At 45.5% G+C, this 72,089-nt stretch overlaps 1 protein-coding gene across 1 annotated transcript; it reads right to left on the minus strand.

Moving 5' to 3' along the window:
* Window positions 1-7,707: 7,707 nt before the first annotated feature.
* LOC138452571 (XK-related protein 6) lies at window positions 7,708-45,525 on the minus strand. Its single transcript, XM_069605000.1, has 2 exons — window positions 45,330-45,525; window positions 7,708-8,824 (listed from the first exon to the last, which is right to left on the minus strand). The coding sequence occupies exons 1-2, from the start codon at window positions 45,511-45,513 to the stop codon at window positions 7,860-7,862; spliced, it is 1,149 nt and encodes a 382-aa protein (XP_069461101.1). The 5' UTR covers window positions 45,514-45,525; the 3' UTR covers window positions 7,708-7,859.
* Between the last annotated feature and the right edge of the window lie 26,564 nt (window positions 45,526-72,089).

Below are 72,089 nucleotides of genomic sequence, written 5' to 3' on the forward strand. Positions count from 1 at the left end.
AGCGTCTACCATAGCCCTTGTTTCTCTTCAGTTTATGCCAATTCTGTTTGTACACCATCCACATCTTTCAGGAATAATCAAGGAAGATGAGGCAACAGGATCTTATGCTTCATCCACTTTCACTGAAAACCAAAACCCTTAATGCTGAGCTTGGCTGTCTGTTGCCGCTCATCTAAAACCGGTCTTTCATCTCACAATGTTCCCAAGAAATTCATATTGTCGCGCAATACTCCATGGCAATATCCACCTAACAGACTCAAGACTCCCTCACAAGCTCATTCTCCATCTACCACTCACAGGCTTTGCCCTCCTGCAGATCACTCCAAGCACAATGTACTTTTGGAGGCCAGAGGATCAAAGTGGGAGTGGTGCATATACGCTACGGCGGAACCCCTTACAATCTGCACGGTCTTTTCAACATCGAGAATGTTACTTGAAAACAGGCATAGCCGAAATATATGAATTACCACAAGACAAATATCTGAAAATGGGCATAAGCAGGAGACATGACTATGTCTTTGGTATCGTGCATATCACATTAAATCTGATTTGAGTGTTGTTTGAATTCATGCTGTAGTCTGTTGCTTGGGGGTCCGGGATATCTGTTGCTGCACTCCCACTCACAGACTACCTTACTACATTTGGGTTCAGTTTGAGCCTGTTATGTATATGAGGGTTACTGTATGGAAACGTATGGTTTTGTTTTGCTTTGCATAAGCAGGAGACACTCATTGGGAAAAACATCCACATTTGGCAGTTGTAGGGCGGCCTGAAATCAAGTTCTATTTTCACTACCTAAGTTACCAGCTTCCACCATGTATAAATACCGTAGCTTTAGGAGCAATGGAAATAGTGTTTATCACCATTACAGCACTATTCAGAGTGGCATTGCCAAGAAAACATGACATTTGCTATCCTGTAAGAATGCAAATTCAGATCAGAATAATTGCTGATCTTTCTCCTAATTTCACTTTGAACTTTGTATCCATTGATTTTTGTCAAAAGGAATCTGTGCCACATTTATTTTTGCCTTGAAAGTGAAATGCATGACCAAGCTGGGGTGTCCCTCAAAGCTTTTGAAGCCTCTAATACCTTTTAAAAAACCTTTCCCTCCCTCTCCCGTTGACCAGGAGAAATACGATCGCCCCTACGCAGTTCCCTGCGAGAGGGACCCATAGTCACCCTACATCATTCCTTGACAACTGGTGGATCTCCAAGGTTTGTGGGCTGATCACTTTTCCTAGTGTTTAAGCGAATGTCTCAAGAAGGGAGGGATTGCTAATGTGTAAGGCCCAACGGGAAGGGACAATGACAACAAATGTGGAGGAAATGTCTGAGAACGGGAGCCTTGAAAGCAAAGGTTGAGCCCAAATCATCCTCCATCTGGAAAGCGCCCTGCTCCATTTGCTGCAGAAGGCAAACAATGCCAAAAGAATTCCTTGTCTCGAATCGCCAGATAGTAACGCCCGTTCTGGAAAAGATTTAAACTTTCTAAGACCTTTAAAAGATCTTCGCACTTAGGCACCAACCAAATGGATGTTTGACTTTTTAATCTCTGCCAGAGTCTTGAGTCCAATTCAGTGCTTTTCAGAATTATGCCCAGGTGTTCAGGTGCTGTTGTGTCTGGACTGACTGCAGAGATATGCCCTTTCCAACATTCAAAACTGGTACCTCATCACGTGTAATTTGCAGACAACTTGATTCAAGTGAGCTTTTGTTTTTTACATGCCTTAATTGGAGTCTTTTTGTATTTGAATGTGGCCCTCTGACTTGTCAGTGCGTTTTTCTTATCTATTTGAATTGTGTTGTTTGTTTAATTAAACCAGGCATTCATCCTGAAATAAGCATTGAGTTCAGTCAGTTGCCCAGGTATTGGACATTGGTGACTTTAAAAAGCCAGTTTACACCCATGTATGACCATTGAGGGCTAATTTTGGTGGAGGTTTAAGTTAAAAGCCCATTCATGTCACAACCTGTTTTGACACCAATGGTCAATGAAAACCATATGAACAAGCATTCCAAAGTAGGGTCAGAAACTGAGACCTCTGGTTTCATGGGATATTGCAGTGTTGCGCTCCCAAATGACTTAATTCTTAATTGAAATGCCTGGATAAATTGTCCCTAAAGTCGGCATTCAGCTGTAACTTCTCTAGGGCTTGTACGGTGACTTGTGGCTTTTTAGGTGATGTAACACCTCCGCCCCCTCCCTGCCTGGGTCCTAGAGACCAATTGCTCTTGTAGGGCCAGTCAGGTGTCACTCCAATAGTGGTCTGCTCTAAGCAGCTACTTGTTCTTGCCAAGCCCTAGTTTTGGCCTGAGCTTTTCGAATAGATTTTGGGTAGAGAAGTCTATCAAAAGTAGGCATGCACCTTTACAAAGACATTCACAATTTTTAGAATTATGAAGCCGAAAGGGACTTAAGTGTTTTAAGAAATCATGCACTTTCACAGTGCCATGAAACACACCCAACAAATTTAACTGAAGAGAATAATAAAATATTCAGATTAGAATATCGAAAATATAACAGAATAGGGGATGTTTGTTGTGATCAGCATAATAAATGATTTGCAAATTAAAAAAAAATAAGTTGGGTTTTAAAGCCTTAAAACTTGGTAGATTTCTGCCAACTGGAGTTGCACTGGGAGGGGGTTCCTTACAAGAACCTCCCAACTGCAAATGTTCTTCCTCCGAAATGTTAGAAGTTAAATTTGGGTGCGACAAGCCACCGGAGCTTACATTAGGATCGTGCATATTTCTCCTTTTATAGGGTAACAAAGGACTATATTGCATAGGGTCTTGTGGGTTAGGCAAAGTAGCTTAAATTAAACTCTCTGTTGGACTGTGAGTTAAACATTGGGAAGCAGCCACAGGTGTGCACTGCCAAATGTGAACCATGAGAGCATTACTGCATTAACCAGGGAAATTACCCAATGGGCGTTATGATAGGGAATCCATCCCACTTTTCAGCAAAAGCAGTTATTTACTTCATGGGAAACTTGAGCTTGCCCGGGCAAAACGTAATTAAACTGAATTCTCACACTTCTGACTGCCACTGCTGAAGCTATCAGAGACCGGCAGTGTTGGGCAGAATGACCACCTCAAAATTCACCCAGTATCAATAGACACTTGTGAAGATAATTGGTTAGGAATCCATGAATATGGCACTGAGGGCGCATAACTCTCAATTTTCCATTCTTGTTTCTGCCCCCAAAATGTTTTATCTCCATTCTATAGCCCATCAGTGAAGAAACATTTTCTGACTTATACCCAAACTTTCTAGCCTAATTTCCTTCACTTCCTCATTTTTCCACTCTCATCTTTTGGGTGCATAGGGCCCAAAGTGGCGCCGCTAAGAAATGTTTTGCTGCTGGTCCTTGGGACTTGGGGGATGCAAGGGTACAACCTCATCAATTTGTAGGATGTGTGTACATATATAAATGTCCTAATGGCGTAACAGGCTAACTTTTTAAGGACATGTACATTCTCTAAAGTCATTCAAAATTAAAAGGATCTGGGCTGGGCAACCTAGTATTTACACAACGAATAAACAAACCAGCCAACTCAGTGGTCATTACCCTGATATCAGGGTTTAATAGCCATCGATCCCTGTCTTGTTGAGATCTTTCTCATCAACCTTAATTAGAAGGAGACACTTGCTTACAAATCCAAGCATCCCCACTAGCTGGGTCCACCGGTATAGCAAGGAAACCTGACGAAGCTCCATCTTCATTCCACTCAGCAAAGGTCAACACCATCATTCTTGATGTGCTGCTTGAAGGCCTTGCCGGGGCTCGTGGCATGGTCATCGTGTAGTTCAGGTCCATTCTCAGAAATTGCAAGCTCATAGTCAAACTATACGGGGGAAGAGGGGATAGCTCAGTGGCAATGCGTTTGTCTTGTAAGCAATGCAATGCAACGCAGGTTTGAATCCTGATCCCGCGCTTAGAAACCAAACTCTGGTATTAAGTGGGTTATAAAAGAACAATTATAATGTTATATAATAATATGATATCCTCCTTCACTATTCCGGGCCCATAACATTGTGAGTTCCTGAAGCGTTGTCCCTCTCACCAACCATATTTAATATCATCTAGGCTCACAAAAAAGGTGTTCACATATATGCACACTTGTGTATAGGCGCGTTACAAATGCCATATCATATCATATCATATGCAGACAACCTCTTTGCCCCTCTTTGCCCCTCTCCATTACCTATTCATGGTTTCTGCAATCTGTGTTTTGAAAGAACATCTCCATCGATGTTCAAGGGAATTTGTTCATGAAAATGGCTCTACCACTTCTGTTGGCTGAAAGGAATGATACACTTGTCTCAATCCTTGAAATGGACCACCTGCCCCAACTCCCACCCCCTAATCACTGAATAGATGACCACAATCCCATCTATTCCGCCTTCTGGAGAAAAAACACTGCCTGATAAGTCATATTTGGCTGGAATCACCGATGTCATGGTACTCCAGCACTGAACGCCTTCCTTTGATACTGATAAAGGAAAAGGTCTCAGTTCGAAATCTTGTCCGCAAACCGTTTGATGGTTGCAGCCCTAATTGTCTCTCTAGCCTCCTTCCTTACCACAAACCATTCTCCTGAGCAGTTGTCTTGAAATCCACTACGCCAAAAACACAAAAGATGTTCTAATAGACCGGCTACCTATCCATAAAGGCTCTACCCTAAGGTACGCCCTCCCAACACACACACAGGTCAAGGGAAACCTCCTGGAATTCAGGAGAGGTGTGAAAAATTTCTCTCAAAAAGTAGGTGGACACAACATCCTTTTTCGACAACCTCTCCCACCTCTTTCCCATCTTGATGTCTATATTCTGTCCTCGCAGTTGTCCCCTGCCTGGACAGACACCTAAGACTGGCTCTAAATTCACAGAAAAGAATGTTGGCTTTCTGTACATTTTTTTATTCTGGCTTTTCAATCTCCAGGTTCACTCAGAGGTTGCCCTCGGCCACAGAATGTAGCCGGCACACATGATCAGAAATTGCCAGGTCCAGCTGATCCAATGGACTGTTCGTCCTTAAAACCATTATTGCCTTCTTTGAGTACGCCTTCATTTTTGGGAACTCTGAGGATGCTATCAACGGCATAGAGGGCTTTAGAAAGCCAAATGAATACATATTCTGATAACCATTTGTCAACCTACCATCCTTGCATCAGTAGAATGAAAGACTCCTTGTGGAACAGCTCAAGCTAAGCACCACCCAATCTGTAAAACCTAACAGTATGGTTTAAAACAAGCTTTGAGAATGTTGCCATCATGTATGTAACATAGTAACCTGTAAGAATGATGGGATGAAGAGAAATTCATTATTTTAGGGCTTTTGTTGCAGTTTCCCGTGTCTGCATCGATCCTAGGATTCAGTCGGCTCACCGTCGCAGTGAGAAGACCCAACATGTTTCACCCAAGAGCCCTACTGAGTAAACGTCGAAGCCACAATGCTGCAGCAAACAGAGATCGCGTGTTGTCCCATGGCAAGGGTGAGTAGTCCATCCAGGATTGTTTTTTCTTCTTATTTTTGCATTTGCCATTTTGATTTGGCTTTTTTCAACACAAATTTAGAAGTATAACAGCACCCCAACACAAAGAGAAACAGGACGTGGTGTACTACTCACACCCGGCAGTGGGCAACTAGAGATCTGTGCACCGACGTGTGCAAGCTTGTAAATTCAGGCGGTAAAGGGACAAAGGAAAACCACAGTTCTTTCTGAAATGCCAACAAACGTGAACATGGATCCATTTAAATGAATGAACTAGTCATGCTGCACAAAACAGAACCAACAAACAGGACAGTTGAACAGAAGACAGGCTGCTGCATACAGGCCACTCATACAGCACACATCAAAACATCTCTTTTCTTTTGAGGAGCTAGCCAACTTTCTTTGCCATGTATAGGGATGCTGCAATGGATCCAGTACCTGGGAACAGAATATGCATCCTCGTTTTTGTAAAGGACCAATGCTCTGAAATCCAAAGTCATGTCATGGTCAGGATAACTAGACAACTCTATTACTTGGACATCATTTTTTCAGTCAAGGGCGTTGTTTTGACAAAATAAGCCATTCCGGCATTGTGAGTTTTGGTTAACTTCAACTGAACAAGTTAGACGATAGCACCAGATACCTATGATTTATGAAATGAAACCCAAGACTGAAAAAGTGTGTTTTTGTTGACCTAAAAGCGCCCGATCAACCAAGTGGGAGTTCTTCCTGTGAATTCAATGTAGTGATAAGGTGGCTTAAGTTCAACTTTCAAAGCACCAACTCTGAATAGACTAATTTGATCAACAAAAAAGGGCAGGTGAAGAGGGGTTGGATCATTAGCTTATTACAAGTGCATACAGAGTCGAGATTCACTTTCACACAGAATATACGCTTTGATGCTATCCTATAGTGGAAGAAGAATTGTATCCTTGAAGTGTAGCTTTGATAAGCCGTGCAACAGGTGGAATTGAGTTTACTGCGGTGTTCCTAGCATGTGTTCACACAGGCTTAAAAAAATATATTCACAGCAGTCCTACAATGCACCAAGCGAAGTGAAAGGTTCTGAAGCCATCACAACCCCTAAAAGTAGCACTGAGCACCAAGTATCTTAATTGTGTTGGACGCGGTAACCGTACAAGGTCCCGGCCCTATAGTGTGTCTTGTAATAAAAAAATGTGTATATCTTAAGATCACTTTAAGGCTCAGATTGAATGAGACATTAACAGGGCCCTACAATAATCGTGCCCCACACACGCGTTTAGTTCCCATCATACTCAGCCTTAAAATGATAGGTCAAATCATTTTCGTCAGTCAACAATCACATTTTGTGCCTTTAAATTTGCGTATATCTTTTTGCTACTATGCTGAGTTTTATTATTACTGAATAGGTATTGTATATTCCAAGCATAAAAACCAAAAAAGTAATAATAAACATTAGTTTTTTTGGTATATAATGTCAAAGATCACAGTTGAACTGCTTGTGCTCCCACCTACCAAAAAAAAAGGAAACCCTGGTGTATTGCTATGTAAATTCAATGCAAAGTGCATACAACTGACCCCTCCCACCCCCCCACATAGCCTAATCGAACATTCCCTGCAGGATTTTAAAGCAGCAGTAGTACCCGGAATAGGTCAAATCATTACCAAGTCTATTTTTTGTACTTCTTCCAATTTTGATCTCGGTTTTGGAGATGTTTATGACGTGTTGAGACTTTCACTGTTAACTGCCGGAAGCAGAACATTTGGTCTGGGTCACGCTTAAAAAAGCATTTTTGGGGTTAAGTGGTTGGTAATACTGCTTCTTCAATATCCGCGGAACTCCTTTCAGGGTTAGGATGCTTTTTGCTTTTTTTTTTTTAAACTTTCCTTTACTTTCATGTTTTTATTTCAGCTCGCCTTTCGATAGGAGGCGTTCGTAGTTGTGCCTGAAGTAAAACCACCAGAGGTTTTGTCTGTGAGAAAGTGACAGTAGTTAATGAAACTCAGCACCCAAGGGCATAAGGCAGTTGTAGGTTATTTTTTTTTCAATCAGCACCAATCCCCGTAAATGCTCTACACTTGGTGTGTAAGGTAAAAAAGGTCAAGCGGAGACTACGTCTCTCCACCCTGGATCATAGCATGGAAGGTTGAAATACTGTTTCTAAGTGTGTATAAAAACAAAAGAAAAACCTTTTCTTTTTGTTTTTAACTTACAAAACATAGATATCTTTGTATACATATAGCAACCAGAAAGAAAGCTTATCGATTGGAAGCCTTTGTGGTCCTTTCGCTGTGTTTCTTCTTTCTTTCCGTTTCATGAGCTGTGTTTGCCGTAAACAAAAATATGTTCCCCCTTCTGTTTGCTGTGAAGGCTTTAGAGCGAAGACTCGTACTGTAGCAACTCATACAAGAGTGGTCCATCTCTATACCTAATGCCGACGGCTGTGGGGGTGACATACTGAAGAATGTTGATAGTCCTTCTCAACCTTCTGTCTACAAAGTGGGCATCCCATGCGGGGTACCTCTTCCTAGGCATGTCAATTTTAATGAGAGGACCTTCTGGGTAATAGGGACGCCCGTATGGCGTGGGTGGCACCATTGGTCTCACCTGGAAAACTGGCAGGCAAGTGTCCGCTGTGAGATCATCTGGTTGCTCCGTGAACCCCCTGGTCGGTGTAACCGGGCCGCCCCGATACCCTGGGGTTTGCGGTGCCATGGGCTCTATGTCAGGGGGCAGAGGGATTCCCCAGAGCAGCTCGGCACAACAGGAACTGGCGAAAATCTTTGCCCGTGGGCCCATTGGATGCAGCACTCCATAGTAGAGGAACATGAATGCCACCCCAGCAGCAAAGCTAAAAAAAACACAACACAGTGCTGGCACAGCATAGGAGTCAGTAGTGTCGGGATCTCTGTAGAAATACCAAAGGAACGTCAAGGTAGCGTTCTCGGTCAAGATTACAGCATAGTAAGCAAACATTCTGTATCGGGTCCGCCCTTCCTTGACGTTAAACCAGCAGAAAATATACACAATCCCTACCACCATGTTGAAGAGAATTTCCTCCCACTTGGACATGCAGAAGTCTGTTCCACCATGAATGATCCAGAAGGCCATGGCACACCAGTGGACCACTACAAAGATCCCAAAGTACAACTGGAAGATGGAAGCAAAGAGGGCAAAGGAGATTACTCGGGAAGAGATGGTGAAGAGTCGCCAGAAGATGTGGATGAGCGCCCCTCTGTAGCTCATGCTCTTCTTGTCGTCCCTTGAGTCCCTCAGGAGCTTGTGATAGGAAGCTAGCACCCAAGCCAGGGACATCAGGGAGGCCACAGACGAGACACCTGTGCAGGAGACAGTCAAACAATAGGCAGATATTGGTTACATCATGGCTGCACTGACCAAGAAATGGAGTAGCTTATGTCTGTCAAAAGAATGCAGAAAGATGGAAAAATTAAGAATGACATCTGAAAATGTAACAAATACTCAAGTGCTTTCTTAAATAGGGTTAAATAATTAAATGGAATAGAACCTGGAATCATAAGAGGCTAATAATTGGCAATCATTAGACCACCTGTTGACATAATGAGCATCACTACCTACTGTATTATAATGACACATGCTTCTGAGAACATTAAGTACATAAAATGTGCATGTAGCTAATTGCCTAAGACTCTCCCTGTTGACTGTCAGCTCGTTTCTGTGAGTTATACAAAGAGCATCTCTCCCCTCTCACCCTTCTCTATGGACAATGGAAACATTCCAATATTGCATATATGCAACCCTTTTTTAGAAAGAGGAAGTTGGAAATACATGTTTGCAAACACACAATTTTAAATAGGTAATTAGGATGGAAACAATTTGAATCCTCCTATAAAAAAAGGTTTTAAAGGAAATGGGCCTTGTTGCAAGTTCAGTGGTACAGGAAGAAAGTGGTAGTAAAATGGTGGTAATGGAAGTAGTGCAACTTTACCGCCACTTTCTGGGACTGCCGAACTCGGAATTTGGAGTTGAAGTGGAGGAAATGCTCCATTTCACCTTCAAAAATCAGCAGATCTACTGTAGCGGAATGACCTCTCATGGTAAATCTGCAGAGCCCTGACAGAGTCCTCTGGACTCCATAATAATGATTAACTCTGCCGTTACCTGGCAGTAATTCCACCCGGCTGAGTGCAACAATTCCATTAAACCAGCTGTAGAATCACCATCACCCGCTTAATGATGCCCAGTCTTCTCTTTAATGTGACACTTAGGCTTTATCTTCAGAAATTAGAAGAACACTGGCACACTCCTCACAGATCCCGATACAGCCATCCATCAATCCGAAAAGGATACTCAGTTGTACATGAGAGTAAAGCACCTCTCAGCAGTCATTTTCTTAACTACCCAGGTATCATCCAGTCCTGGATGTAGACTGCCTACCACAAACTATACCCATCCAAGACTGTAGTTGTCCTCATCTGCCCCCCGCTAAACAACATCAACCACAAAAGACTTTACAAAGATACAACTTCTTTGAAAAAACACTCTACATTCCAAAATGGCGTTACAAAATTACATTTATTATTTTTTATTATATCACAAATGTAAAGATACAACAATAATTCATAACATAGATAAAGTGCCAGTGCTCTCAATTCAAAGGGCAAGTGCTCATTACAACACTACTTATCATCGGTATTGGTTATACTTAAACAATTTAATACACATCACAAATAGACAAATTCATAAATATAAAAACGACCCTCAATCACACCAAACACTCCTCATCCCACTTACTAAAACCACTTCATAAATCCAACACAATAATAATTTTGTGCACGAAATAACAATGTTGTCAATTGTATCTTTACTCATACAGTACAGGGTATCTCAGTGTATTTAAACTCCACACCCATTGGAGTAACACCATCCCAACATGTTACGTTCCCAGGTGTGTAACCAAAGATGGCGAGCTTCTTCCAGGGTCATGTGTAGGGGACACATTACACTATACCATCATTAAAGCACAAATTACTTCTGCCACCCAATGCGTCTTACATCAGTGTTGTTAGAATGAACAAAACATCCCTGCAATGGTACTATGTACATTAGCGACACAATTAGATTCTTTCTTCAACCAATCCTATTGGTCCTGTTTGTCACGAGTCAAGCAATGCATGCAAATCAGTTCGATTCAGTTCCCTCGTCAATTACTGTGTTGAACCAATCGAATTTGTCATGTTAAGTGAATACCCATAAAAAGAGAAAGGGAAAACCGAGTGTTACTAATTATGTAACATTTAGTAGTCCCTGACCTCTCAAACAAAGACCCTTATAAAATAAAGGTGTACTTACATGGCTTCACTGCCAACGTGTTCATATAAATGGAACATATATGTCTGGTCACTGGGGAAACAAAAAAACCCTGTGACCAAGTCAATCAGATCAGCCTTCTCTTACAGGTACGCTACAATTACACAGTCTAGATCACAGGTCCCTAAAACCTTATGTCATCTTATCTAAAGCTTACAAAGAGCATGGCAATTTACTAAAATTAGTTTCTGAGTGAGGCTAAGTGGGGGCATTTCCCCGCAGGGAGTTCCGACTTCCTCATCGTGGCAGTGCTGCCATCATCCTTTCAGTTACCGTCCCACACGACGAACATTAACCCCTAGAGCAGCTCATGCTAACTAGAATCACCCCAGCGTTCCAAGCGTGTATAAATGTGTATGCATAGCTCTGACGCTACTGCTACGCTACTCTACCGTTCCACCAAATAAACATTTCTCCTTTTCAGTGGGAGCAGGCCAACAACATGCCCAACAATGGCTCAATGATATGCGCCTAGAAGGATTTTATCTGCAACTCACAAGCTTAGAATAATGCTTTCCAAAATCACACCCTTTATCCCTCTGCAGGACTTCTGTACTGTAGTGCAGGCCCTTATGGTCTCGCACATTAAGTAAGGAGGGAAATGCCCTGCTGAGAGGGCTCCCAACCATTCACTTGTTTCCACTAAAAGCAGTCCACCACGCGGCAGCATGTTGTATTATGGGTGTCCACAAATTTGACCATATCACCCCTGTCCTATGCGAACTACGTTGGCTTTGTTTCCTGACCAGGATACTCTTCAAGATTGCATATGGCCAACTACTACCAAAACACCTTAGCCAAGGCCAACGATGAAAGCAGAACCCTCTTCAAAGCCATCAAGCACTGCATCAACCCTCTGCCTGACCCACATGTACCACACTCCATCGAAAGAAATCCAACGCCATCAACTATTTCTTCATCATCAAGATCAGCATGATACACCAACACATTTCTATTTCTATGTATTTATAGAGCGCCAAAGCCCTCGGGCATCCAGGCGCTGCACAGAAAACAAAACAATCAGAACAAACAAATGACAATAGCAGATGGGCAGGACTCTATCTAGGCAAACAACCTGGTCTTCAGGAGCTTCCTGAAAGTGAAATGGTTTCTCTCCTTCCTTAATGACTCAGGGAGCTCATTCCAGTCCTGTGCCACTCGAATAGGAAAGGAACCACCGTTCCCCCAGACTCTTTTAAACCGGTTAATCTTAAGGGTGCAGGCCTCTCTTGAGTGCAAGCTCCTACTCGGTTTGTATATCTCCAATTTCTCCTTTGGATATTGCAGAGCAGTCCCAAAGAGGCATTTGTGCCCCAACATCAACATCTTGAAGAGAACGCTGGCTGCCGCAGGAAGCCAATGGAGCTCTCTGCGGGACATAATTACGGAGTCTCTATGTGCAATATTGAAGATTATACGCACTGATTCATTTTGGAGATTCTACAGTTTGTAAATACATTCCTTACTGGCTCCCCCGAACGTGGAGTTGCAATAATCGAGGCGCTGTAGAATAATGTCTCGCACCAACTTCTTGCGGTTTTCCCTCATGATCATAGGACAGATCTGTCTCAAGACTCACATGAGCATCTGCATTAAGCGAGGCCTCTATAAAAGTGACAAGTGTTTTAACCTGACCGGCCACCGCAACAAGGCCTCCATCAATGTGAAAACCTCAGTAATCCTGTCCCAACTTCTCTCGGGGATGCTTAGACCCGTATAGCATGAGCTCTGTTTTACTGGCATTTAAACATTGCCAGTTAACAGACATCCAGTTTTTAATAAGCATGTAGATTTCATTTAATTTCCTGTGGTCATCAGCATAAACTCCACTGAGCTCCATGGAGAGCTGAAAGTCATCTGCGTAATTATTGAAAAACACGCCCAATCTCTCTATTTACTCACATAAAGACTGAATGTAAATATTGAAAAGGGAAGAGGACAAACATGCCCCCTGCGGGACACCACAAACGATAGATTAAGCATCAGATGAAGCATCTCCCCAATGAATCCTGGACTTTCGCCCACCAAGAAATGATTCCATCCATATCACTGCTTCTCTAGAGAAGCCCCCAATATCAGCCAAACTATCCATCAGATTTTTGTGGTCCAGGAGGTCGAAAGCTGCTGCTAAATCAAGCAAAATCCCCAGCCCCGATCCACTCCTTTCTAAGGCTGATAGTATATGGGTTTGGAGATCGAGGAGGGCACTTTCTGTCCCATGGGCACACAGCAAAATAGACTGTTTCCTATGAAGGAGACCCGACACTTCCATATGCGATTGAATTTGCATATTGGCCAACTTGTCAATAATTTTAAGAAGAAAAGGGGTATTATTATCAGCCTCAAATTGGAAGGGCCCTTAGGATCTAACCTTTGCTTCTTTAAAAGAGGTATAACCACAACATCTTTGATAGTTATGGATATCTGGCAATGGATAAAATAGGCATTAATAAACCTTCTAAGGAATGGGGTAAAAATACCATGGTGTTCAAGAATAACCTTTCGACAGTAGCAAATCTCTGGAACAGCTGGTGGGATGCATGTCCCTTAAGATATCCTCAACCTCTATATCCGTAATAACGGAGAAGTGAAACTGAGGGGAAGGCTCAACGGTTCCCTGATCCTTTATTCCCAACTGGGATGGGAGGCCTATCCCTTTGTGTTCCTTTCCTTCCGTGATGTTAATGGTATTTAAATCCTTACGTTTATCCAGATCTTTCCGTATTTTAGCTTGAGCTAATGCAATTTTATCTGCAAAAGCCTTTTGAACCCTGATACAATCATCTTTGTCCGGATTGATATTTTGATTCTGGGCACTAGGTTTTTCCCAATTTCCGAACAATATGAAGAGCACTTTAGTTTCATTACCAGCTTTATTAATTTGCTCATTGTAATGGTTTTGTTTGGCTTCTAATATCTTAAATTTATATTCTTTCTCCCTAAGTTTCCATTCCTCTTTATTCTTTTGGTTTTTATCCTTAAGCCAATCGTGTTCTGACTGCCTTTTCTTTTGTTTAAGCCAGTGTGAACCACTTCTGATGGTTAGGAAGTTCTCTCACACTCCTGACTTTAATTGGGGCGATCCTATCCAGTAATAATTTAAGATACATATTATAAATCTCTGCTAAAAAAGATCAGGAGAGTCTGAGTCAGTAGTATGCAACATCAAATTGCTCATGCACCCAGCCAAATCAGCTGGTTTGATAGTTCAGTAATTTCTCCCCAGAGCTTTGCGAGGTATCTCATGTTTATAATACAGAGGTTCTGGGAGCTGTATCAGGCTGGTAAGAAAGAAGTGGTCAGACCACACACACTGGGTAGTAATTACATCCGTTAATGTTATATTCTCACTAGCCAGCCAATCTAGAGTATTACCCTTTATATGTTTAGGATCGAAATTATGTACTAATATATTCATAACAAGTAACAGTAAATCTAAATCGAGGGCTATCTTGTTTCTCGAATCTCCTTTCCATAGGTTTAAATCACCCAAAGGATTGTGGCACTATTTTTTTCTGCATGGAACATAACAAGTGGGTAATATTTTCATTAAACATAGGCATCTCCCCCAGAGGCCTATAGAGTAGTACAAAGTTTACACGATTATTACGACTGAAAATAATTTTAGTGTGCAGTATCTCACATCCTTCACAATCCACTTTTGCCTCATACATACCTAGAGTTTCTTAACAAATAATGGCTACACCCCCCTTTGGCCTACGACTCGATTTCTCCCGAAGAAGACGTAACCTGGCGGGGCCACTTGCTCTATAACAGGGCCATGTGACTCTCTAAGCCAGGTTTCCGTAAGGCACATTATATCAACCTTGTTGTCTGTGATATAGTCATACACATGAATATTGTGTTTAACCATGGACCTAGTATTAGGAAGAGCTAATTTGAGGAATCCTGACTTGCCATTATCCTGTTTTAAACAGGATTCATTAGTCCCATGTGAGTTTTTTTGTTGGCAAGGCACAATATCCTCAGTGTTTCGAAAGTCACCCTAATTTCCTAATTCACACACAGAGACTGTATTAGACGCAGTCAGACATAAGTCAACACTCTGGCCAGAAGTAAAGCCTGGCATAGTGTTAATCAGTTGCAGTCCATTGTAATATTAGGTTGTTTTGGCACACATGCTATAGTTGCTCAACATATAAACCTACCTTAGTAGCCACACGTTTCCTAGCGTTGACCACCTTTCCAGCCACACCAACCCCGTTAAGACAGGACACGTAGACTAACTGCAAAAGTAAAACATGTCCTAACGTGGATTAGCAAAGACTAGCTGATCCCTTACGTGCCAGCGATGATGTGCCTGATAATTGCCTAAATGCACGTGGGAACTACAAAACTACAGGGAGTTGTAGTTTCAGGCACAAATGATCGTAGAGGAGAAACAGGTGCGTAATTGGCCTAGCACAGCACCTGAGGTACACAAGGGAAGTGTAAAACAATATATTTCTTATTCAAATGCACTATAAGGAACACATGAGTAATCTATATTTCAAATATCAGAGATTTAAAACACGCTAAAAATTGAGTGATTATAAACCTTAAAACTAGCGTTCACACAAGAAGTAAAATTTGCAAGTGAAAGAAAAGTGGCTTAGATGCAGCAGATAGAATTCCTACAACTCATGCAATTTAATGCTACTGAAAATGCAAAGTAGTGCGAACGTTCTTACAAGCAGGGATTAAATACCAGCGTAGACTAGCTGGTTCCTGACTAGCTGGTCCCTTGATAATTGCCTAAATGCGCTCGGAAACTACAAAACTACAGGAAGTTGTAGTGTCAGGTACAAATGATCGTAGAGGAGAAACGGGTGTGTAATTGGCCTAGCACAGCACCTGACGTACACAAAGGTAGTGTAAACAATTTATTTCTTATTCAAATGCGCTATAAAGAACACAAGAGTAATCTATATTCAAAATATCAGAGATTTAAAACACACAAAAAATTGAGTGATTCTAAAGCTTAAAACTAGCGTTCACACAAGAAGTAAAATGGCCAAATGAAAGAAAAGTGGCCTAGATGCAGCAGATACAATTCCTACAACTCATGCAATTTAATGCTACTGAAAATACAAAGTAGTGCAAGCGTTCTTACAAACAGGGATTACATACATAGATACCAATGCTACAACTGACAGCACACTAGATAACCCATTTCGCAAAACCACAACTACCTGGACAACTTTCAAGACGATCACTATGGAAGACCTCACTGCCACCGTAGCATGACTCAAGGCCACATCATACACGGACGACATCCCACCATACTCAATACCCTTCCTACTGAAGCACCCCTCTCTCAAAGCACCTTTCCCTCAACCCTCAAGACTGGACAAATCCTCCCGCTTCTCAAAGAACCAACACTGAACCTGGACGACCTCAGCACACATCGAAGCCAACAACCTCCTTCAGTCCTACCAATCTGGCTTCAGACCCAGATGCAGCAATGAAACGGCTACCATCAAGGTGATTGACAGAATTGACTGTCAAGACATTACACACAACACATGGGAAAAGACAATGGGCTATCTGGCCCTAAGGACTAACACCCTAGCCCTAGCGGGGTGCCTGTCCCTAGATGGCGGATGGTGCAAAGCCTATCTAAGAGGGATAGAGCAAGGAGTGACTGTCCCTCATTCTAATCAATTGTGTGGGAAAAGTTCATAACCATCTTATTTACACAAGAGCAGCAACGTCCAGCATTGGATCACCATAGGAGTTTCAACAACAAGTTGTGTTATTAGATCTTGTAGAGAATAGCTGCAAAGCTAGTATGTGGTTAGTGGTGCAGTGGGAATTTCAACAGTATATTTATTCACCCTAAGGCATTGATTTGGCCATATGTAGGTGGTTTACGTCTGGAAAAATATACAATATTAAAAGCTAATACCCATGTATATGGGACAACCTTAAAAGGCTCACAACATGTGAGTGACTTTCACTAGAATGTACCCCCCATGAGTTTGGGGAATATCTCATTGGTCATGGAATGTTCTGCCCATGGACCCTACAGCCACCTTGCAGGCGCTCATTTCTCCGATCATTGAAGAAGCTGAGGCAGAAGGCTATATAAGCACAAATGAAGCATCCTTCCTCAGACCCCCCGCACCCCAAGACACCTGCGATGTATGCACTTCCAAAAATCCACAAAGGCCTGATTCCCACCTCTGGCCGACCGATTGTCTCCAGTATAAATTCCATCATAGAGCCATTGTCACAGTACGTGGATTACTTCATCAAAATAGAAATTCCCAAGATGCAGTCTTTCATTAAAGACTCCACTGCAATGTTGATTCTACTCAATTCTTTGACATTCAACCCAAACCTTGATTGGCTGGTGACCATCAACGTAGAGTCGCTGTACACCAAAATCCCCCAACAAGAGACTCTGGCTATGCTATGCCTCTTGTTAGACTCTGGCATTTACCTCCATGGTGTACCATCTTCCTTCATGTCCACCCTGACCGAAATCGCATTAACAAAAAATTTTTTCCTGTTTAATAATGATTTCTAGCAGCAAGTTTCCAGCACAGCGCAGTCTGGCCAATGTATATGTGGATTTTTTGAACGCAGACACATATACCCCCACAGAAATCCTTTTCATGCGCATGTGCTTATTTGGCGTCACTACATTGATGATATTTTTGTCATCTTTAGAGGGATGAAGGATGAATTGGTTGCCTTTCATTTGTGGCTGACCCAGCAGAACCCCCATCTGCATTTCACCATGGAAATGGACAAAGAAGAAACACATTTCCTTGATTTAGCCATTTCCACATCTAATGGGGGACTTGTTTCAAAGGTCTATAGGAAGACTACTGACAGGAATTCTCTCCTGTGCTATTCTAGCTATCACCCCCAGGCACTTAAAGACAACCTGCCCTTCAGGCAGTTTCTTAGGTATCGCAGACTATGTAGCAAGACAACAGACTACACTGCTCATGCCAAAGCACTCAAAGTGCAGCGTACCCAGCGTGGTTATCCCTCAAGGATTGTTAACCAAACATGCAAAAGAGCTAGGACTATTCCCTGCACATGCACTCTTGAACAACATGGAAAAAGGAACGACGACCCAGGCCTCACAGCCGTATTCAGCTAATCTCCTCTCTTTAACAAGATCAAAAAAGAAATCAAGAAGCTGTGGCCTATCCTGAGCACAGGCAAAGTGGCGATACCGTCCCCCCAGTTCACCCTCAAAAGGAGACGCAATATCAGAGACTCATTGGTCAACACTGTACCTCTAGGTGATGCAATCCCTCATTCCATCCAGTCCACCCTATGGAATACCAACCCTTCCACTGGCCACTCCCCTTGTGGCCAATGCTCAATGTGCGTTCAGACTGTACGCAGTACCATTCTGGACATTTGCTGGCACACTCTGTGGGCTCAGAAACATTTCACAAACTGTAACATTAAAGGTGTGATATACATGATCACTTGCCCTTGTAATTTAAGATACATAGTGATGACAGTGCTGGAAGTCAAAAAACGCATGATAGAACATCGTTCATGCATTAGAACAGGCAAAATCACAGCACCACTCATCCCACACTTCCTGGCCGAGGGCCACACTGCTGACAACTTCAGATGGACTATCCCCGAGGAAATCAAGCCACCAATACGTGGAGGCAATTTTCACAACATACTGTTCAGACAAGAACAGATGTGGATTTTCCGTTTAAACATTCGCCAAGCCAGTCTTAATGAAGCCATACAGTGGCAAGAGCTGGCTGTGCTTGCACGTTTGGCGAGTAGCACATGCACTACAAGACCACCTTGAGCAATCACACCCATACTTGCCCCTTGTGCAGTGATTTATACATGGTTTACCCCCGCTCATCAAGCATCAACAGTTGTTTGCTCCCCTGGAGATGCCCCTGAGGTGGTGCTGACCGCAAATATAAATCTGTTGCACTGACCAGCCCCTGCGACTTGGCACGCACATGCATCTTTGTGCCCAGGCGAATATACACGTGCTTTATTTATCCACAAACAGCTGTGCCGGCCACAACAGAGCCTTTACAGAATTGATCATACCCCAAAATATGTCCCGCGCCCACATACAGTATCCTATGAGTCACAAGCAGTTGTGCCTCTTCACAACATTCACATAGTGCCGAGGTGGCAGACCCACTCCCCAATGGTCCTTCTGCACACAGACTGGTGTCTGCAGAAGCCAATGGGTGAGTGCCTTTCCGTGGCCACTCCCACACCCCGCCTCCTATGACATATGCGGAAGAGCCGCACGTATTCAATGCGCCCGCTGGGTGCATTGTTCTCATTTCCCTCCGGCAGTCATACCAGAAGGCATCTCCTTGCACTGTTCAAGGTATGAGACCTTCTGCACAGGGACATCCTCACGCTTTTGGCAGTTTCAGCAGCAGTTCCTTACAGGTGGGTAATCGATCGAACTCGCTTGTGTTTTATTGCAGCATTTCATCCCTGCTGCTTCCAGTCCAGATCCACAACATCCCTGCTGACTGCCCCCAGCTACAGGTGGGCACACTCAACTATGGTGTTTTTGAACCCGGAGGTTCATCACAGGGTGATCTTGGGCCGCAATGTTTTTGTTAGCACACCCAGTGTTCACTCCCGAGCACTAGCAATCCTCCCTTCTGCCCCCCCCCCACGTTCTGCACTCCCCACCACCCACGAGTTCCTGTATACACGCTATGCCACGCAGCAAGTGGCCATGCATATTAATATGCCCCTGCATCTTTTGATTAAATTCCCATTTCATATAGACCATGTGCATTATTCAGCTAGTTTACAGCTACCTTTGATCTAGCGTTAGGTTCACTGAGGCCTAGTCTTCTTTGTTGTTTGTGTCTCCTTACAGGGGACAGAGCAGCCCGCCCATGCAGCCTCATTACGAGACATGCTGGAACACATAGAGACTACATTACTAAATCATCCGTCCTGAAGAAGATGGTCTAACTAGATTGCACCATCGAAACTGGTCGACCCTTCTGGTTGTGGTTATTCCATGACCAATGAGTTATTCCCAAAACTCATGGGGGGTTCGTTCTAGCGAAATTCACTCACATGTTGTGAGCCTTTTAAGGTTGTCCCATATACATGGGTATTAGCTTTTAATATTGTATATTTTTCCAGACGTAAACCACAAATCGATGCCTTAGGGTGAATAAATATACTGCTGAATTTCCCATGGCACCACTAACCACATGCTAGCTTTGCAGCTATTCTCTGCAAGATCTAATAACACAACTTGTTGTTGAAACTCCTTTGGTGGTCCTATGCTGGACGTTGCTGCTTTTTTGTAAATACAATGGATATGAGCTTTTCCCACACGATTGATTAAAATGAGGGACAGTCTCTCCTTGCTCTATCCCTCTTAGATAGGCGTTGCACCATCCGCCATCTAGGGACAGGTACCCACGCTAGGGCTGGGGTGTTCTTCCTTAGGGCCAGATAGCCCATTGTCTTTTCCCATGTATTGTGTGTAATGTCTTGACAGTCAATTGTTATGACCTTGGTACTCTTTTTCCACCAGAACTAAGGACATGTGCAGAACTGAACTCCTCCAGTGAAGGAAGGAATAAAACAGAAGACAGGTTTTCTTTCACTATGCCCCAAGACTCTGAAACCTCCTCCTTCCCAACATCACACTTGCCCCCTCGCTTCTACAGTTCAGGAAGGAGCTCAACGCCCTCTTTTTCAAGGAATGGCGCCTCCCTAATAACTAGGTCCAACCCACCCTAACTGATACTGGGTGATCTGATCCCCACTGTTTCCTCCCCTGGTTGCTTGTAGATCTTTTGCTGACAAATTAGACAACCTCACCCACCCGTTACTAGCTCCCCACTCCCTTGTTTCTCTGCTTCCCACACCACGTTCTTACCCCTATGATTGTAACGTGCTCTGTTGCTTCTCGAAGCAAGGCCCTCACTCAATTCACACCCTAATAATAATAATGTATCATCTACAAAGCAGTCAAGAGCAGCACACCCGGGTACCTGGCGGCTAAGCTCCACATATGAGGTGGCACACACTCCTCATGCAGCAAACAACCGACTCGATTCACAACTCTTTCGCTAAGAGAGGATGCACAAACCTTCTCTTGTCATGCACTCACCCTCTGGAACTCAATCCAGGAATTGGCAGTGGTAGAAGGGTACCAGAAATAGTAGTGGAACTGTGATCCCTGTGGGGGACAGGGTAGGCAGGAGGGGACAAATACAACACATTTTTCAAGGGTTACAGCCATGCTGGTTGACAGCCAATTCATTTGAAACAGATTGCACTTTACCTGTAACTGATATCGGGTGGTAAAGTGAAGAAGTGTGCTTCACAGTTCCGGAATGGTGAAAATGGTTGTAAAAAGTAGTGGAACTGTTAACAGTAAAACATAAAAGTAGTGAAACACTGCTCCTGAGCGCTCCCGCTCACTTTGATCACCGTGTATCGGCCTGGAATGCCACCACAATTCTCAAAATTCTCAAATCTCTGAAACCGTGGCTTTTTCAATAACACCTGCTGGAGAACTAATCCTAATGGACACAGACCAATGCACAGAGAGCAGCAGCTCACAGTACTGTGCTACTGTTGAAAGATGCCAACCCAAATGCTGGCTACTCACACTCAGTACAGCACTCCACTGCTCTCAAGCTGGGGAGCGCTTTAAACAACTATGGCTTAGATTTCTTCCAGAGCTGCACTGTCTCTCTATTATCCAGCCCCTGGTTCCTCCAGCACCCGTCCTCCACCTGGTACGGGGTCTCCTCATCCACAGCAGACCACACAGAAGATGGATGCCAACCCCTGAGTGGTGGTCATGGTGGGGGACGGTTAACAAGCCTCTGCGCCCCCCCCCGCACCAGCCTACGCGTCGCCAATATGTGTTGAGGTATGAAGATGGACACGGAGACACCGCTGGTGGTAAGTAAGTCTTTATTGAGGTAAGTACAGCACTCCTTGTAGGAAGTTGGTATTATGTAGATGGGCCAGTATATATCATGGGTAACCGGCACCACCACCCAAGGCAGGTCCTCACAGAATGCTTACGCTCAACCTGCCACCAGATTCTACTCCATCATATCTATGACATCACTCCATATAGCAATACGAGCCCACAACAGTGTACCCTTGCATGACTCCTTTACAACTCACAAGGCCTCCCTTCCAACGCCACTCTTCACCGTGCTCTCACACCCCCTTTCACCGCCCTTTTCCCATGGTTCGCGTGCCTGTTTGTGTGCTGCACGATAGCTCCCTGCCTAGCATGCCTGGCAGCATTCTCCCAGCATTTCTGGGAGTGCTGCATTTTGCGTGACACCATTCTGCGCACCGGCATTTGATCGGCAATGTGCAGACTCATTATAGAATATCTGCCCCATCATTGCGGCCGAGTTTGTAATCATTCCATCTAAACCCTTTTGCAAACTAGCTCTAAAAAGCTGGATATAGTGGGTTTAAAGCTTTTGTTTTTCACTTACCTAGAGCAGACCAGAACTGGTCCTTTACTCTGTAGTTAACTAAGAAAGGCCCGAAAGACCACGCAATTGCGCTCACAGAGCTTTACCAAGTAACCAGAAGCATCCAGAAAAGTGTGTAGATAGTCCATAATGCTGGAGAACAGGAGTTACACGTAAGTAACTTATTCCTTATCCATATCTGTATTCCACTGAAGCATGGTCGGGCTGGGGCATACAATTGGCTGGGGCAGCAATGGAAAAAGTGGCTGACAGCTGCAAATGGCTATTTATTCCTTTTGTGACAAACCACTTGAGCAGTACCTAAGGGTGAGGTTTCTGGTAAAATGTATTGTACATTTTAAATTTAAAAAAAAATGTGTTAAGTAACACTGGTCCAAACTACTAAAAAATAAACATTTTAACCAAAAAAACTGGCCCACACTAGCATGTCCTGCTGTTTAGGCATTTCCCTAATTTTTTTTGTGGTTGTTTTTAAAGGGTAAGAATCTGGGAGTTGGTTGGGGGGACCCTCCCCAAAAAAGAAAGAAAAATGCATTTGATGCACATTTATTCGTTGCAAAGAATTTGATGGAAATGTCCCTCGATGCCAAAAATTCGATGGAAAGACCATAAGCCCTTCCATTACACAGCATAAGGGATCCCCAACTATTTCCATTGACATGCAATGCGTGCTGGAAGTACTTTCTGCGGTATGCACACAATAGTGAAAGATTTCTGCAAGGACCACACCATCCAAGAAACAATAGTACATGTGTAGTTAGATAATCACCTTAAAACATCATTTGGTCTGGCTGTGCTAGTGTGTGGGGTTGCTCACTGGAGTCATAAGATCCAGCATAGCCAGTTTCTGAACATCCCTGGTAGATAAAGCATTAACAGGACAGCCAAATCATACACTTGTCACCCATAGATGAGTGTTAGATTAAAGTATTTTAGTAAACGTCAATAAAACATTGAGAGAATTCTCGAAGTGGGAATGGACTAGGGTGATAGGTAGCACTGCATGTGAAGACTGAGCTTGGCTTATTCCAGAAATAAATAACATGCTTATCCTGATTATCGCTTCCCGATACTAGTGTGCTGAGGCTGATCCACATACATATGCAGTTGTGGTCTCGGAGCCCTTTGATTTAGTAGGGAGACAGTCCTTATTTTCTATGTTGCATAGACAGCAGTGCATGGGAATATCGACTGCCCTGGATAGTTAACACAAATGAGACTCTCAGACAGCTTGCCGTTGTAAAGGGATGCTGTCTGTGGCTACTGTGTATCCTGACAACAGACACCCTTGGTGGCTTACTGCAGAACAATATACATAGCTAGGGTAAACATATTTCTGAAGGGGTGTACATGCTCTTGCTACAGAAATGGCAAGTTGCAGTATGCTTGGGATCTCAAGGAAGCCACTTCGCAAAGGGTTGAAGTCATAGGTCTTTGACATGAATTGTGGACATGCAAGTGCTTTTGCATATGGACAAGTAAAGGATGGGTGTTTCCACTGCGCATTATAGCAGTGCTGGACAGTAGCAAGAAGGCCTATTTTCTAGTGTGTCGCAGTTAAAAAGCAAATTGAATTACAAAGTGAATCTCAGCAGACGAGGCTGGGTGAGCCAAAAGAGCCAGGTCTTATCAAACTGGAGTAGGCTGACATTGGATACAAAATTGTGTAAAAGAACACATCTCCTGTTCAGAAGGCATGAACATAACAAGGAAGACATCAGAGGTCTATTAAAAAATAGCATTAAATGCACTAAAAGCTCGATTTTATGGTCTCTAGTCACAAGGAAGCATGAAGTTGGACGAACGAGATGGTCACATCTATGCACGAGGGCAGAGCGCATGCTTTTACTCCCAAATTTCTTAGAGCTAAGAACACTCTCAAGGCCGAGCTTCAAAGCCTAATTGACTTTAGACCACTGAGGTGATTATGGATTGATATGCTAATTGGTGGGAAGCAATGGTTGAGGCGAGCTCACCAGCACATGGATGGCCAGCCTGCATGCTGCTAGACGTAGATGGAAAAGTACTGACGGAGGTTAGAGTGCCAACCAATTGTAGAGGACCATGTAATTAGGGGTCCTATAGTTGTGTACACCAATGGGACTTGTGTATTTAGTGATGTTCGTAGTGGTCATTTCTAGGCGAGGGCTTAGTTGCCCCACCTGATGTTAAGTAACTGTAACGCTCACCTGATTCCCACGGAGGCGCGGGTCTTGGCAGGAAGCTGTCTGTGACTCGAAAAGTGATGTGCAGGACTCGATTGGCTTCTGGGGTCGAACCTCTTCGCACTGTGTGTCGGACTCGAAGAGTGAGGTTTCTGCAGGTGAAAGAATATGGGGTTAATGGTCTGGGTTGTTGAATGTCCCTCTCTCTCTCTCTCTCTCTCTTCCCAGCTTTTCGTAGAGCCCCCAGGTCAACGTGCTCACCTTATATAGGTGAATGCTGGGCTCTCCATCTGCGTCTGGTGCAGGGTGCCGTTGCCAGTTCCTTCACTGGTGAAACACAGGCCTCTTGAATTCAGAGGATGGTTACCATCGTTATCTGCACGAGCGGCGAGTTTCTGGACACCTTTTGTCTTTATAGTCTTTACATGCGTGGCACGTTTATATGCAGACTCTGTATAATGCCTTTCCCTTATGTATTGCAGGGCTCTTGAGATGAAAGATGAAGTGAAGCGCTTGGAAGTTCGTAAGTATGGCAAGCACTCTAGCTGTCTCTTTCCTTGCAGCTTAGTTCGTGTTAAAGAGACGCCGGAGAATTCGCAGGCGTTTTATTGCGACGAGCGTGATGAACGTAAGTAAATACCTGCTTAATGTCTTTTCTTTTGCCTTTCAGATGTTGGGTTGCAGGGCCGGAGTCCGCGGAATGCCAGTAAGTTGTTAACGATACTTTGTCTTCACAGGCGGCGATGCAGAACGAAGAAATCCGGAATTCACAGCGTGCCGGTAAGTATGGCAATGCTTTTGTTCTTGCAGGTGGAGATGCGGCGTGAAGAAACGGCCGCAGCCGATGGATCAGGTAAGTAAGCACTGCGTGTAAAGTTCGCCTTGCTAACCTGTTGTTTCTGTTCTTCGCAGGTGCTGATGATGTCTGGATACTGAAATGGTAAGTAGGATTCTTGCAGGTCCAGGATCGGAAGAAGAAAGGCCGGAGCAGACTCGGTGAGCGTTCTGCTGCAGATGCAGAATAACGCGAAGCACGCTTCATCTATCGGGTGTGGTTTAAATAGCCTTGGAGTGATGAGGCGTCTTCTTCCACGGCCCCGCCTAGGTAAGAAAAGAGTTCCAGTTTCCAGAAGAGTTCCAGTGCTGTATCCAGGGAGTGGAGCTGCCCCACCCAGGTAAGAAAGTAGTTCCTGTTCTCAGATGGCTTCTAAGTGGCTGGTAAGTAAGCAGCACGGTCTGCTGCAGGTAAGTCCACCCAAGCATCTTCACACCTATTATGAGCCCGGCGCTTCCAGTGCCGGGACCAATGGTTTTGATGAGCCTGGTGCCACCGGCGCCAGGACAAGGTCCAAAAGGTCCCAGTGGGGACCGGCTGGTGCTTAGGGTTAGGGTTAGGGGCCTGCTTCCAAGGACACTGCGCTGGTCCTGGCTCCTTGGAAGCAGTGATCATGACAGTACCCCCCCTCAAGGCCCCTCCTAAGCGTGTCTTCTCCGGGGGTTTTGGCTTGTCGGGGTGATTCAGATGGAATTTCTTGACCAGACGAGGTGCGTGGACATATTCTGAAGGTTCCCAAGACCTTTCCTGGGGGCCGTAACCTTTCCAATCAACCAGATAATATAACTTAGATTTGGAGATCTTGGAGTCTAGGATGTTCTTAACTTCGAATTCAAGTTCTCCATCTACTAAAACCGGTTCTGGGAATTCAGTCAATCGGGTTTCTGGTTGTACTGGTTTTAATAAGGAGACATGGAATACTGGGTGTATTTTCATATGCGTAGGTAACTCCAATTTGACAGCCACCGGATTAATTATGGCAGATATGAGATAGGGTCCAAGGTATCTCGGGATGAAGGTGCGGGGTCCCTTTAGAGGCAGGTGCTTAGTGGATAGCCAGACCTGATCTCCTACAGCGTAGTGAGGAGCCTCTTTACGGTGTCGATCTGCTCCTCTTTTGAATTGACCTTTAGCTCTTTGCAGATGGGCCGAGGCTTCCTTAAAAGCACGGGTGATCTCCGAGTGCAAGTGATCCACAGCAGGTGCTTCGAATTCTTGGGGAGGATCCAGGTTAGAGGTTCTAGGATGGTGTCCGTATAGTAGGAAGAATGGAGTCTTCCCTGTTCCAGAATGAATCGAATTATTGTAAGCGTATTCAGCGATCCAAAGAATATCCTTCCAGGGGTTTTCAGTTTGTTGGAGCATGCAACGTAGATATTGCTCTAGAGTTTGATTTGTCCTTTCGGTTTGTCCGTCAGTTTGGGGATGGTGACTAGTTGAAAGTCTTACATCAATTTGGACTAGACGACAGCAACTGCGCCAGAAGTGAGAGATGAATTGACTTCCCCTATCGGAGATTAAAACCGAGGGAAAACCGTGTAGCCGAACGATGTTTTCTAAGAATTCTCGGGCCAATACTGAGGCTGATGGTAGACCCTTCAGGGGAATGAAGTGAGCCATCTTGGAGAATAGATCCACGACTACTAAAATGGTAGTATACCCCGAGCATGGAGGTAAGTCCGTGATGAAATCCATGGACAGGGTATGCCATGGACAGGGAGGGATGTCTAGTGGCTGTAATAGGCCGGCTGGTTTCTCCTTCTGACTTTTATTCTGGGCACACACACCACAGGAAATTACAAAGTCTCTAATATCCTTTTTCCATGACGGCCACCAGAAATGTCTTTTAATCTTTTCCATGGTTTTGGTAATGCCAGGATGACCCTCCATTAGAGAGTCGTGATAACAGGAGATTACTTGTTTTTGTATTTTCTCACAGGGTAAATGCAATCGTCCTCGGAAATATGGTAGGTCTTGATCCACTGAGAATTCTTTCCCCTTTAATTGCCAATCTTGCAAATCGCCCGGAGTTAGGAGTGATTTAACCATGGTCTTGATGTCTTCAAAAGATTGAGCGCTGACCAAACCCAAAATTCTTTGTTCTGGGATTATGGGTATTGGTTCTGGATTGGTCACATGTTCATCTACTCCCGTCCGGGAGAGAGCATCTGCTTTTCCGTTCTTACTGCCTGGTCGATAAGTAATTATAAAGTCAAATTCTGCTAGAAACAGAGCCCAGCGAAGCTGTCTGGAAGACTGAGCTTTGGCTGTCTTTAGATATTGTAAATTGCGGTGATCAGTCATTACGGTGACTGTGTGTCTGGCTCCTAGAAGATAATGCCGCCAGGCTTTAAAGGCCGATCTGATGGCCAAAAGTTCCTTGTAAGTTCCTTGTCTGTAATTGAATAGTTGATCTCGGGAGGCGAAAACTTGCGGGACCAAAAGGCAACAGGATGTAGTTGGTGTGTGACCGGATCCCTTTGTGATAAAACTGCCCCCATAGCAAGACTAGAAGCATCCGTTTCCACGATGTAGGGGAGTTCTGGGCGAGGATGTTTTAAAACAGGTGCAGAAATGAATTTAGCTTTTAAGTCCTGAAAAGCTTGTTCTGCTTCAGAAGACCACTCAAAACGTTTGTTCTTCTTCAACAGAGCGGTGATGGGCTGGACTATCCGAGAAAATTCAGGAATGAATCTCCGGTAAAAGTTAGCGAACCCTAACATGCTTTGAACTCCTTTTACAGAGGTTGGTGATGGCCACTTGATGATTGCATCAACTTTCTTTGAATCCATATGGACTCCGTTAGGTGACAATATGAATCCCAGGAACTCGACTTCCGTTACGTTGAAAACGCATTTCTCAAGCTTAGCAAAAAGATTATGTTGACGCAATCTCTCGAGAACCTTTTTAACGTGTCTCTGATGTTCCTCTTCAGATGATGAATAGACGAGGATGTCATCAATGTAGACAACAACACACACGTCTATGAGTTCTCTAAGGACATCGTTCATAAAATACTGGAAAGCAGCAGGAGCATTACACAGTCCAAAGGGCATCACTTGATACTCGAATAGCCCGTACTTGGTGCGGAAGGCCTTTTTCCATTCATCGCCCTCTTTTATCCGTACCAAGTGGTAGGCTCCTCTGAGATCCAACTTTGTGTATATACATGCATCTTTGACTTGATCCAGGAGTTCAGGGATCAAAGGTAACGGGTATCTGTTTTTAACGGTGATCTGATTCAGGGCGCAGTAATCTATGCAAGTCCTAAGGTCTCCTTCCTTTTTCGGAACGAAGAACAAAGCCGATGAAGCTGGAGATTTTGAAGGACGGATAAACCCGTTAGCTAGGTATTGGTCTAGGTATTGTCTGAGGTGAAGGTTCTCTGGCTCGGTGAGGGCATAAATCCTGCTGCAAGGAGGAGTTGTTCCAGGTATCAGATCTATTTGACAGTCGTAAGACCTATGAGGAGGCAGGGTGTTGGCTTGATCCTTCCGGAAGACGTCTTGGAATTCCTGGTATTCGGGAGGTAATTTGGGCACCTCCTCAGAAGAGATTGCCGCCAGTGAAACATCAGGCCGAGGATAACAAGTGGTAAAACACTCTGGAAACTGAACCGTCTTTGCTCGCCAATCGATCTGAGGATTGTGCTTCTCTAACCAAGGGATTCCCAGAATGATCTGGAATTGAGGGGCCTTGATTACATCAAACACGATTCTCTCCCGGTGTCCATCTTGACTCACTAGCGTCACTTCTTGGGTGGCATGCGTTACTGGTCCGGAGGCTATCTCCGTGCCATCCACAGTAGTGATGACGTCTTTCACTGCCTTAGGGACAAGGGGTAGATTCATCCTTGATACCATTTCACGGTCCACATAGTTACCGATTGCTCCGCTGTCAATGTAAGCTTCAATTGCATGCAAACGATCCGGACGTTCAGGACTAATGAGGACCATGGGTATCACGAAATGCGAGGTCACGGGACAGATCTTAACGCTCGGCAAGAGGACCTCTACTCTTGTCGGGCGAGGTCGTTTCCCTGCTCAGAATTTGTGGTACAGGTATCCGCGGCTCCTACAGTCTTCTTAGCTGGTTTCACTGGACAGTCCCGAAGAAAGTGTCCTGAGTTTCCGCAATAGAGGCATAATTGCAGCTGCCTTCTTCTTTCCCGCTCTTTCTGGGTTAAAGGTCCTTTCATGCCCCCTATTTGCATGGGTTCCACAGTGTCAGCTCCCTTATTCGAGGTCTGTGGTTTAGAAAACACTCGGGTATCAAATCTGGAACGATCTGCCTTCCTGTTCTGTAGTCTATGGTCGAATTGGACAACTAAGTCAATATAGTCAGAACATTCTTGTGGAGGATTCACAACTTGCGCTAACACATCTTTGAGCTCTCCACGCAGGCCTCTGTAGAAAAGCATTATTCTCTTGTCCTCGGGCCATTGTGTTTCCACTATGAGTCTATTGAAGGAGGCTATATAAGTCAAGAGGTCTTGATTACCCTGTCGTAATGAGAGAAGCTCATTGTCCAAGGCCTGCCCTTGTGCATGTCTTGCGAACAGTTTCTCCATGCTGGACTGGAAGGCCTGAAAATCATGTAAAACCGGATCATCCTGGGTGACTAAAGGGATCGACCAATCTGCAGCGCTGCCACTGAGATAAGAAAGCACGAAAGCCACCTTGGTCTGGTCTGTTGGGAATGCAGCTGGTCGACATAAGAAGTGTAGGCGGCACTGATTGATGAACACTGCAAATTTCTTTGGATCACCGGAAAAGCGTTCGGGCGGAGCCAAGGGAACATTACCGGGCAGATTGATTTGCACTGGATTTAAAGATGATGCAGAAGGATAACTTCCTCCTGGAACAGGCAAAGGTGTCTGTCCTGCCTGCGTTTGTAACAACTGCCTAGCAAGGTCCTCTGTTCGCTCCTTGGAAAGTATCAATTCTCTTCTTAGAGAGTTCGTTTCCTGACGAGCTGCATGTACTTCTGCTCTTAATTCCCCGAGCAACTGGGCTAGTTGATCAGTGTCTGAGGTTTCCATTGCGCCTGGGTAGGAGTTTTGTGGTGGGCTTCGCGTTCTGTAACGCTCACCTGATTCCCACGGAGGCGCGGGACTTGGCAGGAAGATGTCTGTGACTCGAAAAAAGTGATGTGCAGGACTCGATTGGCTTCTGGGGTCGAACCTCTTCGCACTGTGTGTCGGACTCGAAGAGGGAGGTTTCTGCAGGTGAAAGAATATGGGGTTAATGGTCTGGGTTGTTGAATGTCCCTCTCTCTCTTCCCAGCTTTTCGTAGAGCCCCCAGGTCAACGTGCTCACCTTATATAGGTGAATGCTGGGCTCTCCATCTGCGTCTGGTGCAGGGTGCCGTTGCCAGTTCCTTCACTGGTGAAACACAGGCCTCTTGAATTCAGAGGATGGTTACCGTCGTTATCTGCACGAGCGGTGAGTTTCTGGACACCTTTTGTCTTTATAGTCTTTACATGCGTGGCACGTTTATATGCAGACTCTGTATAATGCCTTTCCCTTATGTATTGCAGGGCTCTTGAGATGAAAGATGAAGTGAAGCGCTTGGAAGTTCGTAAGTATGGCAAGCGCTCTAGCTGTCTCTTTCCTTGCAGCTTAGTTCGTGTTAAAGAGACGCCGGAGAATTCGCAGGCGTTTTATTGCGACGAGCGTGCTGAACGTAAGTAAATACCTGCTTAATGTCTTTTCTTTTGCCTTTCAGATGTTGGGTTGCAGGGCCGGAGTCCGCGGAATGCCAGTAAGTTGTTAACGATACTTTGTCTTCACAGGCGGCGATGCAGAACGAAGAAATCCAGAATTCACAGCGTGCCGGTAAGTATGGCAATGCTTTTGTTCTTGCAGGTGGAGATGCGGCGTGAAGAAACGGCCGCAGCCGATGGATCAGGTAAGTAAGCACTGCGTGTAAAGTTCGCCTTGCTAATCTGTTTCTGTTCTTTGCAGGTGCTGATGATGTCTGGATACTGAAATGGTAAGTAGGATTCTTGCAGGTCCAGGATCGGAAGAAGAAAGGCCAGAGCAGACTCGGTGAGCGTTCTGCTGCAGATGCAGAATAACGCGAAGCACGCTTCATCTATCGGGTGTGGTTTAAATAGCCTTGGAGTGATGAGGCGTCTTCTTCCACGGCCCCGCCTAGGTAAGAAAAGAGTTCCAGTTTCCAGAAGAGTTCCAGTGCTGTATCCAGGGAGTGGAGCTGCCCCACCCAGGTAAGAAAGTAGTTCCTGTTCTCAGATGGCTTCTAAGTGGCTGGTAAGTAAGCAGCATGGTCTGCTGCAGGTAAGTCCACCCAAGCATCTTCACACCTATTATGAGCCCGGCGCTTCCAGTGCCGGGACCAATGGTTTTGATGAACCTGGTGCCACCGGCGCCAGGACAAGGTCCAAAAGGTCCCAGTGGGGACCGGCTGGTGCTTAGGATTAGGGTTAGGGGCCTGCTTCCAAGGACGTTGGGCTGGTCCTGGCTCCTTGGAAGCAGTGATCATGACAGTAACCAATCACATATTCACACTTTTTTAGACTAGTATGGATCGTATACTTAGATGTTCACTCAGAGCCAATCACCCATACTCATAGGTTTTTGGAGTTTGCCACATAGGATGACGTTAGTACATACGTAGGTTAACGTCATTCATGACGAGTTTCTTGAATAAATAAATCAGTTTTTACTAAGAATGTTTGAGTAAGAGGATCGAGCGATTTTGTTGATGTTCGCTATGCTCCCTGTTTTAGATAATTGATATTAAAACAGTCTTCCTTTTGCCAACTACCTGAGTCATTTTGATTATTGATGTATGAATACAAATCTACATCCCCATCCATCTCCAGGGTAATTGGTACTCATCTTAAAGGGCTGAGCTATCCAGTTCACTTGGTAGCAGAGAGGATGGTTAGAGCCATCGACATAAGTAAACTTTAGAATCCCGGAAATATCGGACAACCTTTGCCATTTGGCTGAAAGGACGTGAAGCTCCCCGTAGATAGTGGTTAGTGTAATTTGAAAAAGCTTGCAAGCGCGGTGTGAAGGGTCCCCTGATTTCAGAAAGAATCCCCTCCCTCGTCTATGAGAAGCTGATCGAACGGAAGGTTGAAGAGGCAGTAAAAGAGGCGTATGATCCTGAGAGTCGGAAGACGAAAATGAGAGTGGTGAGTAAACACAGAGAGTTGGCAAAAGTATGGGTGATGAGTGAAGAAAAAAAGTGATTAACGTAGGGAGGTGAGATAAAACTTAACGTGAGTGTTATATGTAGGGGGAATAGGATATTGACTTGAGTGTGGCCAAGCAATAAAGTATCGTGAGAGAGGCCACGATAAGAGAAATTTGAACCTAGAGTTGCGTAGCGGATGATGTAGGAGACAGATTTGATTTAAGGCGAATCTAAAGAGGTTAGTTTATTCTCCGTATGGAGTATTTTAGAGGCAAGACGAGTCCTAAAGAGAAGATCATAGAAGATATATGTGACCGGTCGAGTTTGTTTGTTTGTTTTATGTGATTTTGAAAATGATAACATCTTAAACAGAAAAAATAATTGATTGTTTTAAATTGAACTTTGTGGTTGTTTTTAAGCAAGATTAAAGTAAAAATTGTGATTCAAGGGATTGGAGCCTGCGACGTGCGGTACATGCTCATATTGTGTTATCTTTTTGAAACATAATTTTTTTTTTAACTGTGATAGTAGACCAGTTGAGAATGGAGGATATTACTCCATTTATGCATCTCTGCAAGCAGTTGCCGAAACATGCACCCAAGCTTAGACAGTACAGTGGGGAATGAGTTAAAGGAACCGCAGCCAAAATGCTTATGCCGTGGCTGCAAGGAGGGTCACTATCGAAGGCAGTCCTGCAGCACATGATGACATATTTGCATGCAGCATACACTGGGAAAAAGCTAGACAAGCGACTAGCTAACCTAGAGCTTTGGAAGATGTACCAGGGGGAGTGAGACGAGCCGCCTCCTGTAGATTGGATAATTAATGTATGCAAAAAGGGGGGTGAGGAGCCCTCTGCTCCCCCCACCCCGGCTGAAATAGAAGGAGAAAATAAGAAAGACGATGGGTTATACCCATTGAGGGAGCTCAAGGCAGCGACAGGGTATAGCAACCCGGCATATGAGTCACCTACGCAAAGTAGTGACGAGGGTCCAGAGAAAAATACTGAGAGATGTGTAATCGCTAAGGTCCAAAGGGACAAGGAGAGATGCGATAAAGAAAGAAGTGATTGAGCAAGCACATCTCTAGATATAGTAAGAGAAATAAAGAGATGGAAGGGAGTAAGAGACAAAGCTGATGAGATAGCACTCTTACAGAACGAATGGATGGGTGGCCAGATTTTGCTTAAACTTGATGGTAAAGGCATCGAGGATGTGAGGCAAAGGGAACATCAAGATGAGCACGATAAAAAAGATAAAGAAAGAGGATGATTAAAAGACAAAGGAGCGAAAAGGAAAGATAGACAAAGACAAGAGCAATTATATCAAGAGGAGCAGTTGAGAAAACAAGAGAGAGCAGAAGAGCATAGAAAACGTCATAATAGACAAAGAACAATTAGCTGGTAAGATAGCTCAGCCGGTAGATCGCTCACTGCTGCTATCTGAGCATGATCTGAAGGTCGCAGGTCCGAATCCCAGCAAGGCCAACTTAGTCTTTCATCCTTCCGAGGTCGATAAATGAGTACCATTTTCGGTTGGGTGATATTGTATGTAAATATGTGCTCTGTAAAGCACTTTGGATTGAGGTGCTATATAAATAACACATCATTATCATTATGAGCAGGAAAGGTTAGAATGAAAAAGAATAGAAGAGGAGGAACAGAAGTTAAGGGACAAGAGAATACAAAGATGAAAGGATGAGGAGACATGCAGGGCACACGAGAGAAGGGATATGGGTGCATGTGGCGGTGAAGACTCTGTTGCATGGTAATGGCGAGATCGATCCGTACTGGTAGGCATCAACGGTGGATTGCTTGAGTTTCGGGGTCCGGTGGAGTGACTTACATGCTTCTTCACGTATGATGTTGACCGTTGCCCCTGTGTCTATGAGGAATGCCAGGGGGTGTCATTGACGTGGAGCATGAGGACCTGGATGTGTTGTTTTGCCCTGTTGTTGTTCAGCACCCAGACGTATCATTTTTTGCGTTGGTCATCACCCCACGATGGTGAGTCGCTACTGGAGGGTGACCTCATCTCAATGTTTCGGACATACCGTCTGCGCCCCCGGTGTCTGGAATCTTGGACGGCCTATGAGCTTCTCGTGCGCAAGATCAGCTGTATTCACGCTAGTCCCACCTATTTCTTCTGGATTCACTCTACGGCCTGGCCACGGGTTTTGTTTTTGCCTGTGTCATCTTCTGCTGCTCCCTGAGTGATCTTCTGCTGGCTGGGGGCATTGGTGCATTTTTGCAGACAGCGCGGAAATGGTCGTCGCCACTACAGGTGGCGTATTTTTGTCTTAGTGTTGGGCGTTCCCCCGGTATCAGGGTATTCATATCTGTAGCTGAAACATGTGGCATCAGAGCGTCTAGCCGGGAAGGTCGGCAGTATGTAGTTTGTTGGCGGTATCGGTCTCGGTAGCTCTGGGCTGTATCGTGACTTTGCCCAGGTTGTCCAGCTGTGATCCTACCACTGCTTCCATGCGTGCCAAAGCTAGCATCTCCTCCAGTGACCTCTGCTTTTGCAGCAGATTCTTTTTGAATGCTTGACGGTCACATCCAGTGATGGCTTGGGATCTCAAAGCCTCCTTGTTGGAGTACCGATGGAAATCACAGTGTTTCAGCTTTATTCGTAGTCTCATAACAAAGCTGTCTAGGGATTCTCCTTTGTCTTGGCGCATCGTATGAAAGATGAATCTTTCATAATCAACATTGGTATGAGGTGTGAGGTATTCTGTGTAGAACCTGGAATGATGCTGTTTCGAGGTTGAGTAGTTCACCCACGATGTCCCTGACTGCTGGTCCGATAGCCATGGATAAAGTGTTCTTTAGCCTCTCGTCGTCGGTGAGCCCTATGGCTCCTACGCAGAATTTGAAGTCTCTTCGCCATATTGCCCACCGTGGCCCGAGGTTGGTTGCCTGTGTCACGCAGGTCAAATGCAGGCAGTGGGTGTAGTATCTGTGCTCTGACACCTGAAGGGAGAATGGGTCCTGAGGCACCGCCTCCTGATGTGGAGGCAACATCCTCTCCTGACATGATGTGAGTGCTAGTCCGCTTACTCCACTGTTGGGGTGGGGGAGCTCTTGCTGCGCAGGTGCCAGTGTGCTGTTGCCCTGCATGCTTCTTTGTGATGAAAGAGTCCCCGTGTGCATGTGCCTCCTTTTGGTGCTGGGGTATTGCTTAGCCCTCTTTCCACTCTGTGGCCACCCTCTTTTGCTTTTTCCTGAAGGGAGCGTCCCCCTGGCCCGTGCCCCCATTTATTTTCCTTTGGTGGGGGTCTGGGCGTGCGTCCTTCTATGTCCGTGCATACTGCAGTTTGCGGGCACCTTGTGGGAGCGTCTTGTATCCCTCCTCTGCCGTACCTTGTGTGAGTGCTCACGTGGGTCATGTTTTCCCAGGTGGCGCCTGTTGTGGAAGGTGGCCGATGCCGTAGTCTGTGCCCGATGGCACACTCCTGTCCCGCACCTCCTCAGATGCGCCAGCCTGGTTGTTCGAGCCGTGTGAGCGTGTGGTGCACGGTTCGGCTGGCATCCTCCGGTGCGCAGTAAAGGCTGGAACCTGAGTCCTGTCTACGACCCCTTCGTTGCCAGTGTCGGATTCTGCCTTCAATAAGCACACATACACAGGCCATTGCAGACAAACGCATCTTTATTGCATGCCGGTATACAAATTAATTAACTTTCCCCTTCCTTCCCAACCCCCTCCCTAGCCCAATGCCACTTCCTCTTGTCCTGGGCCAAATGTGGGCCCTCCCCTCATAACGATCAGGTAGGGCTACGCGTCCTAGTCACAAATGACACAGCCCCTTCAGGACACTTCACAGGATGGAGAACTGGGGGGCCAGGGGTTGAAGGCAAGTTCCAGCGATGGCAACTGCACAAAGATAACAGCGTCCTTCCAGTTGTGTTGCAGAAGTCCTTTCAGGACAGGATCCCTTGAGGCTGGGAGGCTGAAATTCACAGGGAAGGCGACTTATACGACAAGCTGGCAACCACCAAAGTTCCTGGTGCAACCGCTGAACAGCGATGGTTCTGCTGAGGGCAGTCCACCAGGTGATCCAGGGACACTTCCGAAGGCTCAGGATGGCTGTATCCTCGAGAACACGTTGAGTCCCACCAGTCCAAGGCAGGAATCATCGGGCAGAGCCCTCACAGATTAGGTAGTGCAACAGGGCTTCACCGGGCCAGACACAGGAAGGAATGCCAGGCCTCTTCAGGAGTGTTTTTCACATCTTCAGTCTGCTGTTCTTCTACGAGGCATTCTTGGCTCCAACACTGATCTGGAGAAGTGGCTGCAGGGGTCCTCTTCTTATCCAACATCCAGCCTAGAAGCAAGTCCAAGCCCACCAATAGTGAGGATCTGCACCATTCAAACAGCAGTAGTTGTCCGATCAGGGACAACTATTGGTTTCACGTAGGCCCCACATTCAGACTCTCTGGCACCACAGATGTGGAGTGGGACCAGACAGTCGCACCCATTTCCTTGGCCACACCTACACTAAGCAGCAGCTTTCCCGGGCAAGTGCATGACCGTATATGGGATTTCCTGACTTGAAAGGAAAACAGCCAAACAACAATATGGCCAAAGAACAAGCGAATATCTTGTGGTGTGGCCATTTTAGGGCACTAGCCACTTTTAGTAGCCATAAGCGGTAAACGTGAATATGCACAATAGAAATAACATGAAAATTGAAGAAATATAATTGCTGCCACAAGCTTGTCTTTATGCACATATAAAAGTAAACAAAAATCGCTAGTGTAAAAGGCTAGTGTGATACAAAAGCATCCCCATTGCACTGCATCTCACCAGTGCATCAACAAGTGGAGAGAAACCCAGCAGAAGGCGACGCTGAACAGGAAACGAGTGACTTACCTGGAGGAGATTGATGGAGCTCTGTATTCCAAATAACAGTTGTAAAGCAAAGAATCATCAGTGATCTTAATTTATATACTATTTGGGGGGAGCGAGGAATAATTTCTCTTTCGTTTTCCTTCCACAATACATGGTTGGTGAACATGCAATACCCTCTGCTATGTGAACACCCAGCAGCAGAAGTGAAGCGTATGTAAGTAGTTACACTTACCTTCATTAACAAGTAATATTAAGCATGAGGGTTGTGCAGGGCTTACAACAGGGACCTGGACAGCAAATGCACGGATCTAGTTCTCTTTCCTTTCCTCAATGGCAGAGCAGTATGTCTTTATGGTATCAGGTAATAATGTCCCCATGCTTAATTTTGCCGGGAAAAGCCATTGGCGACATTATATATGGGGACATTGGGAATGGGGATGGGTTGCGGGGATGTCCCCTGCTCCCCTTGCTAAACAAAAAAAAAAAAACGGTGGTTGTGGGGGTCTCCCCGCATGTTCAATGTAATAATGTGTCTGCAAAAAACGGAGACTTTTCTTGTCAGGAGACAGTTTTGCGGGGACATTATTAGATGGAACCACCTTTATCACTCCTCCTCAGTCCTTGCCCAACTCCATGCTTTTGGGGCAGCCCAGGAAAATGTACCGGTTCCACTCTTACTCAATCTTTGTGTGGGATCATTAGTAGAGCTGATCTGCTGCCAGTCAACCTCATTTTCCAGATGACACCTGCTTTATCATATGTACTATGCTAATAGCATAGCATTTACCTTGGACAACTTCCTGTACTCCTTTATGGTCCTCTGCTGCGCCGCAGTGCAGCAACAAGACTGCTGCACCGCAGAGCAGCAGCAAAACTACTGCACCTTCTGAAACAGCATTGAGAACATTACTCCTGGCTTCAGTACTTTGCTGTTGGCTGCTCAGCTTCATTGAATGGAATTCGGGTCACTTGGCCTACCGCATCCACCCTATTACTGAGCAGCCCTCCCATTCTCATCAACAAACAAGCTCATCATGAGCCGTCCAGATTTGCCCCCTCGTATATGGTTTTGTTGATACCAGCAGCCTGGGTTATGTTGGCCACTAGCTCTGCCTTTTTGGATTGATGGCCACCCTGTGGAGTTCTCTGCTTAAATCCCGAGAGCCATCAGAGATCATCTTTGATACAGTACTGTTCCCCAACCCTTCCCTTTGACATCATAATTTATAAGAAACCCATTTTGCAGTATGCAATATTGTGTCCACCTTCCAGAACTTCAAGCGGCCACTCTCATTGTAATGAGTTGCACCCACGTAAAATCATAAAACAAAACATGCACCTGCTTATGGTTCTGTCATGTTTCACAGACAATCGCAAGGACAGATCTCAAGACACTATTGTATAGGCGGCCACTACCTGAAACCTGAGTCTACACAGCATCCCTGTAAGGAAGGTCCACCGTTCACGGAGAGGTGTGTTGACCACCTAAGGCCTGTGTGGATTTCCATTGAAATTGACCACAGTTCACTTTACTTACTTTACTTTCGTATTTATAGCGCGCAACCGAGTACCCATGGGTTTAAGGGCTCGTACATAGATACAAACTAAACAACAAACAGAAATACATTTATCCTAGCCAGGTTGGATGGGAGCAGAGATTGTGTGTCTAGTAGGAGAGTTTTCAGTTTCTTCTTAAACATGTTTGTGGATTGTATTTCTCTCAAGTCAGGTGGGAGTTTATTCCATGCCAGAGGTGCCGCTCTACTGAAAGACCCCTTCAGGGTTTTAGACGTGTTACAGAGACGGGCTCGTATCTGTATAGTATTATTTGATTTTAACTGTCTCTGGCTTTGCTTTACTACAATGCATTCCTTCAAATAAGAAGGCATTAGACCTGTCAGAGACAATTTATAACACACATTGCAGTGCTAGCCTATCAAAGGAATGCATCCTAGTTCAGCATGATGGCCCAATGTTGGTAAGATATTGCACTCCAAGTTCTTGACACCTCAGTTTGCCAATGATCTCATATTCACCATCCACACCTAACCAAGTGGTACCCATTGAAACGAATGTTCCCTGCACTGGACTCTTACAGAGATCCCCTCAGAGTGAAAAGCCTAGAGGCCCAGCACCGCTCCCAGGCACTAACATTCTAAAGCCCTGTTCAGAGGGACCCTGATGTTCCATACTTTCTACGCAGTACAGCGATAAAAGGTCACCAGAGAACCAGCTCAAACATTCTTTCAGCACAATGCTATGGTTGCAGGGGTCAAGTCCTAAAAATTAAAGTGGGGGGGACTCATCAACAAACGCAATGGGATGAGACGTTGCCAGAAATTAGCATATCACGGCGGTGAAATATGCACATTTCATTATATTGGCTTTACATAACCACCCAAATTGCACAGGACGAATGGAATTTGCTTTTCATAAACTCAACAAACACACAAAACCAAGAGAGGATATTGGGCCTCTTTACGACCCTGGCGGTACGGTATGGACGGTGCCGGTATGCCACCGGCACCGTCCATACCGTACCCCTTATTCCGAGTTTCTCTTGCGGGTCCCTGACAGCACGTCAGGTTTTACTCGTGATTGCACCGGCACCGTTATGAACGGTGCCGGTGCAACCATGCTCCCCACCCCCATTGTGCTCTATTGGGTAGAATGGGGATTGGGAGCCCAGCATTACCGCCTCCCGCCAATGGGCAATTACCGGCCCCTTCATCTCGTAATGGGCCGGTTATTGCCTAATTGCGGGAGGCGGTGCCGGTAGCGAGCATGGCAGTAGCCGTGCCAGCCATGCTCGTAATAAGGCCCATTGTCTTCTAAAAGTGTTTTTGAAAATCGTAAAAGGTGTGCATGCTTTAAACTTCAAGAACCAATACAGATGTTTTCCCTGGGACATTTCACCTTCATTTGTTTGTTATTTTTCATCAAGTTAAATAGTGCAGTAGTGAAGTGTCTGGCCTGCAAACCTTACTACAGCGGTTCGGTCGGCTTTAATTCATAAATTGAAAGAGGACATTCAATGTTTCTTATTTTAGCTGGGGGAGTCTGAGTCCACCCTCTGACAAAACTGGGTGGACTCTGTCCCCCTGCGTGTACCTTCGACTTGAGTCATGCTTCTGGGGAAAATGCATTCTTCTTTCGGCACATTCCTCACACACATGTGCACCTTTAACAGGGACTTGCTAATGTCCTTCAGTGTTCTCTACTCTTCCACGAACACACGGACATCCTTCTGGGCACCTCCCAGTTCTCTGCGATATCCAACTCCATTGGTTGCACCTATCCCAGAGTACCTTGGTTAGTTGCGTATCACAGCAAAGCCTGCCGGCTGCCACTCCCCTTCAAACTCCTAAAAGTACATACCTTTCAACGGTTCTATGGGCCTCATTACGAGTGAGGCGGAACGGGTTAACGGGCTCCGCTAAAGGAGGAGGACCCGTTAAACCCGTTCCTCCTCATTACAAGCTCCCCTCGTGGGACCCGGTAGGTAACGCCTGGTCAAACCAGGCGTCCTTACCGGGTCCCGTGAGGGGAAGAGGGAGCAAACAACGGGCTGCTCGTAATCAGCCCGTTGTTTGCACCCATTCCCATTGAGCCCTATGGGGGCTCAGATGGGAATGGGGAAGGTCCGGGCCCGGGTTCCTGGAGGGAGGAATGGCCCGGTAATTCCCCATTTTGGGAACCCGGACCCCATTTCGGCGGCAGCCATGCCGCCAATAGCGGCATGGCTGCCGCCGAAGACGTAATGAGGCCCCATGTTATGTTAGCAAAAACGGTAATACCAACAAATGTTTCAACTAAACCTTTTTACCGAAAAATTCAATTTGGGTTGGCAGCAAACCCCTTGCTTGCTAATGCTCATAACCCCACCCTAACAACCCCTCTACCCATTTTGCCAACTTACCCCAACCCCCATATATATTTTTGCAAACTTTTTTTTGGGGTGAAAATGTTTTCGTTGTAACCTTCTTCAGTATTACCCATCCGGTAACATCACTGGATACCCCTTACAACTATTAGCAATCAATCCCTTGAGCCTGCCAATCTTTCGTGGTTACATACCCTTGGACCACACTTGCTACACTTGCAACAGCCATCTTGTTTGTGATGTATAATGCTGACTTACCTTTTTCTTTCACAGTTTTTAGGTAAGCAAAAACAAGTGTTTATGCAGTTAGAGTGATGAAAAGCAAATACAGTTCTACATGATATGATTAAAAATTAAGAAACATGAAAAAAGAAAAAAAACGTGTAAATCCTCTAAATTGTGTTAAATCACCACTGTAGTGGTCTCAACGTTCAGATGTTTTTCTGGAAGTTGGCGTACTGTGCCCCTGCCTGCCGTACCTAGACCATAGTCTGCGGAGGAAAGGGAACAGGTGCAGTGATGGCAGAGGAAAGGAAGGTAGAAGGAAGGAGGATTATGTTGGTAATAACTTGGGTGCATGTTGATTCTGCCAAAGGAGATCATAGAAAAGGATTGGAAAATTTTGGAGGGTAAATTCTAAGTTGTCTGAAGGAAAGGCTAATATTTACACACGGGCAGCTTCAGCGAGGTAAATGGCTATTACTAAAAGACACGTGTGGTCGTGTGATGGACTCCAGATGTACGCATGCGGGCACTTCAAGCATGCCAGCTTTTATTTCTCAGTAGATATTTTGGGAGGTTTTAAGGATTTTTGCTAAAAAAAATATATTTCTCTAACTGGCATGATTTGACAATTGACTTGAAAGAGAGTACACTATCAGTTTTCCACTGTCCAGACATCAGGCTGGTATCCCAAATAGAATGTGCTCAGGGTTTTTTTTTAAAGTCTGCCGCCCCCACCAGGCTGGCACATCAGATTGCCACCCAAATAGAATTTACTCAGTCTGCTCTCCCCCACATCCCTCCAAAAAAAAGGAAGATTTGCTCCCGCCGATCCTCCTTGTAGTTATGTGCAAGGCAAAAGTCGCACCCAATGCACTGTGATTTGTGGGATCAGATCGTTATTTCAAAAGTGGGCTTTGACTTGGGCAGAAGCGAGTAAAGTCTCAACAATTGGTTTTGAGAGAAAATATAAAAGATTATTTGATATGGGAGGCAGATTTTCAAGTCACTGGTAGTCTTCCTCGAAGAGTAGGCTCACCGTAAAACGTTTGGAAAAATCCTTATTTTTGCATTTGTTACAGCGCACAAAACCCTCGGCTATCCAGGCGCTAGTTACATTAAGATGCAAAGTTACAAGTTACATTAAGGTAAAAAGAGAAGAAGGGAGGGGTGGTGGGGAGATGCAGCATTGGGATGGAAGAGTTTTAGAAGGAACAAAGTTAATTGAACAGCCAAGTCTAGGTTTCTGCGGAAGGTCCAGTAGGCCTGTTCTTTTCTGAGTGCCAGTGGTAGATAATTCCACAGTTTGGCTGCCACGACCGGGAAGCTCTTGCCCCTTACTGAGAGGCGGTTGAAGTTGGGGTAAGTAAGTCCAAACCCTTGGATCCATCGTTCTACATGTTTGTGCTATATGTGTTCTTGGAACAGCCAAATGACCCCAGGACCCATTATCCTCAGGGAGTCTTAAAATGATATATGTTGTTTAACTTGGTTTTAGTTTTGACAACCCTGGAAGGAGAATTGAAACCAGCAGAAGATGGCCACCAACTTCTGTAATTCAAAAACAACTATCTCTGTTCTGTGTTTCGTTCTGCACCATACTAGGGAAAGTATATTTGCGTGGTAAGGAACATCTATGTTCGCTGCCCTGAAGTCGAGCAGTGCAAATGGAAACTCCAGGCACTGCGAATGCACTTGGGATCGTGGTTTCTGTTTATGATGCATTATACCCTTTACATTGGGCAATTAAGTGCATTCGCGAAGTGGTGAGTTTTTCTTTTAACATGTGAGCTTTACATTAACCTTTTCAAATGCCTTTTGTATGGTTCAAGATAACACATTAAGCAAACTGTGTTTTTCTGTTGTGCTTTGAGACCTTTTACAGCACCGTATGCAGCAGAAACTAGCCTGGGACTGCCACAGTGGTAAGGCTGCTGTAAACTGTATAGGTGTCTTTTGTATGAGGGAGCTGCTATATACATTGTACAGGTCAGGAGGCTCATCTCTGTGGGAGAACTGGTATACATTGTGTAGGCTGTTCACCACCACTGTGTCGACTTAGCGTACATTGTGTAGGTGGTCGTCCACTGTGGGGGCTGGTATACATTTTACAGGTGGCTCTCCTCTGTGGGGGTTGGTATACATTGAATAGGTGGCTGGGCAGTGTTGGGAGCTGTTCTAAATACTTGTCTATCCTCTTTTTTGGGAGTGTGAATACATTGTACAAGTGGCCTTGACTTTGAAGGAGCTGAAATACATAATGCAGTTGTTTCTCCGCCGTGAGTGGAGAATTAATGTTAACTCTATGGGGAGTTAATGTAAATTGTATCATGGATGTCCACTGTGGGGAGCTGGTATATATTCGATAGGTGACTCTCCTGTTGGGGAGCTGGTAGAAATTGCACACGTGGCTCTCCTCTGGGAGGGAGTATAAAATGTCATGTGCTAGGGCTGTGCTGTGGAGTGTGACAGTCCCTCGCGTGGCAGCCCCCCGCCCCATTCTGCACATTCAGCAGGTGGGGAGATTCTGCCGAAGCTAACACGTGTGAATCCAGACTTACTTTTGAGATAGGTAGTGGTTTAATTGCTTAATGTGTGCAGGGCAGGGATGGAAACCTTGTTTGAATCGACCCCTAGGAAGTGGAACCTTTCTGCAAGCCGTGTGTTATAAAACCGTTGCCGTAGATTTCACTGAGCACAATTTCTCCTAGAAGAAGTGAACAAATGTATTTGACCAAAAATGGTAGGTAATGTGGTATATGCATGGTGCATAATAGGTGGGTGTGGGGTAAGGGTATAATTAAGAGTAGGGAGGGGTAAAGGGTGTTTCGGTAGGTCTCCCTCTGCATTATAATTATGTTTTAGAAAAAGTAAAATGTGAAGTTCGTTTTTGGGTTAAATAAATTCGGTCACTTCTACATTAGGTGAAATATTTTCGAAAAAATCACAAACAGTAAGTGAGTGCCATTCACTCCAGGCACAAAGCCAAATCATGAATAACCAAGTCATCACACGACCTGGCAGGGAACATGTTCTGGCGCAGTTGCATAGAGCGAGCACATGGACGTGAGGCATCTGATCATCGGTGCACTATTACAACCAGTTACCCCATGGAATAGATTCCGACAGTAACGGTCCCCATATCCACGGCTATGTTTTTAATAACTTTGGAAATCAATTCACTAAACTGTGTTTATGCTTCCTGTGGATCACCGCTTGCCACAAGGGCCATACTGAGGAGAATTGATCCAGAGGATCCTGTGCGCCTTCGAACTCTGCCCTGCAGCGGTGACATGGTGACTGTGTTCTTCTGCAATGGACAGAACACAATAAACCTACATTAACCATATAACTCTGTACAAACATCATCGTTCCTCTTTGGGGACTACACCAGGCCTTTAAGAAGAGACCAATGTATCTGAAAGCGGAAGTAGGTAAAAGGCCGCCCTGCCTAAAATATGTATATGCACACAGCCACTGAGGTGCACAATTCTTTCCCTGAAATGGGAAATGCATCATTCAACATATTGCAACAACACCCTTCAATTAATGCATAACTACCAGAAACGTCAACTGAAAATGTAATATATGGTGGTGCCAGCATACTGCAAGACAAGGGGCTGCATCTTTAGCTCTCCAGATGTTTTGGACTACAACTGTCATCAACCATAACCAGCAAAGTAAAAGGCAAGGGATAGTAAGAGCCATAGTCGAAACCTCTGGGAAGCCAAAGGTTGCACACCCTGGGCGTGAGAGGGGGCAGGCAACGCTGAAAAATGAGGGCTGTTTCTAAAATTAATGTCGTTGAACCACACAGTGAGAGGATACAGAGCCCTGACAACCGCTGGCACATGTCTTGAAGAAGTTGGGAGCAGCAGGGAGACAGGACAAAACTTACACGGGAGAGTCTCTGCACGGTTCTTTTGTATCATTATGCAGAGTTGTAGCACCAGTTGTGGGGCGCTCTCCAGGAAGGTCTCCAGGAGACGCAGCATGTTGACGTCTGCATATTCGTACATCATAGCCCAGTAAAAGCGACGCTGGTGTTCCTTCTGCCGCTGGCTCTGCACGCCCAGGTACATCGTTCGTATATACCTAAAACAAGAGCCAAAACATTGCTTTTAGCTTCTGATCACCACAATAATTGCACATAGTATTTGTGACAGTCACATCTAGTATTGTTAATCTGTACAGTTTCTAGTAATTATGCATGTTTTGTACGTTGCACAAAGTATGACGCTTCATATAGGGAGCAGATGGGCAACAGGACAAGGTTGCCTTGTCAAAGTCTTCTTGGTTGCACAGTCATGCTTTCCCTTCTGTACACTTAAAGCCATGTCTAGAATTAGTTCTTGGCCTCCCAAGGGGTTTTGGATTATGACTCATGGTCCTTCAACATTGACAATCCTTGCTAGGTCTGATGGGAGTTGTAGTCCAAAACATCTGGCCAGCCAAATGTTGCAGACTCCCTGCTCTAGGGGCATGGAGATGCCCTGGCTGCATAGCTCCATAGGCTGTCAATGCCCGTTTTCTGTGTGAGCAAGTACATACCAAGTTTCCTATGCAACCTGTGTCAGACAATGCATCAAGGATGGTTACAATGAAATTATATTTACAAGTACGAAGAAGAGCTGAAATCCTTTGAGAAGATCTGCTACAATCTCGCTTTCTGGACACATACAGATGAGACCGACTCAGAATGACTTTCAATTTCTGGACTATGGCAGTTTGTCATTGACACTTTGATCCTTTTCTCTAGTCTGCCTAGCCTCCTGGACATAATATTCCTTGCCCGTTGTTCCTCTGTCACCTACCGCTTAAAGCTCTTAATATATATACCAATGATGGCTATATATGTTGTAAGTTAAGAATACATTGGGCCGCATTATAACTGTGCCAGTCTGGTAACAACGGTGCCGGCAATTGAGTATTTACCTCCTATCTTTACTCAAACCTAACACCAAAATTATCCTGTTAGGTGATTTTAACCTTTGGCTGGGTAGTGACCTGGATGTCATGGCAGGGTCTCTGGAGACTACATTAGACTCCTTAGGCGTTCTCCAATTTGTCAGAGACTCTACATACACAAAGGGACATCCCCTAGACTGGGTTGCTTCCCATAATTTGAACTTAGTGGACCTTGAAATCATCTGCCCCTGGTCAGACCATTCGTGCATCTATCTCCAGACCTGTATTGATTGCAATCGAGATTAGTTAGAAATCATAAGAAACTAACATCAGAAAATCTAAAACCATGGGCCGCGACCCCATCCTAAGAGATTCTTAACTCAGGAAGTCTACATTACATTACCAATACTCTCGTAGAATCCTTTAGGGAAATCACTGAGGAATTGGCACCATTGAAAAAAAAACATTGTCAGGCGAAACCTAGATGCAGCACCTGGTTCAATGCTAACCTCATGGAATTTAAAGCTAAACAAATCAAATAATTTTATGCATGGAGAAAGAGCCGAGATTTGCTCAGCCTGGACACATACTAAAAAGCAGCAAGGACCTGTAAAATAGCGCTCCTTTTAGCTTAGAAGGAATCTTTTAATGATAGAATTATGAATGCAACTTCAGATAGCAAGGAGCTTTTCAAAATTCTAAAGGAATAGGAACAGCCAAAAGGTCCAAACATAGACCCAATAATAAAAAATGAGACATGGTGCACAAATATCCAGACAGCCATGACTGATAAAATGTGAAGGATTAAAGAGATCATCGCACATAAAAAACTCTCCCTAAATCATGATTCTGTGTCATAATTTTGTGACACCCCAGTCAAGGTTAAGGCTCACCAGCATTTACATTTTTCACCCATTTCTGAAACAGAACTAACTAAGATTATTTCGTAGCTCAAAATCACCAACTGCACAAATACCAATTTGGATTCAGGCAGAATCACGGGACGGAGACGGCTCTTCTTGCTCTAAAATCTCAGCTGCTCCAATCCATGGATAATGGTCAAACCTGTCTGTTTATGATTTTAGACCTCTCAGCGGCCTTTCACCTGGTGGATCAGTCCATCTTGATCGTCAGGCTAACGGATACCGCCCACTTCTCAGACCAAGCCGCGCAACGTACACCTCCTTCCTAAGCGCAAGACAGGGGAGGGTTGCTAGTGGGTTAGCAGAGGCAAAACCGTTTCCATTGCTGTACGGGGTTCTTCATGGGGCGTGCATGTCGCTGTGTCTTTATAACATCTTTATGGTGCCATTCTTCAACATGCTGGAACCAGAGGGCATCCTATTCGCCAACTACGCAGACGACACACAATGCGTCATCCCCATCTCATGGTCACAAAGTTTTGATGAGGAAAACATTAATAAAGTATATCAATCCATTCACACATGGATGGCACTCAATGGCCTGGCACTAGTCAGCGAGAGAACGGAGCATATGATTGTTAGCACTGATATGAAGTTTGCTAAATTAGGTCTGATGTTCAATAGCTTTAATATCGATAACTGCAACATCGAGGTGAAGAAAAAAGTAAAAACACTGGGCATCACCTTGGACAAGAACCTGAACATGAAAGCTCAGGTGAGCAACGCGGTCTCTACATCATGATACTATATTAAGCATCTAAGACACCTTCGTCCATTGATAATGGAAAAGAACACAGAGACTATAGCTAGGGCCATTATTGGATCAAAAATCGATTATTGTTGCAGCCTTTTAATGGGCATTTGACAAGCCTTAGCCGCCTGCAGGTCATTCAGAATGGCGCAGTGAGGGTTGTGAAAGTTCTGAGACGGAAGGACCACGTATCTGAGGCAAGACAAAGCCTACATTGGCTTCCTGTCAAAGCCAGAGTACATTTCAGGATGTTACGTATCACACATAAATGTCTCATGGGCCACATGCCAGCCTATTAATCAGAAGCTATTGTTAAAAAACAGAGCCCCAGAGCCCTAAGATCCAATAATTCCAATCTTTTAAAAACAATACTCTGTAAAAAAAAAAAAGAAATCCCAGAAGGGAGCTTTTACTATAGCCGTTCCACAGGCATGGAATGACCTGCCCCCTGACCTATGGCATAGAGAGTCCACAGACATGTTTAAAAAGAAATTGAAAACACTCTTATTCTACTAGAACTTCCGACCGGCCCTTCCCCCGAGTATGAATCCTGCCCACCTAGCGGCAGATGTTTTGTACTGTCTGTTTTGTGTTTTATGTTTGCGCCCTTAAGCCTTCGGGAACCTGGAGCGCGGTAGAAATGCAAAGTAAAAGTAAAGTGAAGTTGTTACCGGACCGGCACATTACAACACAGCGGGCGGGTGCCATCCCCCCCACAAGGGTCAGACCTGCCCGGCAGGATGGCACCTGCTTGCATAGTTCTCACGGGAGCACCGGAAACATTGTTAACGGTGCCGGTGTTCCTGTGTCCCCATTCCCATGCAGTCCTAAAGGACTCCATGGGAATGGGGACTAACAAAATTGTTGGCACCTGACATCCCGGCCACCAGACTTGGAATAGCCCGGTGGCACCGGGAAGTCAGCTGCTGGTAATTCATTATGGGTCCGGCGGCTACCTGTCGATTCTTTTGGGTTTTTATTATTTTGGCACTTCTTGAAATGATCTACTGTTTGTTATTTTTATTAGGGTATTTATTGAGCACGGACCTAGCTCCGGGAAGCAACAGAGCACTTCACAATCAAGGTGAAAGAACAAGGTTAAGGAGCAGAGAAACAAGGGAGTTGGGATCTAACAGGGGAGGGAGGGCAATTGTCAGAAAGGGATCTATAAGTAACCAGGGGAGGAAACAGTGGTGATCAGATCACATAGTCTCAGGTATGGTGGGAAAGGACATTGTATGGACCTAGGTGTTAGGAGGGTCTTGAGCTCTTTCCTGAACTGTAGAAGTGTAATGGTGAGCTGGATGTTGATGGGGAGGAGGTTCCAGAGGCTTGGTGTCTTCTGGTTTTTTGCTTCTTCCAGAGTTAAAGTCTGCACATGTCCTTACTTCTGGTGGACCATAGGCCTCAGTAGATGCTGAGTTTCTCACTGAGGTATCTTAGCCACTTCAGGGTGACAGACTTTTGGAAGATGCAGCAGGATTTCAAAATGATATGAGCTTGCAGCCGGAGCCAGAGCAGTTCGATGAGGGTCAGGGTGATGTGGCCAAATTTGCCGAATCCTTTGATGAGTCGTGCTGCAGCATGCAGGACACATCTCAGGGGAGCCAGGGCACTTGCAGGAAGGATTTACAAAAGGGCATTGCCACCATCCAGGTAGGAGAGGACAAAGGCTTGGACAGCAGATCTGAAGTTGTTTTCTGGGATGAAGGGCTTGATTTTCCACAGGAGAGAAAGTTGGTACGTAGCCGTTTGTGTATTCCTTGCTATGTGCTGTTTGACAAAGAGGCGTCTGTCGATGTCAAACTCAAGGGACTTGGAACCGATGGCCAGCTGGGGTGTGAAGCCCTTGTGGTGCATAGCAGAGCCAGGTCTGGATGTCCAGGTGTTCGGTGTTGTTGGTCAGCACTAGAAATTCACTTTTGGAGGGATTGAGCTTGAGGTAAGCACTGGACAATCATGACTGGATCAATGAGCGGCAGGCATTGAGCCTGTGGATTTCTTCAATGGAGGATATCTTGAGGCAGAGCTGTGTGTCTTCTGGTATTGGTGGATGTGGATCTTGTGTGGAGCGAGGAGGGTTCCAAGCGGTTCCATGTAAAGATTGAAGATCACGGGGGCGAGGATGGAACCTTGCAGTACTCCAAAGGAGATGGGTAGAGCTGGTGCTCTGGAGGAATCTGTTGTAATGTGGATCTAGGGTGAGGTGATGACATCACTGTACATGGAATGTGGTGATGTCAGAAGGAGTGGAGTGTTGGGATGTTTTGCTCTGAAGCAGGGTACTATGTTTTACAGTTGAGAGATATGCTGGCTTTAGGGGACATGCCAATGTTGTTCCTGGCAACTATACTACAATAAACCTACACCATACAGTTCCACATTGTTGCACAAACCTACTTGTAACTTACCTGCTGGTCCGGGTGTTGCTTCAGGTACTTAGTCACTACACTGGCGACGACGATGGGATCCTGTCGTGGAGGGGACAGTCCAGAACCAGGAAACATTGCCCTCCATTGAATCCATGTCCATGAAGAAGTTGTCAGCGGGTTTGGGGGCCCAAAGTTATTTTGACTGGACTGAGTACCCTTTTCAGCAGGCCGGGCAGTGCTGATTTGAGGAGCCTAGCCGGCACACAGATCGGTGTGCAGTGCTGGTTGGCACAGCTGCTCTAGGGGGCCGCCAGTCCCAGTTACCGGGTGGTGCTGTGGCCGGTTTTTTTTTTCGGCCACTTATCGGTGTGCAGTGCTGAGTTGAGTACACGTGTTTCAAGGATCGCTTGGACCGGGTGGTGCTGAGGAGTGCGTGCTGTAATGGGTGTGCAGTCTCATCTTGCCAATGAGTATTACTCAGGCTCCAGCTGAGAGGACCGGCTGATCGGGCGGCGCTGTGAGCGGACTCCATCTGGTGTGCGGGACCAACTTAAACGTTCCGCATGTCGGAGCAGATTATGTGTGAAGCGCTTCAGGGCTGAGGATTTTGTCAGGCTTCTGTGCAGAGCGGCAGGACAAAAGTGCCGAAATGCATTGGACCGCCGGAACGCAGGTAACTGTTCACCCATGTGGGCATGCTAGCTTGAGCTTTGTGCCGCGGAGCAAGGCTTTGGGGAAGAAGTGTCCCTGCGCTGTAGTCTCGAGTTGTCCCGGGGCTGTAGTCTCCGGAGGTTCTGCGGCCATCTGCGTGCGATGGAGATGTTGTCTTGGCCGTGTCTCAGGAGAAATGATGACGTGGCTCTCTGCGGAGCATGCGTTCCAGCACGGGAAGCTGGAACGCAGACGTACTGTTGAAGGGAGGGCCGTGTTCTCGCCAGATGCGACGTTGTCCTGGTCTGAACGTGCGTTCCAGCGTGATCAGCTGGAACGCGAGGAGGAGGTACGTTGCGTTGTTTTTACGCAAAACAGAAAAAGTGTTTCCTTTCCGTCTTGTGTGGTCGGAAGAAGATCACAAGGTTGTGAGGTGAGCAACAATGTGGAACTGTATGGTGTCTCTCATGCGGGTTACACAAGGAGTTTTGATTTTCGGTCGGAAGGATGCAGCGAGGAGGATTCTAGGTGCTGCACCTCCATCAGGCTGGGCGCAAGGGAGGAGTCGCCTGAAGCCTGCGACCAGAGTTGTTGTGCTGCCTGGGCCTTGGAGGAGTTAGGTCCGATACCGCAGCAGTTTGATGCGATGAAGAGGATGTTCCTGTAATGGGGAATTTACTGCACTAGTGAGATTTCATTGTATTACCGGTTGTGTTAAGTTACAGTGTGTGCGTGTTGCATGGGCCCGTGTGAGTGAGAGTGGATGCGCACGCTGAATGTGTGTATGAGTTCAAGTGGTTGTGTGTGTAGGGTTGTGGTTATTAAGTGCAATTTTCGGTGTGTCTGAGATTTTGTTTAGCGTTTTTGCATCAATATGCCTAAAATTGCACTTTCCTTTCATGTGCCATTTTTTTTTGCAGGAGGGACTGAACTGTTGGGAATTTGGACTTGTGGGTGGGGGGTACTCATATGTGATGATTTTACTTTATTTGTTAAATGATTTATTTGATGTCTAACAATATTTTCTACAGGTTGGGTTTCACTGTTGGGTTTCGATGGACTCGTGGGCGGGGCGCTCGCGGGTGATTATGATTTATTAATGGCAGTGTTATTCTCAGTCTTAAAGGCAGTTATTCAAACCAATGGTGTGTTAAGACATGCCACCTGTTATTTGACCAGTTATACTAATGTTCTGTGTAGCTGCTTATCTGCATATGTAATCCAAGGTTTCTACTGATGTGCAAGGTTTCCATTGTTTGCCCTGTGAGTTTAGCAGAGGTGCATATGGTGTGTGGGGGAACCTCTATCTTTAGTGTGTGTGTGTGTGAGGCTTCTGTGCTATTGTTGTAGTGTGCCTCTATTCGGTGTTTCAATAGCAATCTATTAGTTAGGGCCATAGAGTGGCATCCGATGGTGGTGCAGGTGAAGGGCACTGGTGCGTAGTGTCCTGCTGTTTTCACTTGGCTGGACTTTGGGTCCATTGTGGGAGTAGTTGTGCTGTGGTGGTGCAGTTGGCTGGACCAGGGGTCCATGGTGTGTGTGAGTGTGCTGCGGTTGTGCAGTTGACTGGACCAGGGGTCCGTGGTGGTAGTGAGTGTGCTGCAGTGGTGCAGTTGGCTGGACCTGGGGTCCATGGTGTCTTAGTGAGTGTGCTGTGGTTGTGCAGTTGGCTGGACCAGGGGTCCATGTGTAGTGGTTGTGCTGCGGTTGTGCAGTTGGCTGGACCAGCGGTCCATGGTGGTAGTGAGTGTGCTGCGGTTGTGCAGTTGGCTGGACTAGGGGTCCTACGTTGAGGTATAGTGGTGTTGTGTTGGTTTAGGGTGGTCATTTTTCCAAAGTGTTCTTGTGATGTGGAGGTGCCCTGTGGGGTGCTCTTGTGGACTGATCTAGGAAGGTGTGCTTGTTGTTGCTCTTGTTGGGCTGGGTTCGTGCCCGGGGGTGGCAGCCCTGGTGTCCTAGGGGGCAGACTAGGGCGGAAGGTTGTTTGTGCATGGAGGGTTAGGTGTATTAGGTAGTTTATCTGTGTGGACGCTGGGTCGTGGCAGGACCTAGGTTCCAAGGGGCAGCTTGGAACAGGTGGAAGTGCTCAGTTTATTGTTTTGTTTCTCGAAGGTATTTTCAGTTCTGTTTATGGGAGGAGTTAGCCCTTATTAGACTGCGTTGGGTTCCTCATTGTTGTGCTTATAGAGGGAGGAGTGGAGTTGGAGTTGGATTTGAGTGTCTTGTTCTGAGACGGGTTGGAGTTGGATTTGAGTGTCTTGTTCTGACACGGGTTGTTAAGTTGTCCAATTTGTTGGTGGCACAGTTAGATAGGGTATTTTCTGGGGTGCCATGTAGGTTTTGTTTTTGTCCCATAGTTTCGTGGTTAAGCACAGTTCCCTAGTGTCTTAATTCTTCGAGTGTTGAGGGTTATAGGTTAGCTCCGGGTGGCCGTTGTTTTGTCACCAGTGGATTGTTGTAAGTTGGTGCATTACGTGCTGGCCACACGTGTATGTGGGGGTTTGTCTGGTGGTGGTTTTTGTGGAATTTCACCTTGTTCAAGAAAGGAAAGGAGGGAGAGGTGTTGTAATGTGTATCTAGGGTGAGGTGATGACATCACTGTATATGGAATATGGTGATGTCAGAGTGAGTGGAGTGTTGGGATGTTTTGCTCTGAAGCTGGGTTCTATGTTTTACAGTTGAGAGGTATGCTGGCTTGAGGGGACATGCCAATGTTGTTCCTGGCAACTATACTACAATAAACCTACTTGTAATTTAGCTGCTCTTCCAGGTGTTGCTTCAGGTACTTAGTTACTACAGAATCCATTTGTACAAACTGGTGTCGATTAGCAATATATGATTTGAACCACCTGAGGATGATCTCATCTCACTGATCCCCATGGGGGATGTAGATTGTTGGGGAGTGTCTTGCGGTTTATTGTGTCAAATACTGCTGAGAGGTCAAGGAGAACCAGGAGGCAAGGATGGCCAACCTCAAGGATTTTAAGGACATTGTTGATCACCTTGATGTTAGCTGTTTCTGTGCTGCATCTGAGTCTGATGCCAGGTTTGTAGGACTGAAGGAAGTTATTGGCTTCGATGTGATGGAGGCGTCGTGTGGCTACTGATTTGTAGAGGTGCTGGCGTACACATCTGCAGGAGTTCCTACCCCCCTGCCTCCCCTGTATTGGAGCCATGAGACTGTTCCCTGTCTAACACCAGCTACTGTACCAATGCCGCAGCGAGCATATGGAAGACGGTATCCATTGAGACAACCATATCGTATGTACCCTCGAGTTGATGACAGCCTGCAGGAGGAATTCCTTGAAGGAATATGAGAAAGTGTTAAGAAAACAAACTGATGACTTCATAAGAAAGTGTGCACGGCGTCTTAAAAAAATGGATCCTAGAGGGGATATGAAGAAGTAAAGAATCAAGTGAACCTTAAACTGTAAAAGAACATTACATGGTAAAATGTGCAGCAGAATATCAAAGTATAAAGAATGTACAGATGCTGAAATGCAAGATAGATCAAGTCATCGTATAGGCTAGCTACAAATCGTGAAAAGAATGCAGACAGAGCCGCCATTGTACAGAAACTGGACATTGGTATCATGAAATAATAAGCCAATCATGAAGAAAGAATGAAAGGTTGTGTCGCAATAGAATAACAGGTTGCTGGACCTGCGTTGAGAGGCTGTCTGGCCTGAAGTCAAGAACTGAGAAGTCGAGGTCAACTATCTACAATGAGGAGGAACGTGTGTGTGGATAATGAATCCTCTCACGTTAAGGTACAAGGAAAAACACAAAGGATGCCAAGTTTTAATTCACATAAAACATTTAAAAGCTTGCATTATTAGCAGAATCGTGGTCTCCTGTCACGTGAGTCCAGGATGGAAATAGGGCTTGAACTTGGAGTTCCAGACATGATAGCGAGTGCACTCACTCCCGTTGCATTCCCAGGACAAGAATACTCTGCAAGGCCAAGAACAGAGAGAATTTCATGGCACAAGGCATGGGTGATGAGAGATGTTGGGCTAATTGTGTGGTAGGGAGCCTCATGTCCTATCTACTTGCACCTGGGTCTTGTTTTACGTGCTGCTAATTGAACCAAATGTTCCAGACATGGCACAAGCATGCCAACCTATTGTATTAGTCCATATAACAAAGTACTTTATAGCTTGAGAAACCAATGGAACACTGTGTAACTGATTTGTCTTAATATGACACGTTTGAAGAGGTAGTCATGAGTTGTCCACCTGTTATCGAGCAAACAATAACAAACTTAGCTCGTATATGATTGTATATCTAGATGTGCCCCTTAATCAATCCCAACCCTTGATAGGTTGTTCACTATTGACACGTAGCATTACGCCATTCTGATGCACAAATACAATTGTATTTCATTCGAAAATTGCTGAGAGAATGAGTGTATGTCCATTTATGTTCGCTGTAAACTCCCTGTTTTAGATCATTGTTAATAAAACTGCAACTTGCCATCTTCAGTTTCTCCGGTTATTTGGACTCATAATTATTCTGATGTAATCCCATCCAATACAGATGCACGTTTCAAGGGCCATAAGCTCAGCTTTCTCAAGGGTTTTACCTAGGAAGGGAAGATGACTGATGGGCAAGTAGTTGCTGAGGTTGTCAGGGTTCAGTGTGGATTTCTTGAGAAGTGGGAGGATTTGTCTGGTCTTGAGGGCAAGGTGCCTTGAGTTAGAGAGTTGTTTATGATTGTGAGGTAAGGGAGGAATGCTTCAATTGGAAGTGTCTTGAGTATGGAGGCAGGGAAAATGTCATCCGCATACGATGTGGCCTTGAGGGATGCAGGGATGCTAGAATCGCAGTGAGGTCTTCCATAGTGAGTGTCTTGAAAGTTGTCCAGGTAGTTGTGGTTTTGCGAGATGAGAAGTGTAGCATTCTGTCAGTTGTAGTATTGGTATCTATGTGTTGGCGGATTATGCTGACCTTATTGATGAAGAAAGAGTTGATGGTGGTGGATTTCCTGATGCAGTGCGGTATGGGTGGGTCAGGGAGGGAGTTGATGCAGTGCTTTAGGGCTCTGTTTTCATTGTTGGCCTTGGGTATCGTGTTTTAGAAGTAGTTGCTTTGGCAATGGTGATCAGTCATCTGCGTGTAGCACAGAGTTCCTTGAGTAGGGTGAGGTTGGATGCATTGCAGGATTTCTCCCAAGTGTTCTCTTGTTTTCTGATGGTTCATTTGTTGAAGTTGAGTTCTTTGAGTGTACCAGGGATCGGAAAGTTTAGGCTTGATGTTGTGTTGTTTCACTGGGGCATGGCGGTTGATGTTGGTTGTGAGGGTAGTGTTGAATTCATGGAAGAGTGAATCACAGTCCTGGTTTATCAGAGGTAAATCAGTCCATGTGAAGCAGAGTTTGGCGAAGTCTTCCACAAGAGTCTCACCATGATCTGAAGGCTTGTTTGCAGGGTTTCCGATGGGTTTGCTTTACTGGGGTGGTGAGGCTCATGTCAAAGGGGTTTGTCAGATGGTCTGACCAGTCGAGCGAGATTGGAGAGCTGTGATGGAGGGTGGGCAGGGTGGTGATGATGAGGTCGAGGATATTACCTTTCCTGTGAGTTGGGTGTTTTGTGCGTTGCATGAGGTTGAGTGTTGAGTAGGCAGTGGAGATCTTCTTTCATTGATTTGGTTGCTGGGTTGCCAGGTAAGTTGATATTGTTTGGAGGGTCTTGTTGTAGAAAATTTAGCGATTGGGGATGAGGACATCTAGGATGTGGGTGGAGGTGGATTTCCTCCAGGTTTCACTAATGAAGATGGGCATCCAAGTCATGTGTGGTGATGAGGTTGGCAATGTGTGCTGTATGGTTGGTTGATTAGCGGACACTGGAGAGCATCAGCTTTCTTGTAGTTGTGGATGCTCGAGTGCTGATGCGGTCTATGGTAATGCGGGTGAGATTGCTGCAATGCAATGTCCATGATGTTGCTGGTGAGTGAGTTTTTGGCAATGAGTGGTGATGGTAGGAATGGGGGGTTGGGAGAGAGGGGTGAAAAACGTTTTTGAGGGTGCTTACTTAATGTTAAAGGAACAGGTACAAACAGGAATTGACATTTTTTTATCTGCCCTTCACTTCGGACACCCAGACGAGAGATGCCCTTGATCTAAGAGTTAAGAAAAGAAAGGAAGGGGCAATGCAGGTGGGTGGGGTTTAGGTCACTTGACCAGAAGCCTCCTCAAGCTGTATGCCTGGAGCTATCGTGGAATTCTTAAGTAGCTGCCTGGATGGTGCAAAAACAGTTGTTGGGCGTGGCAACTGAGTTGCAGGGCCTGATCACATGACCAGCAGTTCCTCAAACTGTCTGCCTGGAGTCCTTAAGTAGCTGTCTGGAAGGCACGAAAACAGATGGTGGACGGACAACTGAGTGGGAGGGACTGGTCACGTGACCAGCAGCCTCTTCAAGCTTTCTGCCTGGAGTTGGCCTGGAGTCGTTAAGTAGCTGCCTGGAACACACGAAAACAGGTGGTGGGTGGGGCCACCGAGTGACACGACTTGGTGACATGATCAGCAGCCTCCTCAAGCTGTTTGTTAAATAATATGTATATAATTACAAAATCTGTAATGAAAAAATACGTCATTGATAGCTGTAAATAAGGCCCTTGATAGCCCTACAGTTCATGAGGATAGCCATTTGTCAGGAGAGATGGCAGACAGCGAGAAGCAGGAAATGTTTGGAAGCGCAAGATTGTCTAATGGTGCAAGATGTCTTCTCTAACCTGGCTAGATTATCCCTCTCATTCTCAGTGGCTATCATTCATTTGCACAAATAGATGACTAAGGTCCCCACCAGATGCATGCCCCTCAGCAATCGCTAAGCAAATGCTGTGGCACCACTGGTAACCACAAATAAAACAAATGATTAATCTCTCCTGTGTGAAGGCCTCATGAAGCAGGACACAGACAACAGACTTAAAGTACAAATCAAAATACTTTATTAAATGAAATGTCAGGATGGTAGAGGGCCTAACCTGCCCTATGCTAAGGTGGGGGTTCCCTACCTGAATGAAACTAAGGAAAGTCTGAGTCAAAGAGTTCAATTTACAAGTCTGTCTGTGTCCAAAACCTATCCTTGCCCTCACAACTAAAACTAACCAAAGTGTAGGGATGTCAAAGTCAAAAGAAATAGTGTTCAACTGAATGTTCTGAGCTTCTTCCAGCTTGCAGCATCCTTTCAGCTCCCCTTCCCCAAGTGTAAGAAAGTTCCATAAAGCAGTCTCAAAATTACCTTTCTCCAGTTCACAGGCATACATTTCAATATAATTCAAAATCACTCCTCTGGGTCCCTTCCCTAAGTTCCAAGCAACACACTTCACAGAAAACAAACAGCATTGAGGCTTCATTCTCAAGACCACACAATGTAGCTCCTTGATCCTCAGGGATCCCTTCTGCAAGACGTTATCTTCATTAGAAAATGGCTTTAGCTTTTTAACATGTAGGGCTCACTGACCTAGGCGCAGTTGTCCGACCAAACGGTCCACCCATTACAGGTCGCGCAACCAGGATCCCTGACTTTTGGCCCTCTTGACTTTGATGTGTAGGTTTATAATCCTCTGGCTTTTCCTTATCAGCTTCTTGGCTTTGCCTCTCCAGTCTTTGGCCTTGCCACTCTGCATTCAATCATAAAAGTTTAGTTGAGGGTGTTCTACTCACACCTATCTTCTCATAACACTTGTGCCCTTATTCTCCCTTGGGGCATTCAAGATATTCACTTTAGTTGCTTGATTTGCTTAATTACAGAGTTTCAATTAATTCAGAGTTTGTTAAGCATTCATACTGTTTAATTATGAAGTTCCATTCAATATGGTATTCAATATTCTTTGGTTTTGTTGTATTTCACATATCATTCAATTTGGTATTCAGTCAACATTAGTTTTGCCTGATTTTTAGAGTTCCATTTAGTTCTGTATTCAAGAAGCACTGTTATGCTTAATTTTAAAGTTCCATGTAATTCGGTATTCAAGAAGCACTGTTATGCTTAATTTTAAAGTTCCATTTATTCAATATTTAGTAAGCATTATTTTCACTAAATTGTAAAGTTCCATTAATTTGGTATTCAATATAACTTTGTAGGAGCGGCCTGGTATGTATGCGTCCTCTCTGACACTCACCGGCTTGTGGTGTCTCCACTCAGTGGTTAACTGTGATTGTCCTGTCCAGCGGAAGTTGGGAAACTCACTCTTGCGGGGTTAACCACATGTCTTCTTTCACATGCCAGCACCCGGAATGCTGTTCTCGGGATGCCGACGGCGTCCTCTCCTCTGGTTGCTCTCTTGCAGCTCTGGCTTCCGAGCAAAGTTCACAGAGGCTTCCGGACTGACACAGTTTACAAGGCCCACAAGCTACAGGCTGGGTAAGTCTTTTCGATATTTTGCCTGCATCCTGGCTCCTCGTCTGGTCCCACCATGGCTGCTACCTTTGAAACCGGTCCCCTGCTGTTATCCTCCATACAGGCCTCCTTCTCGCTCACTCTTCTGGTTTACCATTCCCACTTTATACACCTGCAGCCCATTGACAGGCTGCAGGTGTGTATCTCCAATGAGACTTGCCTGACCATATTTAAAGGGACATGACTGACCCTTATAGCTCCCTTCAGGCATCTTCCTCGTCCCAGTACCAAAGTGGTGAAATTGTGTTGTCTTCATTACTCTTAGTTTTGTCTTCTTCATCTCAGTACCAACGGGTCAAAGGGATGTAATCTTCATTACTCTTCGTTGTTTCTTCTTCATCCGAGTACTGTCAGATGTCATACATGGGGAAATCAGGGGGAACAGCCTTACAATAACCTAAACAGGTTGGGCGGGGGTTGTTTGAGTCTCAACAGGATAAGGGGGATACCATGTCTGTCCTAAGGGTACCCCGCTCCCAGTTTCTAAGGACCCTCCAACCAGGTGATCCTCTCTCGCTTCTCTACCCCCTCGCATCAGGTCCAATGTTCAAGTCGTCCTGTGTAGCATTACCCAGAGCGTGGCTCTATTGCACCTCGTTTTCAATATTTTATAATTCCACTATTCCAAAGAATTTGACCTTTTGGTGTGCAATTGGTTAACTACACAAAGGAAACACAACTGCTGGGAAAGCCTAATGCCTCTTCCAAAAACTCTGCCATGAGTACCGCTAATGTAACTGAATATCTTGTAGAAATGGATGCATGGATGGTCTTCAACAAACTTAAGTTGAACGCCTCCAGAACCAAAGTTATGGTTCTAGGTGCAAGAGTTGAGTCTTGACCTACGAATATATGATCAAGAGCCCTTGACAAATGCCTGCCACCCATGTCAGTAGCAAAGGACCTGGGACACTCTTTACACCACCACAAAATGCCAAGTTTGTTCTTATTTAGGCTTCTGAGAAAGATTGTGCATCTTCTAGCCACCCTCCCTCCTCCAATCAAACACAGCTAGCCCTGGCCCGTTTCATATCGCAACTTGATCATGCAAATGCGTCTCCTTGGAGTTGCCAGACTTTATTTGGTGTCTGCAGCACGTTCCTAATGTGGCGGCCATATTGCTATTGTGACTGTGCCGCAGTGACCGTGTCACCCCGGCTCTCTGATCCCTACACTGGCTAACGGTCTAACCGAGCACAGTTTTCTAGGCTTTAACGGTGGCACACAGTTTTGTCACAAACATATTCCATCCTCTCTAAGCCACACATTTCAGCCCCACCTTCCCCTCTGTGTTCTGCTTGGACATTCCTTGTGGCTCCTGTAAAGTATAAAAAGAAGAATGTGGGGGGAGTCTGCCCAGGCTGCATTCTTACTGAATGCCACACCACGGCGCTCCGTGCCATGATACATTTACCATTCCTATTTAATGCCTTTTGATTCCTCTTTTGAGTTTAAGTTCACCGTCGGTTGCGATCTGTGTTATTGCTGCTCAGTGCCGCGAAGCTTCTACAATCTACGGCTCTATGTGATATTCTCGAATATTAAAGGCTGCACACAAAAAAAGACTGATTTCTTTGACCGTTTTGGTAGACGTTTAATATTCTAAATATACCACTCCCTTCCCCCCTTCTCCCACCCGACCCCGTGAAATCAGGGGGTTTCATCCCCCCAAGTCCCCTTTATAACCGCACAACCCTCCCGCCATAAGCCTAGCTGACAAACCTCCACCTCCCATACAAATACACACAGACGCACACTTATTCCCCACAACATACACACATGCACGCAAACAAACACCCACCTGTCTGCCGTCTTCCGTCTGCCCGTACCAGATCGCCTGTCAGCCTCTGCGCGCACTCGTGTGTGGCAGGCGCGTGACAGTTAAGATTGAGAAAGACCGCTCTGAGCGTTGTCAGAGCGGTCTTTCTAAACAGGCTTTTTAATTCTGGCTTAAATTAGAAAGAATTGTTCACTCCATACGCAATGTACAGGCGCTCTATAAACCACCGCAACATAACAGTGGTGTCTCCCACTGATGACTGAACTGCTTCCTGAGACGGCCGACTAATTGGGTTATGATTTGAGCTTGAACATCACCAAAGTGAAGAACCTGTGTGTAAGTTCACTTCCCTTAAATGATCAGTCCAGTCGAATCATGTCAGGTGGACGCACAAAACCTGCACTTTGTACACACTTAGAGCACTTTAAATGCCTACATTCAAAATGTGACCGTTTTGTGTGATTTAGCATGCTGAGTGTTGTCGAAATGCACATTTCCACATGTTGTGTTGCAAACAGAAACACAGTGAGAGGTTTTTTGTAAGCACATTCTATTCCTTTGGCAGTGAAAGTCCCGCCCCCGACCACCCTCACCACTCTGTTCTGCTTTATTTTACATTTGTAGAGCGCACTACAGCCCGAAGGCATTGAGGCGCTTTTTACATGCTTCTCTGCCAGCCTCGCAGTCACACAGAGACAGCTGTACGCCGAGTGCCTTAAAACAAAACGAGGATGCCTTCCTTTCTTGTATTGCAAAGGTATTGACACTCTTAAATAGTCTGCATAATTCGCCTTCAAAACGCTACCCCATTTTTTCCGCAACACAGCACAGGTTGTATGTAGACTTGCCGTTGGAGTTGCAACCTACAGATCAAAAATGTGTGGCAATTTTATAAATTAAATTTAGGAAGTATATTTACGGCATAACATTAAGCTCAAACAATGCGAACTACTGAAGGCCAAAGACACAAATGCGTACCTTTTAAAGAGAACCAGTAGTGGTGGGTGAAATGTTTTCCGGCACATGAGAATTAATGGACTCTACTCTAGATGGCGCTGTTCCCCTTGAAACAGGATACTTATAATCGTACTCCAATTTGCAACCTGACCGGCAGTCTACTCTGCCCTCTAACAGTCTGGCCCCAGAATTTTGCCCGTGTTGACAGTAGGCGGGGATCATGGTGTCTTAAATGACATTGGGTAGGTTGGGTGTTTAGAATTATGTTGATGAAGTCCGGGAGAAAGTACCACGTGCAGGGCATCGCCAATGTATCTTAACTATAGTTCTCTTTGAACATGGGAGAGGACGAGTGGCATACATTCAAGACCCCTGAGAAAGGCATATACCAGCACTCCACTCAGACATCAAATGTGCTCAGGATGTGACTCCGCTGGAACCATTTCCCGTCGCTACTGGCACAGAAGCGTCAATGCAGAGCGCATGCGCCACTGCATTAAATGCTGCAGAAAGTCCACATTCAGGTGCATGCTCATGATTGGCAGGTTGCATTGATGCCGCCAGCTCGCGGAGTGGCTCCATGGAGAGAACTCAGCCTACAGCTGAGGCACATAACTGGCGTTGATCTCAAAACGAAGCGGCCAGGCGACAGTACTGGAACCCCCTGTCTAGTCGTTCTACCGATGCACAACGGTGCACACTTCAGGTCAAGCATAGTTCCCGTTTTTTTGAGAGAAGGTGGTCACGGGCCACGGCACTACGGCTTTGTATTGCACGAGGCAAACGCTGCCCCGTGGCGACATCCAACAGGCTTATTAATAACGCTCCAGTTATGTGAGGTGTCTGGCCAAGATGAGGGCACGCCGATGTGGGCCTACCACGCTACTCCATATCCGCCACAAGCGTCCCCATGTGTGCAGCGCTGGAAGGATGTGTGGACCGGCGCCCCAGGGGCCGAGCGAGGCCGGGCCCGTGCGTGTTGCTGGATTAGATACCGGAGCGCGCAGAAGAGACCACCTCCAACTTCGCAATTGGGTCGGAGGGAAGAATCCCAGCCTAGAGGGGGCGGGGTGCTGGGGGTCGTTACTCCTGTCACTAGGAAAGAGGGTCCATAGGTTCCTCTGTGTTTCCATGGCGAGGGCTCTTACTGATGGACACGGTGAGTACATCTTGCCAAAGCCCATTAAAAACATCGTGAAGAAAGAAAGCCCCCGCAAGAATTATAAAAGGAACAAATGAGAACATATGTTGAAATGACACTTCTCCTGCAATCATTCTCCACTCCCAGCCCCCCGCACAACATTAAGCGCCAAGCGAAGCATGAAATGCTGCTTCACCCGGGAGGAAGGAAGCATTATACGAGGCACGGAGTACTGCGATTTGCCACTGGAGGGCGCTCTGAACTAACGTGATGCTTTGCTCTTCAGACGGAGGAGATATGCCTCTGTCAGGAGACCACACATTCATAATGGCAATGGCCGGAAAGGAATGCTCCTGATGTATCCCAAAATAAAATAGCAACACATCAACAAGGGACACTCGCACCCACGTCACAGGGTATAAGAGAAAAGTCCGCTCGCCGTATAGGGGAAAATCATAACTTCTCAAAGTCATTCGCACAGACAAAAGAACAGTACAACTAAATGTATTAAAACTAGTGGTTGACGATAATGCCCTGTTGCAAAGACCCACGTGCAAATGGCAATTCCCGGGCTTGAGTCCAAGGGCATCCTCCTTTCGCCATCCTTTAAAGATCAATAAAGCGGGTGTGCACTATTCGGCAGCGTAATGCAAAGATACTGTTAAAGCGCCAAGAGGAAGTGATGTTTGTTGTGTGCGCTACATGAATGGTCAATACTAATCCTAATATGATATGATCGTTTATTTATATAGCGCCTATACACAATGTGTTTCAAAGCGCTTCAAGGCAAGGGAGGGAATAAGGGAAAATACAGCCACATTCTTACAGGCCATGAACAGTAAGGATGTGAAATTAACTATCGTACTCGGCCTGACGACATTTCAGATAGTGCAAGAGCTAAGACATAGATAAGGAAGGGAGGGGGAGAGTGGGAAGGAAATGGAAACATACAGGCGATTACCGTACTAGGCCTGACGACATTTCTGGTAGAGCCGGAGAAAAACAAAAGGTGAGGGAGGGGGGTGCAGAAAGGGAGGGGAGGAACAAAACAAGCGACTATCATACTAGGCCTGACGACATTTCAGATAGTGCTGGAAGGGTGGTTGGGAGGAAAAAAACAGTAATGGGAGGGTGGAGGAAACAGACGAGGTTGCTATCATATTAGGTCCAGGGACAATTCTGATAGAGTAAGTGCATAGAAGAAAGTAAGGGGAGGAGATAGGAAAAGGGAGAAGGGAAAGGAGGAGAGAAAAGAGAGTAAGCAGTCAACAAGAGTGGAGAAGCAAGAGTGGAGAGCGAATACAATTGCAGAAGTCAGTAGTAACACATAATGTTGCAAGCCAGGATACAAGATGAAGATGGGAACAGCATGATTCAGGGCCACCATGGGATAATAATGGTGACCAGTGACGCGAAAGCGCCCTACGAGGATGAACAGCACCCTTGCCTTTTCCATAGTGACCTATAACAATTGCTTTTGCCTTTCCTGTATTTTAACTCCTCGCCTGCCTTCCGGTTACGCAGCGGTCGCAGGCTTCAATAGAGGCACAGAAATCCCATCATCCATTGCAGTGGGTGAAGCCGGTTGCAGGGGAGAGGCAGGGAAACTGCTGGCCGCACGTCATTAAGCAGAGCCTGTGCATTTTCATCCAAGACATTCAGAGTACAGGGAAAACGGTGATGCATTGTCGGTTGTCCCACTCCGGGCCTCGCGGGCCGGAATCCTGGCGGGTTTTCCAGATATCCATCCTTATTATTCATGAGGGAAAATGTGTATGCATTTCGGATATATGTATGCAAATGCTCTCATGAATATTAATGAGGGTATCCTGAAAACCTGGCATAGATACGGCCCTCGAGGCCTGGAGTTGGACAACCTTACCTCAAAACGTACATTTGGAAAAAGAACCTACAAAGTATTTCCACCAAAGCAGTTATACTGGAAGAATTTAGAAAATCGAAATTAAAGTGGAAGGTAGTTTCTGATAATCTGTGTAATATAGATGTTGCGTGATACGCCCCCGGGGGACGGAGGAGTCAGGGCTGAGTGCATTTTTTGAACACCCTCTTCAAAAGCTGTACCAGGCATGAGGGATAAAACGCCCACCAGAGGGCGCACGTCATTCACTGTTCAGCAGACGACCAACCACTAAACCAGACATCACCTCATTATTGATGAAACTTCCTTTTCTGATAGGCACTTACACGTGGTTCCTGCTGAATCCAGATGACACACATATTGGAAACTAAACAACATATGTCCCATGTGAAAACAAACTAGGGCGGTTCTACTAGTGTATTGCAACATTCCACGTGACGCGGGAATAGCTGCATGCCAGAGCTTCCTGCAAAACACAACCCCCAATTGGAGCCATAACTGATCTCATGGGGTTTACGCTTACACACAACACAATGCTTCAATGGAAGACATTTCCTACAAGAGACTGGAACTGCCATGGGCATAGGAATGGCGCCCCAGTATGCAAACCTTTTCACCGCAGACCTCAAGCAGCGATTTTTACAACAATCCCAGAAAACCACGAGCACACACACGCTACATCAATGACATATTCTTGATGTGGACAGAAGGCAAAGATTCCCTGAAACAATTCTATGAATCCCTAAATAGCTTCCACCGCTGCATTAAGTTCACTTTGGAGTATTCCAAGGTGAGCAGACAATTCCTGGACACCACCATTTCTGTTGGAAGCAACAGCCTCCTGCAAACTGTGCTATACAGGAAACCAACAGACAGGGACAAGTACCTTCACAAGACAAGATGTCATCCAAGCCACACAAAACGACCTATCATCTACAGCCTGGCCATCCGATACCAGCGTATATGCTCCAACAGAAAGACAAGGAACAACCAGAGAAATTGACAGGGAATTTGATCGGGCATTGAGACTACCCAGAAATGACCTGCTTCAATACAGACAGTAAAACCACTGAAAGAATACCCTTGGTCGTCGGATATCCTCCAGCACGAACGACTGAATAGAATTGTTTAGGACCTACAATCAATAATTAACAGAGATGATCTGAGCGACATCTTCAAAGAAGCCCCTTCAATTGCATACAAACAACCCAAAACATCTACCAGATCAAGAACAGAGACGACAGGGAACATCCCCATGCAATGTGAGGAGATGTAAAACCTGCCAACACATCTGCACCGAATCAGCTGTAACAACTGCACAGAACCAAACAGTACAGATTTAAGGAACATACAATTGCAAATCATCCAATGTGGCATAGCTCATCCAGTGCAAGAAATGTCAACAAGGAAAGTATGTTGGTGAGACTTGCAAGGAACTACGTCAAAGAATGAACCTCCGCAGATATGCCATGTTGAACCATTAAACAGAAACACCTGTTGGCCAACACTACACACAAGATGGGCACACGCTGCATGACCTGTCAGTGATGGTACTGAAAGCTGACCTCTCGAATACCGAAACAAAAAAGAACATGGGAGCTGAAGCATTTAAAGATCCTGAACCTGAAAAATGCTGGTCTGAACATAGACATGGGATTTATGTCACACTATGGCCTACTCTGAGCCTGAGATCTTCAAGGCAATCACATCGACCGTTCCAGATTTGGACTTGCCGCTACTACCTCCCACATACAACTTTTAGACACAATGTTTAGATCCCAAAATGGGTAACGACACAGGCATCATGTATGGCAATTATGGATGTCTGAGCAGAAATTATTGGTACCCAAACACTGTATCTTGAATTGTATGGACAACCTATTAATTATGTATACATGATCTAATTCAACATAGAGCATCAGTGCTCAAAGAAAACAGAATCCAATTTTAAAAGGAGACAAGTACTGATATAATGCATTGAATTCAATTTGAGCATGTGCAAATTGTGTAAAACCTCACACAATCACTTCAAACACATTTTAACACTGGATGGGTGGAGCATGACAACACTTCTTCTTTAACCATGTGTACGAACCAGACTCAACATATCACAGTGCCCAACTGTAAATGGTCAACGAGTGCCCGAGTTGACCATAAGTGCACACGTCATCACGTAACACAATGACACGCGCTCACGCATTGGACAGGACTCATAAACCTAGGTCCAAAATGGTGGAAATAACAGAAAGCAGCAGAACTTTGCTCATCACAAACAACCTTGTCATGTGAAATAACACAGAAGAATGAATAGGTAAGAGATCCCTCACCACCCAACCCCTTGTTAAGCAAGCTTGGATTTGTCTGCCCACTGCCAATGAACATGGGGTACAACGCAGGCAACGTACTACTTTGTCTTAACTAGAATGAAAACCTACAGGTTGCCCTGAAACATTTGCCAAACAACTAGACCATTAGAACGTGAGCAAAATGCGAGAAACCACGGAAACAATTGGCCTTCTAATCAGTGGCGAGCCGTCGAGGACTACCAGCTAATCACCAGTACCTACCACTTAGCTTAAATATAGCCCATCATAGCCAGTTGGAACCCATCTGGGCACCCATACTCTGTGGCAGCTGCCATCGCCTTACGCTCATCCGTGACAAACGCACCCTCTATGGGCGGATTTCTTTTTCCCCAGATAGAAACCACAGTCAGACGACGTTAGGACACAATATCCTTACACACTATCATTCGAATCGGAACATACCTTACAAAGCAGGAACGGACCACACACAAGTAATTTACCAGGCATCCGAGCCACAATATACATACTGCACCAGGCACCCACCAAAATGCCATACTCTGGTCGTAACTCAACCGCCAAATCAAATTTGCCTGCTGCTGCACGAACCTGTGTGCAACTCACTGAGAAACCACCACGCTAATACCCCACCTGCCCCGATTAACTGGATAACTAGCCCACCGGGGCTCCAACCCAGAATCTATAGCCACAATGGATAGTACACGGGGGCGGGGCACTCACCCAACCGACCTAGAGCCATTTTGGCACACAGTACATGAATTTCCACGTTAAATCATAATGCACATGTCACATCATGGAATGGATTGCCACAATTGGGGGCATGATGACACTAATCACCACCCATTGTCACACACCCAAACAGGTGTAAACACAGAATCAGCCATGACTTCAACTCACGTGTGCAACTGTCATTTTTCCAATCCCTCCCATAGATGGAACATAACCATAGATATCAATTACAACGGTGTATGTTTTTTCACATGTGAATGATGTAACACCATGACATGATTTAAGCAACTAATTAACAACCTCTAATCCATAAAGAATTAATGTAACACAGCTAATCGGTTGACCACACACTGCTGTGACAGTTACTCATCAACTGAGCGCAGAAAAAGCCATGGGATTGGCGAAACATAAAAGCATGTGCGCCAAAGGTTATTGTTGACCCATACGTAACAACTGTATGTAACCTATCTAAGATGTCACCCAAGTCACATACTGATACGTTTGGAACAAAGGAATATGAGGAAACATTCCTGGGAATTTAATCTAAATTAAAACTTAACTGTCAACCCACCAACTTCTATATGGTAACATCTGTGAGAAAGAAAAAGACAGGATACTGACTGCACAATTGTGTGGAGATACCTATTGACTATTTCAGTGCTAAAAGTTGACTGCCTACCTCAAACTTAACGCATTCAAGACTGAATTCGTTCTCATCAGTCCACCCGCTAAAAAACAACTTGTCCAACAATGGCTCATTGATATGTGCCCAGAAGGATTTGATCAGCAACTCTCAGACTCAGCAAAATCTTTGGGCTTCACCATTGACAGCAATCTGTCCTTCCAGAAACACATAACCAGGACGGCCCAAATAACCTGGCTCAGAATCTCTACCATTCGAAAAATCAAACCCTTCATCCCGCCGCAGGACTTCTGGACCATAGTGCAGACTCTTGTGGTCTCGCACATCAATGGGGGAAATGCTCTTCTGACAGGGCTCCCAGCTGCTCACTTGGCCCACCACACTGCAGCATGTCTTATTACAGGAGCACAAAAATGTTACTGAATTACCCCCATCCTAACCAAAGTACAATGGCTTCAACTCCAAGCCAGAATACTGTTCAAGACTGCATGTATTATCTACAAAGCAGTAACGAGTAGCACACCAGCGTACCTGGCGGCTAAGCTCCACATATCTGCTGGCACACACTCCTCCCACAGCAAATTGACCAACCGGCTTGAATCACTACTTGTCCGCAAAGAAATGACGCGCAAGCCCTACTTCTCTTGTCATTCACCCACCCTCTGGAACTCAATCAAGGTGTCGGCTCGGAATGACCCCACAATTCTCCAATTTCACAAATCAGATGGCTCATTCAACAACACCTGACCAAGGACTAATTCCAATGGATACACACACCGATGCAAAGACTTCACAGTACTGCGCTACTGTTAAAATATGGCAGCCCAAATGCTGGCTACCCACAGCATTCCCGCCAGAACATGTCATGCTGATGCACACGTTGGGGTATTCGTATAGTGGAGTGTAATGAAGAGGCAGAATGGTAATTTATGATCCACTCCTTTTCTCAGCCATACAAATGAATGAAAATAAATTGTTGCAAATATCCAATGCCTAAAAGTCTTACGCATGACTTTTATGCATTGTGCATTGAATTTACATCATGCCTCTACGTAAATGCCCTCTGGTGACTTCAATTCTACATGCATGGGGTTGGGAGACTTTTCAGATGAGTAGAAAGATGCTGCCCTCATGCATAGATTGTGACTAAGTGATATGGGGAACCTTGTGGGGGTAGGCATTGGAGGGTCGAGGAGTAACAGTTCATATTAATAAAACCTGTCAAGAAAGCTTAATAGATTGAGTGCCAAGCAATGCAACACTGCTGCAGCAGTACACTGCAGATACACTGCAGGTGCCTCCCTTTGGAACAGCCTCCTTGTCTCTCTCCCACTTAAGCCAGATCTCCTTAAGTTCCGGAAACTCCTCAAGACTTTCCTCTTCACCTCCTCCTTCTCTCTCCCTCTCCCCTGCTAGCCACCTTTCTCTGCTCTCTTGCTCTCTCTCTCTCATCTACTTCTGCTCAGTTTCGCTGACTGGCTGCCTGGTGTACCTTCAGAGCTTCACAGGTCCCAAGCTTCCTCGCCAGTCTCCTGCATTTGCCCTCAGGCCTTGCACTTGCCGCAGCTCTACTGCACTTCGGTTACGACCAATGAGAGTGGTATCTCTCTGCACTTAACCCAGGTTCTGACGGGACTGGGTGCCCTTGTCCCTGTTGCCCTCCCTCCCCCTCGCACTTCCTGTTTCTGTTCACCTGCATAATCTGAATGTACCATGCCTAGTAAGATCGTTTGTCTTGTGTTCCCTATGTCTTCCCCTCCCATGCATGGTCGTGCTTAGAAACACTTGTGTATAAGCGTATAATAAATAAACAATCAATGAATCAATCAATATGTATTGCGAAATGCATTGAAAGCGCTGCGTGTCAGGCTGTGTTCTGGAATGGCAGGGTGTGCTACCCATCAGTATTGAGGTGTTTTGAAAGAGCTGCACATGCGGCTCAGTACTGCAACAGGAAGGGATGCTATATGTCAGGCTTGAGGTACATAGGACTATCTGGACATAGTATAATCAAAACAATGGACCGTGGTAACGAGGCTGGATTAACCCACTACTCATTCCAATTCTTTACCAAAGATTTATTTTACAAAAATTTAATTCAGAAAAATATTTCTCATAAAATGTATGAATACCGTACAAAGTAAATTTTATTTCACACGTCCACTATTTCCCACCTGTTATACCCATTCGTACCAACATGCATACACTCTTCCACCAATATTTCTAGTGAACAAAATAAACAGCTATCAATGGTGTCTTTTTTGTCACTTAAGCTCCACAATTCTATTATTCTGTTACAAGCATGCCGTCCGCATATAGAGCAATTTTATATTCGTGGCCCCCACGGTGAGCCTCTTTATCCTCAGATTTTGACGGATTCTGGCCGCAAAAGGCTCCATGCATAAAGCAAAAATCAGAGGCGAGAGAGGGCACCCCTTCCGAGTTCCCCTAGTTATGCTTATCGTTTCCGATCTGGTGCCATTGACCCGGAGTTGCGTGGTGCGATTCTGGTAGTTGGCCATCACCCATTTTGTAAAGTTGGGGCCAAAACCAAAGTGCTCCAGCACTCTCCGGATATACCCCCAATCCACCCGGTCAAAGGCTTTGTGGGCATCTAACGATATTACCGCCATGCCCACGCCCCTCCTACGGGCACTTTCGATGAGGCCTATTGTGCGCCTTATGTTGTCATGAGTCCCCCTCCATGGTATAAATTCTGTTTGGTCCCGAACTATCACGCCCGGAAGAGTCGCCTTCAGCCTACTCGCCAGTACCTTTAAAAGGATTTTCCCCTTGTTGTTTAAGAACAGTTTCTTTTTAAAAGTATAGAAACAGTCCAACATTTTTTTTAAAGTAGAGGAGCACCGCTCCCGCCCACTTCGACCACTGGTGTAAGTACTGTTAGTACTAAGCTCGGGGGTGGGGGAAAGGAAGGGGCAGGATGCCAGCATGCTTGCTTGTGTCTGCTCAGGTGCTTTTGCAGCTGCAGGTTTTATAACCACTGTCACATAGTTTCGAGAACAGAGGCGCAAATGCGCCATTACAGTGCGCTGTTTTGGGCAGCGCACGCCTTATCCTTTCCCCGGTGCACTGTTGAGGGAGAGACAACTCACCACGGCAGCCAGCAAAGGTTTCTCTGAAGCAGAGAGGACCTGTTACGTCTATACTTACGTGCAGGGTTGGTTTTGCGCCAGAGT

The sequence above is a fragment of the Ambystoma mexicanum genome, chromosome 4p (assembly GCF_040938575.1).
Source record: "Ambystoma mexicanum isolate Mex_15411 chromosome 4p, UKY_AmexF1_1, whole genome shotgun sequence".
Classification (NCBI taxonomy): Eukaryota; Metazoa; Chordata; class Amphibia; order Caudata; family Ambystomatidae; genus Ambystoma; species Ambystoma mexicanum.

Coding starts and splice junctions, on each gene's coding strand:
- LOC138452571 (XM_069605000.1), bottom strand. CDS start 45,513: ATGTACCTGGGCGTGCAGAGCCAGCGGCAGAAGGAACACCAGCGTCGC. Junction 8,825..45,329: donor CCGTGCAGAGACTCTCCCGT/GTAAGTTTTGTC, acceptor TCTCCTGCACAG/GTGTCTCGTCTGTGGCCTCC.